This window comes from Spinacia oleracea, chromosome 3 (genome assembly GCF_020520425.1).
Source record: "Spinacia oleracea cultivar Varoflay chromosome 3, BTI_SOV_V1, whole genome shotgun sequence".
NCBI lineage: Eukaryota > Viridiplantae > Streptophyta > Magnoliopsida > Caryophyllales > Amaranthaceae > Spinacia > Spinacia oleracea.
This window is the reverse complement of record NC_079489.1, coordinates 141,847,064-141,919,152: the sequence shown is the minus strand read 5'-3', so window position 1 is coordinate 141,919,152 and position 72,089 is coordinate 141,847,064. Positions and strand designations below refer to the sequence as shown.

The 72,089-nt window shown below is 38.7% G+C and overlaps 1 protein-coding gene and 1 long non-coding RNA gene across 2 annotated transcripts; both read left to right on the top strand.

Moving 5' to 3' along the window:
* The first annotated feature begins 33,313 nt into the window (after positions 1-33,313).
* Positions 33,314-36,565, top strand: LOC110797695 (uncharacterized). Its single transcript, XM_056839733.1, has 2 exons — positions 33,314-35,953; positions 36,005-36,565. Exons 1-2 carry the CDS (start codon positions 33,314-33,316, stop codon positions 36,563-36,565), a joined length of 3,201 nt encoding a protein of 1,066 aa, XP_056695711.1.
* A 4,831-nt stretch (positions 36,566-41,396) lies between these two features.
* On the top strand, positions 41,397-42,799 carry LOC110786658 (uncharacterized). The gene is made up of 3 exons (XR_002532914.2): positions 41,397-41,424; positions 41,504-41,599; positions 42,748-42,799. It is a non-coding gene; the product is annotated as an uncharacterized lncRNA (long non-coding RNA).
* The last annotated feature ends 29,290 nt before the right edge of the window (positions 42,800-72,089 follow it).

Below are 72,089 nucleotides of genomic sequence, written 5' to 3'. Positions count from 1 at the left end.
TAACGAGCCTAAAGTTAGTAACGGGCCCAGACGCATTCCGTCATAAAATTGATACGCGCTAAAAGACTCGGTTAAGTCTCAAACTCTACGGATTTCAGGAATCCGAATCTGACTAAAGAAAACAGCCCAGACCCTATTTTCAACGCCTGGCTCTGGGCGCCGAAATCTTCGGCGCCCAGGCCTGGGCGCTGAAAATACCTGGGTACGTGTTTTTTCCTAATTCTTTGTGGATTAGAACTTTGCAATTCTATCTTTCCACGAACTCTTCCCTATAAATAGACCCATAAATTCGACGTGAAAACAACAACTATGACACAACACACAATTATATTTTGAGTATTGACTCCAACCCTTAGCCTAAGCCTCACGCTGCGAAATTGTTCACGCGTTCTGTCGCAATCGATCCATAAATCGAACAGAACGTATCCTGTCCCATAATTGAGATTCGTTAAATAAAAAGGAGAAATAGCAAACTCAAAGTGGTTAGTTTTCTGAGAACCGTGACGCACCTCTCAAGGGTGCGTCGTAATGTGTCCCTTTTCGATGATTTAACTGCTTTCCTCGCCCTTTTTATGAACTGTTAAACTAACTAAATCTGATTGTTCTATCACGCCTAACAAATATAATATTTTTGGGAAATCGGATTATCATGCTAGGTCCCTTAATGCTACTTAAATCAGATAATCACGATCGAATTAGTATTATATGTTGCATATTGCTAAAATCAACTCAGATTAGTTTAATAGTTAACGCATGTCCCTTCAAATATTTATGCTGAGCTAGTAAGGATATCCTGCCTCTGGAGTTATCGACGAGCGAAGTACTCCTCTCGGTAGTTATAGTCCCCCGAACCCTCAATCTCTACCTTGCGGGTGTATGTTGAGAGATCCCCACACCAGGGATCACAAGGGAACCTACGGCCGTCGTGGTCAAACATAATTGCACCCCTTTATGTCACGATAACCGGGTTTTGTCAGTTTTTCTCATTGTCGTTAAAAACTGAATGGCGACTCCTATATTACTAGTCAATTGGGTGTATACTCACAGGAAATCCAATTACACTTGATTGAATAAAAAGAATCGTCACACCCACGAGGGACGAGGTCACGCATTAGCCTCGCGCTTTTTCGACCCCCTCACAAATCCACAGCTTACTCTTGACTGAACCCGTAGGGTCACACAAATAGTACGTAAACAGATCAAGTATTTAATGGAATTAAATACTCCATCTATGGATATTCGGGATCGACGGATCTTGGTTCCAGTGGGAGCTGAGATCATCAAAAGCAAATTATGAATACTCCGGAAACGATGATATTACCGGAAACAGAAATATGGATCGTATCGGAAATATAAATATTATCCAAGTCGTAGATGTTGCCGGAAACGGAAACATGGTACGTATCGGAAAATATTACCGGGAATGGAAATATTATCGGAATCGGAAAATAATTCCGGAAACGGAAATATTAAATATTTGTTCGAAACAGAAATTTACTCCGGAATCGGAAATATTAAATATTGTTCGTATCGGAAATGAATTCTGGAATCGGAAAATTAATCGGAAGCGCGACGTACGAAATAAACATCGGACGAGCTTGCTAGACGCAAGGCCCAGCACGAAGGTAGGCCCAACGCCTAGCGAAGCCCGCGTGCACAAGCACATAGGCGCAGCCCGCTGCGACCAAGCAAGCAAGCCCTGCCAAGCGAGAAGCAAGGCTAGGCCCGCGAGCAAGGCCAGCGAGCTGGCGCGCCCTTCGTGGGCTGCGAGCAGCTGCTGGGCCAAGCCTCAGCGTGCGCGCACGGCGCCCTTCGTGGGCTGCTGTGCGTGTGTGTTTGTGTTTGTGTACGAAGCCTTGATCGATTAGGATTCGTTTAGATTAATTTCCTAAATCTACTAGAAATTAAGTGATTGAATTTAAGTTAAATTCAAATTGACCAAATTGATTCCTAGTAGGATTCTAATGTCCGATTTCCATACCCTATAAATAGGTGATCATAGTTCACAATTTATAACGAGTAATTAAAGTATTCATACAAGTTTTAGGCTTAAAACTCTGAAACCGAGAAACACCTCTAGACATAATAAGGATGACAACTCTTTCCTTATGTTCAAGAGCAAGCATCGAGCGACAAAGGAATTAGGAAATGCACAATTGTCCCTAAGGACAAGTGGGAGACTGAAGGAAATAATGCCCTTGGTCCAAGTATTCATTCTATGTTAAGTCTAATAAATGCGGTTCGGTATTAATTAACAAGTTAATAATTCAGTGAGATCAAGTGAGCTGAATGCCTAGCTAGAGGCCGCTTCAGTTCAAGTGGAATTAATGATATTAATCCACAGCTTACTCTTGACTGAACCCGTAGGGTCACACAAATAGTACGTAAACGGATCAAGTATTTAATGGCATTAAATACTCCATCTATGGATATTCGGAATCGACGGATCTTGGTTTCAGTGGGAGCTGAGATCATCACAGGCAAGAAATGAATACTCCGGAAACGATGATATTGCCGGAAACGGAAATATGGATCGTATCGGAAATATAAATATTATCCAAGTCGTAGATGTTGCCGGAAACGGTAACATGGTACGTATCGGAAAATATTATCGGAAATGGAAATATTGCCGGAAACGGAAATATTGTCAGAATCGGAAATATTATCGGAATCGGAAAATAATTCCGGAAACGGAAATATTAAATATTTGTTCGAAACGGAAATTGATTCCGGAATCGGAAATATTAAATATTGTTCGTATCGGAAATGAATTCCGGAATCGGGAATTTAATCGGAAGCGTATCGTACGAATTAGCATCGGACGAGGCCCGCTAGACGAAGGCCCAGCACGAAGCCAGGCCGTCGCCCAGCGAGCCAACGCGCACCATCGCACGCCAAGCCTCGACCAGGCCCAGCGCAAGGCCAGGCCCAGCCAAGGCCTTGGGCGCGCGCGCGCAAGAGCACATCAGTGGGCCGAGCGCTGTGCGCCTGGCGTGGGCCGCAAGGCTTGCGCGGGTGTACGGTGCTCGTGCAATGCTTGTGCGGGAATCCTAAAGCAATCAGGATTCGAAGTGTGATTAAATCCTAAAACTATTAGATAATGATTATTTAATTAGAGTCCTAGTAGGATTATAATTAAATAAATTAGTATCCTAATAGGATTCCAAAACCCTTTCCATAACTCTATAAATAGGTGCCTAGGGTCACATATTTTCATAGATTATTCAAGTATTCAAAGTGAGTTTTTGAGAGAAAATCCAGACACATTCCTTGACTAAAAGTGCCGAAAATCTTTAGTACCTTAAGGGCGATTCTAGTTGGTCAATCTTAAGGCGGATCCGGACGTGCTGTGGACTATCTACGGAGGGACGACACTTGGAGTCCTAAAGACTTGTTCTTGTTCGGTTCGGGCGCAGCTAGGGAAGGCACGCAACAAAGAGTATGCATCTAAACTATGCTATATGATTATGTGTAAATAATATGTATTCCTGGCTAAATGGTTTTTCCGCATGATTTATGAATTGTCATATGTATCATAACCTAACAGTGGTATCACGAGCCTCTTATTATTTTCATAATCTAATTTGCATGAACATGGTTAAATATTACAAATTTGCAAGAATTAAAAGGGGTGATTAATTTTCGTAATTGTTAATTAATTGCAAATTGCGTTTATTTAATTATACGTACGCAGTTTTTCGGCAGTTTCTTCGTTACTCATCCAAATCGAATGATTTTTGTGTCAATTCCGCATGTAAAAGGCATTCTAAAATTTTGACAAACCCAGAATTCTCAAATTCGAAGCCTAACTATGACCTTTCGAAGGTTTTAGTTTTTCGAATGCAAAATTTCGTAAATTTAAGATGTTAAATTAAATATTTGCGATTCTTGTTGATAAATCTTGAATTTTTGATTGACCTACTGTATATGTTTAACAAGTTTGAATGCCTAGCCTTGTTAATTATGCAATCTAATTTGTAATTATGATTAATTTGTTGAAAATTAGAATAATTTAGAATTAATTTGATTTTCATAGTTAATTATAATTTAATTAGATACCTATGATTAAAAACCACCATAAAAATTGTAAATTTATGTTAAATTTTAAATTTTTATGACCTAGGCTTGAATCCATGATAATCGGAAATCAATTGAATAATAAATTTTCGATTTTTCGCCCTAAAATTATGAAATTAATATTATTTATTAATTTGTCATTAATTTTAAATATAAATTTTAAATTTTTATGCGATTCGTTCATATAACTTGCACGCACAAAGCAATGGACGCTTCGTGTTACCCTTAAGGGGTGTTGTATAGTGCGGGCATGCGACGACGAGCAAGGGAGCTCGTCGCCCGTGCGGCACGAATGCAATGAGCAGGGGCATGGTGCACGAGCACAAGGCAGCAGCCCTGCCTTGTGTCGTGGGCCACGAGCTATGGATGAATGGGCATGGGCGAAGGCAAGGCATGGCAGTCGCGTGTGGGCAGCAAGCGAGCTGCGCCAAAACGCGCACTGCCTCGCGCAAGCGCGCGCAGCGAGCGCAAGCTCGCGTGCCACGAGCGCTGCGCCCAGCGCTGATCGCGCGCAGCAAGCAATTGCTCGCGCACAGCGAGCGATGGCTCGCGTGCATCGAGCGCTGGAGCGCGCGCAGCGAGCGCTGGCGAGCGCGCACAGCGAGCGATGGCTCGCGTGCATCGAGCGCTGGCGCGCGCGCAGCGAGCACCACTTGTGCGATGGCTTGCGATGGAAGATGCAGCAGCTATGCGACGAGCGCATGGGCTGCGCGCACATGGCCAGCGATGGCTGTGTGCGTGTGGCCCATGGGCGTGCGATGCGTAGGGTGTTTGCGTTACGATTAGATCGTTTTGAATGTTTAATTTGAAATTTTCAGTTTACGTAATTTTAATTAATTTTAAAATTAATAATTTAAATTATTTTCTTGGATTTTAATTTTGAATATTGTAATTATAATAAATTTTATTTATTCTAATTATTTTACTAAAATTAAAATCATGAATTAATTTAAAATTCGACTGAAATCAAATTAAAATTTTTTGGATTCAATTATTAATTTATATGGGCTTTAAATTTTAATTAAATTTGTATGTTTCCGGTTAGACTTGAAATACATTTTTATGTTTAAAATTAGTAAAGCATATGAATTTATTGGTTTAAGTGGGAGCGATTTTAGTCATAAACTCTTGATTAGGTCTACGAATCCTTAAGGTTAAAACAACTTGATTAGAATTAATAAGGACTGAATAATTGGTAGATTATTGGTGCCCTTGATTAATTGCTGCAAATGTTTACGTGATGCATAATGTGTTTTACTAACCAGCTATGTGGGCCATTCATGATAATGAATGGGTGAATGGTATATATTGTATATGTACTGTTTTGCAGGTTATGAAGTGACTAGTATGGCCCAAATAGGATAGAAAATATGGTCTGCGTACCATTAATTTGAATGTAATTGGTCTAAAGTACCAAAATCGTTTTTCAATTCAAATATGGTCTGCGTACCATCAAATAGTTGTAATTAGTTTTAATTATAGCTTATCCTATTTGAAGAAAATGGTGCCTCCCACGGAGATTTTCAAGTGGGACTTTGAAGTTAAAGCTTCAAGATGAAGTCGGGCCATACTAGATCACATTTATCTTATGCATGCTTTAAGTTATTTATTGCTTTAAATATGTCTTAATTATGCATGAGATTGTGGCTTGATTATGTTGCATGATTAAGGATTTTAGTTCACTTAAAATCTAACCAACATAGTAAGAGCCTTAAGTTCCAAACTTAAAAATTGAGTTAAAAGGTGCCATGCCAAAATATACACTTGCTTGGATATCCTTTACATCAATCTAGTAATAGTTTTCGCTCAGCGAGGTGTTACTTATTGGTCCTAAAGGGGCAAGGTACACAAATAATTGTGAGTACATGTTAGTTTTGGTGAAACTCAACGATATAAGTAAGGAGTCCTTTTATGTCGTGGCAAAATCGATAGGTTTACCTAATAAGTTCTTAGACGTACCTATCAATCAAGAATAGTTTCTAGACTATTAGCAAAAGGCTTTTGCTTACCTAAGATGTTTTAGGATTAAGTCGACAAACTGTGCTTAGTTCTTCAATGATTTTAGGATCTTGGAATCATTTTATTCACACCTGCCGGAACACATAACTTGAATAAAATGCTTAATAAACATTGAATTATGCATGTATGCTAGAATTTAAGTTTATTAAGAGAAACTGTGAATGGTTATTTATTTGTTTATTCTTTTCAATTGTAGTTTTTAATATGGCAAACAACAATTCATTCAACATTCGATCAATTCTCGAAAAGGAGAAGTTGAACGGGAAAAACTTCCTTGACTGGCAAAGGAACTTGCAAATAGTTCTTATGCAGGAAGAAAAGGAGTATGTCCTAGATGAGGCGATGCCCGAAGCCGCAGGCAACGGGGTCACTCAAGCAGCCCTCAATCGTTGGATTGATGCCAACAAGGATGTGAAATGTCAAATGCTCGCCACCATGAGTGCGGATCTGCAGAAAACATTCATCAACTCAGATGCTTTCACAATCATCAGTGAGTTGAAGAACATGTTCCAAGATCTGGCTCGAGTCGAAAGATTCGAGACTCATAGGCAAATTCTTGAGACCAAGCTTAAGAAAGGCGAGCCCGTAAGTCCACATGTTCTCAAAATGATTGGACTCATTGAGAATATGAGTCGGCTGGATCAGCAATTTTCTCAGGAAATGGCTATAGACACCATCCTCCATTCTCTTCATAGCGGGTATGATCAGTTCAAACTGAACTAGTATGAATAGTCTGGACAAAACGCTCACTGAGCTTCACGGTATGCTGAAGACCGCTGAAAAGACGCTCAAAAGTGATAAGCAGGATGTGCTTATGGTGCGTGGGGGCAAGTTCAAGAAATCTGGAAAGAAGAGGAATGCTAAGAAAGGTGGCGACAAGGCCAGCCCAACTAAGCAAACTGGCGCCAAATCTGTAAAGAGGAAGGTCAGTCAACCCACTTCTGAATCCGAATGCTTCTACTGCAAGAAGAAGGGGCATTGGAAGAGAGATTGCTTGAAGCTAAAGGAAGATCAGAAGAACGGAACAGTCGTTCCATCTTCAGGTATTTTCGTTATAGACTGTATACTTGCTAATTCAACTTCTTGGGTATTAGATACAGGTTGTGGCTCACACTTATGTTCCAATCCACAGGGACTAAGAAGAAGTAGAAAGTTAAGCAAGGGTGAAGTCGACCTACGAGTGGGAAATGGAGCACGGATTGCTGCATTAGCTGTAGGAACTTACTATTTGTCGTTGCCCTCCGGGCTAGTTTTGGAACTGGAAGAATGTTTCCATGTTCCAAGTCTTACTAAAAACATCATTTCAGTTTCTTGCTTAGATGCTAAGGGATTTTCCTTTTTAATAAAAGACAATAGTTGTTCGTTTTATTTTAAAGAGATGTTTTGTGGATCTGCTAGATTAGTCAATGGAATTTATTTATTAGATCACGACAAACAAGTATATAACATAAATACCAAAAAGGCCAAAAAGGATGATTCAGATCTCACCTATCTGTGGCATTGTCGATTAGGCCATATAAACTTGAAACGCTTAGAAAGACTTCAAAAGGAAGGAATTCTAGAACCATTTGACTTAGAGGATTATGGTAAATGCGAATCATGTTTACTTGGCAAAATGACAAAGCAACCTTTCTCTAAAGTTGGAGAAAGAGCAAATGAACTATTGGGTTTAATCCATACAGATGTATGTGGACCAATGAGTACAAATGCTAGAGGTGGTTTCAGCTACTTTATCACTTTCACTGATGACTTCAGTAGATATGGTTATGTCTACCTAATGAAGCATAAGTCTGAATCCTTTGACAAATTCAAGGAATTTCAGAGTGAAGTAGAGAATCAATTAGGCAAGAAGATTAAGGCACCGCGGTCTGATAGAGGCGGTGAATATGTGAGCTATGAATTTGATGACCATCTGAAAGAATGTGGAATTCTATCAGAATTGACTCCTCCAGGAACACCACAATGGAACGGTGTGTCGGAACGGAGGAACAGAACCTTGCTAGACATGGTCAGGTCAATGATGGGTCAGGCCGAACTTCCATTAGAATTTTGGGGACATGCACTAAATACAGCTGCACTCACTATAAATAGAGCTCCGTCTAAAGCTGTCGAAAAGACTCCATACGAATTATGGTTTGGAAAGCCTCCAAATGTGTCTTTTCTTAAGATTTGGGGATGTGAAGTATACGTCAAACGATTAATTTCAGACAAACTTCATCCAAAATCTGACAAATGTATCCTTGTGGGCTATCCAAAGGAAACAAAGGGGTATTACTTCTACAATACATCTGAGAACAAGGTGTTTGTTGCTCGAGATGGTGTCTTTTTGGAGAAAGATCACATTTCCAAAATGACAAGTGGGAGAAAAGTAGACCTCGAAGAAATTCGAGTCGAACAACAAACTCTAGAGAATGCTCAAGATGACATTCAGGATGAAACTCAGAGATCTTTAGAAGAATCTGGTGAGAATCATGGTCAATCTAGAAATGTTACCCCGCGTAGATCGCAAAGATATAGATCTCAACCGGAAAGGTACTTAGGTATTTTGACGAACGAGAGCTATGACGTTCTATTACTTGAAAGTGATGAACCTGCGACTTACAAACAAGCTATGACGAGCCCTAGCTCCAAGCAATGGCAAGAAGCCATGCAATCTGAATTAGACTCCATGTCTCAAAACCAAGTATGGGATTTGGTCGATTTGCCAGATGGCTACCAAGCCATTGGAAGCAAATGGGTTTTCAAACTGAAAAAGGACAAGGATGGGAAACTTGAAGTTTTCAAAGCTAGATTGGTTGCAAAAGGTTACAGGCAAGTCCACGGTGTGGATTACGATGAAACCTTTTCACCAGTTGCAATGCTAAAGTCTATTCGGATAATGTTAGCAATCGCTGCATATTACGATTACGAAATATGGCAGATGGATGTCAAAACTGCTTTCTTAAACGGCGTTTTAACAGAAACTGTGTTTATGACACAGCCTGAAGGTTTTGAGGATCCAAAGAATGCTAAAAAGGTATGCAAGCTAAAGAAGTCAATCTACGGATTGAAGCAGGCATCCAGGAGCTGGAATATACGTTTTGATGAAGCAGTCAGTGACTTTGGTTTCATCAAGAACGCAGACGAATCTTGTGTATACAAGAAGGTCAGTGGGAGCAAAATTGCTTTCCTAGTATTATATGTCGACGACATATTACTTATCGGAAATGACATTCCTATGTTGAACTCTGTCAAGATTTGGCTTGGGAAATGTTTTTCGATGAAAGATCTAGGAGAAGCATAGTACATATTGGGCATCAAGATTTACAGAGATAGATCTAAAAAGATGATTGGACTTAGTCAAAGCACTTATATCAATAAGGTGCTTGATAGGTTCAAGATGGCGGACTCCAAGCGAGGCTACCTACCCATGTCTCATGGAATGACTCTAAGCAAGACTCAGTGCCCAAAAACACTTGATGAGCGTAGACGAATGAATGGGATTCCATATGCATCATTGATTGGTTCAATAATGTATGCTATGATATGTACACGCCCGGATGTTGCGTACGCACTCAGTGCTACGAGCAGATACCAGTCAGACCCAGGAGAGGCGCATTGGACTGCTGCCAAGAACATTCTGAAGTACCTGAAAAGGCACAAAGATGACTTCCTGGTCTATGGTGGAGATGATGAATTAATTGTTAAAGGCTATACGGACGCAAGTTTCCAAACCGACAAAGATGATTTCAGATCACAGTCTGGGTTTGTCTTCTGCCTCAACGGAGGAGCAGTAAGCTGGAAAAGTGCTAAGCAAAGCACCATTGCGGATTCTACAACTGAAGCGGAGTACATTGCTGCACATGAAGCAGCAAAGGAAGCTATATGGCTAAGGAAGTTCATAGGTGAACTCGGTGTAGTCCCCTCCATTAAAGGACCAATAGCCCTGTATTGTGATAATAACGGAGCTATTGCACAGGCAAAGGAGCCTAGACACCACCAGAGAGTCAAGCATGTACTTCGTAGATTTCACCTTCTACGAGAGTTCGTTGAAAGAAAAGAAGTCGAGATAAGCAAAATTGGAACTGATGACAACATATCAGATTCATTGACTAAACCTCTGCCGCAAGCGAAGCACAACTCGCACACTGCAGCTATGGGAATCAAGCATATTGGAGAATGGCTTTGATGTCTCTGTTTATTGTTTTAAAGTTTTAGAGTTTAAATCTTTGTAAAACATTATTGGTTAATCATTCACAATAAATGAAAAGAATTCATTTTTCCATTTACTTTGTGGTTTGTTAAGTTTGGAACTTAAGGCTCTTACTATGTTGGTTAGATTTTACTAGATTGATGTAAACTATTACTAGATTGATGTAAACTATTACTATGTTGCTTCGAATTTGAGAATCCTGGGTTCGGCCGAAAAATACTAATTTTGTCAAAATTTTAGAATGCCTTTTACATGCGGAATTGACACAAAAATCACTCGATTTGGATGAGTAACGAAGAAACTGCCGAAAAACTGCGTACGTATAATTAAATAAACGCAATTTGCAATTAATTAACAATTACGAAAATTAATCACCCCTTTTAATTCTTGCAAATTTGTAATATTTAACCATGTTTATGCAATTTAGATTATGAAAATAATAAGAGGCTCGTGATACCACTGTTAGGTTATGATACATATGACAATTCATAAATCATGCGGAAAAACCATAAAGCCAGGAAAGCATATTATTTACACATAATCATTTAGCATAGTTTAGATGCATACACTTTGTTGCGTGCCTTCCCTAGCTGCGCCCGAACCGAACAAGAACAAGTCTTTAGGACTCCAAATGTCGTCCCTCCGTAGATAGTCCACAGCACGTCCGGATCCGCCTTAAGCTTGACCAACTAGGATCGCCTTTAAGGTACTTAGAATTTTCGGCTAATGTAGGAAATTATATGACTGAATTTTTGCTCTCAAAAATCACTTTGAATACTTGAAATCGTGTGTACAAATAATGACCCTAGGCCCTTATTTATAGAGGTATGGAAAAGGAATTGTAATCCTACTAGGATGTGGATTTGTTAATTAGAACTCTATTAGGACTCTAAATAACAAAGCAAATCTAATAGGATTAGGATTTTAATCTTCGCACGAATCCTAATAGGATTAGGATTTCCCGCACACGCATCGTACAAGCCGTGCACCCGCGCAGGCCTTGCGGCCCACGACAAGCGCACAGCCTATGTGCGGTGCTGCGCGCGCGCGCGCCCTTGGCTGGGCCTGGCCTTGCGCTGGGCCTGGTCGAGGCGTGCGTTGCTGCGTGCAGCTCGCTGGGCGATGGCCTGGCTTCGTGCTGGGCCTTCGTCTAGCGGGCCTCGTCCGATGCTAATTCGTACGATACGCTTCCGATTAAATTCCCGATTCCGGAATTCATTTCCGATACGAACAACATTTAATATTTTCGATTCCGGAATTAATTTCCGTTTCGAACAAATATTTAATATTTCCGTTTCCGGAATTATTTTCCGATTCCGATAATATTTCCGATTCTGACAATATTTCCGTTTCCGGCAATATTTCCGATTCCGGCAATATTTCCATTTCCGATAATATTTTCCGATACGTACCATGTTTCCGTTTCCGGCAACATCTACGACTTGGATAATATTTATATTTCCGATACGATCCATATTTCCGTTTCCGGCAATATCATCGTTTCCGGAGTATTCATTTCTTGCCTGTGACGATCTCAGCTCCCACTGAAACCGAGATCCGTCGATTCCGAATATCCATAGATGGAGTATTTAATGCCATTAAATACTTGATCCGTTTACGTACTATTTGTGTGACCCTACGGGTTCAGTCAAGAGTAAGCTGTGGATTAATATCATTAATTCCACTTGAACTGAAGCGGCCTCTAGCTAGGCATTCAGCTCACCTGATCTCACTGAATTATTAACTTGTTAATTAATACTGAACCGCATTTATTAGACTTAACATAGAATGCATACTTGGACCAAGGGCATTATTTCCTTCAATAGCAATCTGATTTCAAGGCCAAACAATACCAAACAACATTTATGTCCTTTCTCGATGTGCTATATTTTCAGAACATCTCGAGTCCGACCAATTAGCAACATCATCAAAAACTTACGCAACATTAATTAAATCGTCTTTTAGTTTGTTGCATATCAAAACAATAAAAGAATAATGTTGCTATAAAATGTAGTAAGAATATATACTTATCTGGACGATGTGAATAATCGGATGAACATATAATGAACAATTGTTGTGTCGTGGAATACCACTGTTCTAACAGACGATTCCGCACTACCTCCCGGTGCAGTAGAGTAAAAGCGATCGTCCTCCAGGATTAACACAACTCCGAATTTGTGTGCACTCACAAACCCAAATGGAGTCAGAATATATTCCCATAAACCGGAAGATAGTTTTAGAGAGGAAGCTTCAAAATATTGTGTGTTTTCAAGTTTGTGTATATGTAGTTCTATTCCTCCTAGGAAAATGGAAAGGAGAGAGTAAACCAAAATTAATATGTAACAGTAAAGCCAAAAACTTTTAAGTGGGTGCTCTTCTTTTTTACTCCTACTGGTTTTTCCATTGCTCATTTTATAAAATCTTTCTCTCTCTTTTTAACTCTTTGAACTCCAAAGGTCAAACTATTAAAGAAATTAATTGAGAATAATGCATATTAAGGTATCTATTAAACCAACAGAAAAATGCACATTTAAGGTCTTAAATAATCCAACGGTTACAAAATCAATAGATTCTTGTAACAATGACTTAGCCAAAACGGTTGGGTACTAAAAGGAATAGGTAGGCCCACAAGCCACCCGCGTACACCAAGGCCCGAGCCTAACCCGACCAGCCTACACGCGCGTGTGAGTATTTCCACCAAGAATCCCTACTACTTTCTTAAACAAGAAGTATACTCATAACCCAACATATAAATAAATGAGTTGTTTGATATTCTACCAATGCGGAACATTTCTTACTTAACACTTTTCATTCTTTTCTTTTATTTTCTCAACAAGAATTTCCAACAGGGGGATCAGCAACTAGGGTGGTGGAGGCTGAGGAGAGGATTTGTACGTTTTTATTAATTGTTAAGGATGCTCTAAAGGATTTTGAATTGAGTGATTTATAATGGATAGAATCGAGGAATTAGGACCAGTGGAGGTGGTGGATGCAATTTGGTGGTGGCCATGTGTAACTTGGCGGTGGATGGTGGTTATTTGAATTTATAAAACTTTGTAAAGAGTAGATCTTGATTTTGTTGATTAGTGTTTTTTGGAATCCCGGGTTTTTGCTTTTGATCGAATTCTAAACATGGATACTTGGTGGTGGGTGTTAAACTCGTAGAAAAGATTAAGACGTTGAACCCCGTGCTGTCCACATGTGAGTTGTTGACATTAGAGAAATATGAGAGAAAATACCACCTTATAAGCATGTGGAGTCACTCCCACAATTACTCTAGTGGGCTTATAAGTGGAACGAGCTCTTCTCCTCCTTATTGGGTTCCCTAGACCAATTTCATATTTATCTGAAATTTAACAGCTACATTACCAATTGGTTTTAGTGAGGAACCTCCATTAGGCTTATAAGTGGATCGAAATCTCCTCCACTATTTTGGGTGACCCAAACCTATTTTATATTTATTTGAAATTTAACAATGGGTGCGGTTAATGGTGCTTGTTTTTGTTGGTGAGTGATGGGTGTTGTGGTATGTTGAAGTCTTAAGAGGAGAGAGGAGGGAGGAGGGTGAAGTTAATGCTTTATTTAAAAATAAGAATATTGTACTTTTCAATAGAAGTATAAGAACAATATGTCACAGATGGCCTCCCACAGCGCGCATTGCATGCAACGGCATGCAAGGCATTTTCTCCAAGGGTGGCGACAAGGTTTTTGGGAACCACCGTACAACATAGTGTTCCATCAGAAATCGGGTTGTGTGGGTCGTTGGGGGCAACGGAGTGCATTGGGTGCACGAACGTGGGCGCTGGCACTGGGCACATAAGCAACATCATGGACCATGGTGGGTGTGCATGGGCGCTGGATATCAAGTGGAACACCCACCCTCTTTAGAGATTTATTTTAAATAGGTGGGAAATTCCTAGTGAACACTCACATGGCAGTAACGTAATAATGAGTCGTTCGGGGAACCAAACGATATCGAAATGGGCTGAAACTTGAGGTCCCATGTAATTTTTCCCAATGAAGATGACAGTTGGGCCAAATTTTGGGTTTGAGACCCATAAGGGTCTGTTTTGCAGCAGGCTAGTCCAATTCTTCACCAGAAGGTTCTAGAGTGCTACGGATGAGTCTTCAGCATTCTAGGTTGGTCGTTTCTTGAAGGTTCTAGCTAGGGAGAGTTAGTTTCTTGAGAATTATAGGAGATGTTTCCGTTGGATATAATGCAAAGAGTTAGTTTTTAAACTCCACCATTTTGTGAAAATGGATTTGTCCCACATTGGTTGTAATACCTCGTATTTTTCGGAATTTATAAATATATTTTATTATATATTTATAGGAATTTTTATGAATTTAATTTCATTTAATGAGAATTAAATGTGTTTTTATTTTAATTAATTTAATTATTAATTATTTACGAAAAACCGTATTTTTATTAAATAAATTCAACGAATTTATCTAATCGGAATTTGTTGGGTCGTATTTTGAAAAGGAATTTAATTTAATCAAAGCCCAGTTAAATTCCATGATCAAACCCAACAAGGCTTGCAAGGGATTAATATTAAACGAGCCCGTAAGCAAGCCCAACCTTAAACCCTAAAACCTAGCCATGAAGGGGTGAGAACCTATAAATACCCCTCCCCTTCATGAGATCCCCAACCTAAAATTATGAATTTTCTCTCTCCTCTCTCTCTCCTCTTTTGTCCTCCCTTTCTTCATCACCAAGGCACGAGTGCCTTTGCTCGTGTCCTTGTGCTCGTGTGCCCAGCCCGCGCCTCACGCGCACCATCGCTGCATCTCTCTCTCGCCTCACCTCGCAGCCAGCGCGCAGCACTGGTTGCTTGTTGCTGCTGCTGCTGTGCGCGCACCTCACGTGCCCTCTCCCTCTCGCCCAGTGCACCTCGCGTGCCCTCGCCCAGCGCACAGGCCTCGCTCGCCCACTCGCCCACACAGGCAGCATTGCCGCTGCTGTGTTGCGCGCTGCTCGTGTGCGGGTGCAGTGTTGTTGTTGTTGCCTCTTTCGCTCCCACACACACACAACACATCAATTGTTGTGTGTGTGTGTGTGTTGTTGATTGTTGATAAACAAATTGTATACTTTCAAACATTTCAATTTTCAATTTTAAATTGTTTTAATTATTTAGTTGCGATTATTTATTTATTTTGATTATTTAAATTGATTGGAACGGTTATGAACACCGTGTTTTAATATTTAGTATTCGAGTTGATAAGATTTGTTTTGATTCAAAGGAATTATAATTTTCAGATTTAAAGGTTAATTAAAGTGTCAATTTTTAAGGTCAAAACATGATTTTATTAATAATCTATTAGTAGGATTTTAATTCCGATTGTTCAATCGATTGATTCACATAATTTAATGACGATTTAAATTATAGGAATCAACTTAAATTTTTAGATTTATTATTAAGCTTTAAAGGGTTGATTTTAATGATTTTTAAAGCTAAAAAGTCAATGTTTTATGCTCGGACTTGAGTTGACTATTTGAGACTATTAAATTAATGAATAGCGATTAATTTCTAATTAAACCAAGGGTTTTAGTTTCTTAAATAGTTGCTGGAAATTTAGTAAACATGATTAATAATTAAGTTTCTCCTTTGTGTTTATAGGAGTTGATTTCTAGTGAGTCGTGATTCATGTCACAGTGGCCCTCGTACTTAGGTATTCCAGGTACGTACAAGACTAGGGTGACCACCCATCCCTTGAGTACTTTATAAAAGTGTATTGAATGCAAATCATGTGAACTTATGTGTTGGAAATTCATGTTTGATGTGTATACAAGCATGTGAGAATTATTATTGAATCTATGTGAACGAGCATGTTATGAATTGATTTATGCTTTATAGATTCTGTTGAACTATCATGTTATGGACTTTTATAATCGTTGAATTATGTCAAGCATGCTGTTCAAGTTGGTATGCATGTATGAGTATTGCGCATGCAAGTTATTATGATTATGCTATAGTACGGGATGTCTAGCATAATTTGAGCCTATTGAATATTGCCGGAGTGCATTGTTTATTCTACCACAGGGGTAGAATATGTTTAGAGAGTCTATGTGAATTAAACTAAGGACAATTCGTGCTAAGGGCACACCCCGTTTGTTAATAGGCAATGTCGGGTTATCTCAAACAGTGTTTTTGAGAAGGAACAATGGGAGTAATTTCACTTGAGTCCTATGTTTGATCACAAGTCCTAATGGATTAAAATGAAGCGTCATCGTTGGATTGTTTAATTGTTTAATTGTTGCATGTTATGTCTTGTGTAGAGTCTTGAGTCGCCTTGAACATAACATACTAATTAACGTAAAGTGCAACCCGAATGAACTTCAAAACTCTTGGAACGTATATACCTCGAGTATGAACAATGGGGGGAGTCTTTCCGGAAAACTTGTACTCCTTGAATGATACAAGACGTTGTTTCATTCTTCTTTTTATGTTGTTATGCATTGAAATTCCGTTGGTATGGCCCGAGTGTCGGTAGGAATCCGACTTATTATTATTTGGTGTATGGTTGGCTCCCATCACCCTTTCTTTCCTTTTGAGGCTACTTTATTTTACCCGTTCGAAGGTACTTCTTTATTAAACTGTGAGTCAAGAGTCGTGTCAAGTGTCGAGTCTTGTCTCCATGTTTACTTGTTTATTAATTGGCCTTTGCATGTGGATTATTAATTCGTTGAGTGAAGCATGTTAGGATAGAATGTTATTCTAACTTGTTCGTACTCAGCTTTTGCTGACTTCGTGCTTCATGTCTTTTGGTCATGGCCTTCGCCATAATGACCCTATGATGATCCATCATTGCATTTGCGTTGTTGGGGAGTAGATTTTAATAAAATAGGTTTGTAGAGATAACTTGCGGGAGAAGTTATCATGGGATTCGTGTTTGAGAGTTTAAATTCTATTCCGTATTTTATAAACTCTATTTAATTTCTAGACATGACCACTACTTAATTAATTAGACTATAGTTAATGGATTTTAAATTATTTAATACTTTGGTTTGGGCCTTGATGGGTCCAAGTTGTTTTGATGACCATTAACTATTTAATATGTTTTGAAAGTTAGTTAATTCCGCTGCGTAATTCTGGTAAATAGCCTTAGCCGTTATCACGGTGGCGGTAATATCTTGGTAATTCCTTTATTTTAAGTTGGAAAATCTTTTATAAAAAACAAGGAATTATTAGGGTGTTACATTGGTAGAAATGCAAAAGGATGGCTTTGAAGCCTACTATTTAATGTTAAAGTGGTTATCCCACATTGAGGAAAAAATGATGTTTTCTTTAGTTTAAATAAAGTAGTAAGCTTTATTATGTTTGAAGTGGACTAGAAGGAGGCAATCCCATGCGCGCCGCCGCCGCCGTCCGGCCGTTTGGTTCATGGCACGTGCGCGGTGGGACCACCTTTTTGGGCCAAGTTGTAACTGATAGTCCAGCATTTATGAGACATATCAGTTACAAAGTCCACTTCGTAACTGTCGCTTGATTTACGAAAACGGCTCCTTGATTCTCGTTTCTGTTTTGATTGCAAAATTAAACTTCAGATTTTTAGTTACAAACGTTTTGAATTATGGAATTGATTTCTGATTTCAGTTACAAATGATGCTGCCTTTATGAGCCGGTTTTGGTAGCTCATTTAAACACACCGAAAATATTCTCATTCTCCTTATCCTCTCTGTTTTCCAAACCCGATTATTTTGAGCAAATTATGAGTTCCAAAGTTTGTTTTATTTGAGTGCACATTAAAACGAATTGCTTTGTAAATTCTTAGGGGGGTAACGCCTATTTCGATTGCACCGCTGTCGGGGAGAATTTTGCTCCTAAGATATTGTTCTATAGCACGTCACAACTTTGTATACATCAAATATTCGGCCCACATTTTCTTATCATTTTCGGATTTTACAGTCTTATTTCCTACAATTTAGAAGCAAAAGTTCCTACTGTGAAATCTGATTATGGATTCATCACTCATCAAAACTCTTCCTGATATCTCCAAATTAGAACCTCTCGATGGTACCAATTACAAACGATGGGCTCAAAAATTACTGATTTTTTTTTTAGCATTTGGAGGTTGACTACGTCCTTGTTCAAGACTGTCCTCAACGTCCTCTCACCGAGACATCTGATGTTGCCACTGCCACACCAAATGTCGATGAACAGATCACCAAGTATGAGAAGCACAACAAGTTCGTTAGAGGTCACCTTCTCAGTCATGTGGGTAACTCTCTTTTCGATCTTTTCATCAAAAACAAATCTCCTAAATATGTCCGGGAGACCTTGAAAAAGAAATATGGTACAGACGATGCTGGCAAGAAGAAGTATGCTACAGGAAAGTGGATATAGTTCAAGATCCTTGATGACAAGCCAATCATGGATCAAGTCCATGAGTACGAAAATCTGGTTGTTGATATTCTAGCAGAAGGTATGAAGATGTGTGAGGTGCTGCAAGCCAATGTTCTGATCGAGAATCTTCCTGATTGATGGTCCAATTATCGCAATCATCTCAAGCACAAGAAGAAAGATATGTCACTTGAAGAACTGGTCAGCCACATGAAGATCGAAGAAGCCAACCGATTGAAGGATAAGGATTCTTCTCCTCATGAGCTTTCTGTTAAAGCTAACATGTGGAATCTTCTTTCCCAAAATCTGATAGGTTTAATAAACAAAACAAGAATTCTGGGAATTTCAAGAAGAAGAATCAGAATATCAAACAACTTGGTGTTCAAGGCAAGAAAGGTGGAGACTTCAAGAAAATGGGAAGTCAGAGAAAGGATATGGTGGCTGTTCTGTTTGTGGTAAGTCAGGCCATAAGGCTTGGCAATGCTACAACCACAAGTATGTTCCAAGCAATGGCCAGAAACCGGATCAAACCAAGAATCAAGTTCATATTGCTGAATATACTAATGAAATTATTGCTACTGTAGTTTCTGAAATTAATTTAGTTGATAATAAAACTGAATGGATTGTTGATACAGGTGCAACTAAGCACTTCTGTTCAGATAATGAACTGTTTGCAGAATTCAAAGAAGCTACGGGAGGTGAACAAGTCTTTATGGGAAATTCAAGCAGTTCTAAGGTGCTTGGCAAAGGAAAAATTCTCCTAAAGCTGAATTCTGGAAAATCTTTATCTTTGCAAAATGTATTGTATGTCCCTTCTCTTCGCAGGAGCTTAATTTCTGGTGCTCTCCTTAACAAAGCTGGTGTGGAACTTGTTTTTGAGGGTGATAAACTTGTTTTATCTCGTAATGGGGAATTTGTGGGGAAGGGATATTTGTCTGGTGGTTTATTTATTTTAGAGACTGTATCTGTTGTTGATTTTATGAATAAGACTTCTTCTTCTGCTTACTTCCTTGAGTCTGTTGATCTTTGGCATGGTAGATTAGGACATGTCAATTATGGCTCTTTAAAACGTTTGGAAACACTGTCTCTAATTCCTAATCTGAATAGTAATGGTCATAGTAAGTGTGAAATTTGTGTTGAAGCTAAGCATTCTAGAACTCACTTTAGACCAGCCACTTCTAGACAAACTGAATTGCTTGAATTAATTCACACAGACTTAGCTGACTTTAAGAATACCGAAAGCATAGGCGGTTAATGGTATTATATCACTTTTGTAGATTACCATTCTAGATATACCAAAGTGTATCTTTTAAGAACCAAAGATGAGGCAGAACAAAAGTTCTTAATTTATAAGGCAGAAGTTGAAAATCAATTAAACCGTAACATTAAAAGGTTTAGGTCTGATAGAGGTGGTGAGTATGGTACAACCTTTTTAAAGGAAATTTGTGAGCAAAATAAAATTATTCATGAACTTAGTGCTCCCTATACTCCCCAACAAAACGACATTGCTGAAAGGAAAAATAGAACCTGTATGGAAATGATGAATGCAATGTTGATTAGTTTTGGCTTACCTGATAACATGTGGGGGGAGGCTGTACTTTCTGCTAATTATGTCTTGAACAAAGTACCCCCATAAGAAGTTAGACAAAACCCCTTATGAATTGTGGAAAGGTCATGGACCCAACCTAAAATACTTGAAAGTGTGGGGGTGTTTAGCTAAGGTTGGTTTACCCTCCTTTAAACGGGAAAATATTGGTCCAAAGACCTTTGATGCTGAGTTTGTTGGTTATGCTGAAAATAGTGTAGCTTATAGGTTCTTGTGCTTGAGTGATAGGTCAATGTGTGAATTTAGAGATGCTGAATTTATTGAGCATATTTTCCTTTTAAAGAATAATGTAGTTTCACGTGATAATTTCCATGATGACTCTACTTCTTTTCCCTCTTCATCTTCTATGCCTTTTTCTTCTCTTGTTATTCAGCCTGATGTTGTAGAACCTAGGAAAAGTAAGAGGCGCAGAACTGAAACTAGTTATGGTCCTGATTTTTTGACTGTGTTTTTGTCTGAACTCAATAATGTGGATGAAACAGATGAATTAGTTGCATGTATTTCTTCACTTGTTTGATGATGAGCCTAAAACTTTTGATGAGGCCATGAGTTCAATTGATGCTACTTTTTGGAAATGGTTAACAGTGAAATAGAGTCCATTATGTCTAATCATACATGGGAACTAGTTGAATTACCTAAAGGTAGCAAAGCCATTGGTTGCAAATGAATCTTTAAAAGGAAAAGGAAAAGGAAAACTGATGGTGCAGTTGACAGGTACAAAACAAGACTTGTAATTAAAGGTTTCACACAAAAGTTTGGTGTTGATTTCTTTTATACTTACTCACCTGTAACTAAGATCGCTACTATTCGTGCTTTAATTTCCTTAGCTTCAAGTTATAGGTTAATTGTGCATCAAATGGATGTAAAAACTGCTTTCTTGAATGGCGACTTAGAAGAAGAAATTTATATGGTTCAACCACCTGGGTTTGTAGTTCTAGGACGGGAACATAAAGTGTGTAAGTTAAAGAAATCTTTTTATGGTTTGAAACAAGCTCCAAAACAATGGTACGAAAAGTTTCATAAAACTATTTTGAGTTTTGAATTTATTGTGAACCGTGCTGATGCTTGTGTGTACTCAAAAACGTTTGGTTCTGATTGTGTTATTGTCTGCTTATATGTAGATGATATGTTGATTTTTGGTACACATATTGATGCTATTAATGAAACTAAAATGTTTCTATCCTCTCAATTTGAAATGAAAGACATGGGTGAAATTGATGTGATTTTGGGTGTTAAAGTCATCAAAACTAGTAATGGTTTCTCATTGTCTCAATCTCACTATGGGGAAAAAGTGTTAAAGAAATTTAACAGTTTTGATGTTGTGCCAGTTAAAACTCCTTATGATGCTAGCATACACTTGAAAAAGAACAAAGGAAATAGTGTGTCTCAATCTAAATATGCTAAAATAATTGGGAGTTTAATGTTTCTTATGAATTACACTCGACCTGACATAGCCTATGCAGTGAGTAGGCTTAGCCGGTATACCCATAACCCTAGTAGAGATCATTGGAATGCTCTTATGCGTTTGTTAAGGTACCTTAGGGGTACTATGGATTGGGGTTTGCATTATGTTGGATTTCCTGATGTTATAGAAGGTTATTGTGATGCAAACTGGGTATCTGGTAATGATGAGGTGAGTTCCACTAGTGGATATGTATTTAATTTATGTGGAGCAGCCGTCTCTTGGAAGTCTTTTAAATAGACTTTTATTGCCTAGTCAACTATGAAGTCCGAATTTATTACATCGGACTTGGCCGGCCAAGACGCGGAGTGGTTAAGAAACTTATTGGCTGATATTCCATTGTGGGGGCGTCTTGCTCCACCTGTATCTTTACATTGTGATTCTCAAGCTGCTATTTGTGTTGTGAAAAATAGTGCTTATAACGGCAAAAAGAGACATATTCATATGAGACATGAATCTGTGAGAACACTTATAGAGAGTGGTGTAATTACTATGGAGTTGGTGAGATCTGAGAGGAATATAGCAGATCCCCTAACTAAAGGACTAAATAGAAGATTAGTCCTTGATACGTCGAGGGGAATGGGGCTTAAGCCCGTTAGTTAAGAAATTCATGGTGGACACCCGACCTTGTTCACACAAGGTTTCTTGTGGCCTAACAAAGCTATGGAAATACTCATTCTTGTACACTTCCCATTCCTATGACTTGTACATTTTTTTTATAAGGTTAAGCCTTGTAGCTTTTAATGAATCTCATATCCCGGAATTTGGGTGGTCCTAATGAGAAGGACCTGATGAGTTCACCGCATGTGTAATGAGAGGTTGAGCAATAGCTCTTAATGATTTCATATCCTAGGATATGGGTGGTCTATATGATAGACTTGATGAAATCATCTACTTGAGTGTGAAGGTTTGGCCACCTTCTATGAAAAACTTGGACAAGTTTTTCTAGAGCACTCATGAGCATCCTGTGAGGGGGTCGAAAAAGCACGAGGCTAATGCGTGACCTCGTCCCTCGTGGGCGTGACGTTGTCAGATCAAGTGTAATTGGATTTCTTGTGAGTTTACACCCAATCGACTAGTAATATTGGAGTCGCCATTCAGTTTTTAACGACAATGAGAAAAACTGACAAAACCCGATTATCGTGACATAAAGGGAGTGCCATTATGTTCGACCACGACGGCCATAGGTTCCCTTGTGATCCCTGGTGTGTGGATCGCTCAACGTACACCCGCAGGGCAGAGATTGAGACTTCGGGGGACTGTAACTACCGAGAGGAGTGCTCATCGATAATACTCTAGAGGCAGGTTATCCTTACTAGCTCAGCATAAATAATTGAAGGGACATGCGTTAAACTATTAAACTATTCTGAATTGATTTTAGCAATATGCAACACATAATACTAAATCGATCGTGATTATCTTATTTAGATTGATTTAAGGTACCTAGCATGATAATTCAATTGTCCAGGGTATTATCTTATTAGGCGTGATAGATCAATCAAATTAATAGTTTGACAATTTTATAAAAGGGTGATGAAAGCGATTAAATCATATGAGGGACACATTACAACGCACCCTTGAGAGGTGCGTTGTGGTTCTCAGAAAACTAACCACTTGGCTTTGCTATTTCTCCTTTTATTTAGCGAATCTCGGGTTTCCAAGCAATGTTCCAGTATTTAGGCTTAATTCATCAAGCTACAAGGGGCAGGATGCGTTCTGTTCGACTTTTGGGTCGATTGCGACAGAACGCCGGATCAATTTCGCAGCATGAGGCTTAGGCTTAAGGCTAGAGTCAATACTCAGATTATGGAATTGTGTGTTATTTACACGTCGATTTTAGGCTGTATTTATAGGAAAAGAGTGTGTGGAAAGCTATATTTTAAGATACGAATCCAAAAAGAATCCGGAGATAAAACGGCCCCAGGAACTTTCAGCGCCCAGGGCTGGGCGCCGAAGATTTCGGCGCCCAGATACAGGCGTTGAAAATGGGATCTGGGCCGATTTTTTGTCAGATTTGGACTCTTAGAACACGGAGCTTTTTGGGAGATTTATCCGAGTCTTTTAGTGCGTATTAACTTATGACGGAATGCGTCTGGGCCCGTTACGAACTCTAGGTTCGTTAGGAATTTAATTAATACGTAACTCTTATTTTCGAATTATACTAGGAATAAAATTCCTTTGTAAATTCTATCTCTTTTAGGATTTATGTTGGAGTGCAATACCTAATTCTGGCAGGTTTCTATCTTTTATGATTTTGCCACTTTTAACAACTACCTTTTACGGCAGTTATTATTCTTAGCAGGTTTCTATAAATAGCAGCTTTTGCTGAAATGAAAGGGTGATTGAGATTCGTTATTTTATAGGAGATGCGTTGCCAAGTGGAGATTTATGTTCTCATCATCGAACCTTCCCTTTCGGGAATGGGGACAAAAGTAGGCGTCTACAGTTAGCCCCCACTTTGAGTGAGTCTCGAGATGATACGATGGTCAAAGTACTAGACGGAGTGCGTCATACAAGCCATGGTGTATGTGACCTGTTTTGCGAGGGTCTCACGAGCCCCCGAGTGATAACATTTGACTTAAGGGTCATCACTTGAAGTGTTAACACATTCCTCACGCGTCATTGGAATTTGTTAACTGATAGTATAGAAACTCCATCACTTTGTCATTGGAAGTATCTAAAGATGTTTTCGAAATCAAAGCTATAAAGTGTAACTAGGCCTGGCCAAGCCCAATCACGAGGTAAAATGTTTTAAAGATTCTCATTTTCAGGGTTAGCTAAACGAGAAAACCCCCTTGTTTTTATAGGACGTTAAACGAAGGAAAATCCAGCACATCGCTCTTTTTTTGGAAAAGCGGAAAACCAATCCTTTGATTTTTCGAAAAGGGAAACCATCCTTTGATTTTTGGAAAAGGGAAACCATCCTTTGATTTTGGGAAAAGGGAAACCATCCTTTGATTTTTGGAAAAGGGAAACCATCCTTTGATTTTTGGAAAAGGGAAACCAGGAAAAGTTATCGCTGCAGCGACTAAGGACCTGCGCGGTTAGTGACGCAGACCCCGCCCGCTGAAGGTAGGCGAGCCTGTCCGCTGAGGGTGGACACCCCGTCCGATAGAAGTGGACCAATCTATTTTGATGTTTTGAAAATAAGGACCTACGTGGTTTGTGACGTAGACCCCGCCGGCTGAAGATGGCGAGCCTGTTTTTGTTTTGAAGATTTTATTTTCTTTTCATTTTCGAAACTGAGGACCTGCGCGGTTAGTGACGCAGACCCTGCCCGCTGAAGGTGGGCGAGCCCTGTCCGCTAAGGGTGGACGCTCCGCCCGCTGGAGGTGAGCGAACCTGAATTCATCTTTTCGATTTGGGACTCGCGTGGTTCGTGGCGCGATCTTGCCCGGTCGAGGTGGGCCAGTCCCTATTTCATTTGTTCTTGGGATTTCTTTTGAGAATTTCTTTTTATTCATTCCTGTAAGAGCGAATTCTTTCAAGGGATGCTCGGATTTAGCTGCAACCTGAATGTGGGTTGGCAATGTGTCTAAACGGACCATCATTTCGTGGTTGTCTGCCTTTCGTGGTTTTGAACAAGTCTTTACGGCTCATAGGATGTATGTCAACGTTTAGAACTGGCCTAGTTATGCCATTACTTGGGTCCTTGTGAAATGACCGGTGGGACCACATGTGAATGTTAATGGAGACCTTTTGCTTTGAGGTCGAGTTCATTTTTGAATTTTTCCAAGCACGGGACGTAGCTTGGAAACGTTGTTTCAACTTTCATCCCTTTTTTGAAACGCATATTTTCTTTCTTTCGAGCCCCCAAGCATTTGTACTTGTTGGTCGTTCTTTGCCAAGAGAAGTACGTATTTTATAACGTCCTTAATCGTGTTTGGGATCGTGCTCGTAAGTGCGAGAGATCTTTGTAGTGGTATGCTACTTTGATAAAGTCGTGGAGTGCGACTTCATTTTCCGGGCGACAAAGTTTGCTTCATTTTTCAATAATTAATACATCGAGCTTACTTTGGCCCGGATCTTTTTGACAAATAAACGCTTTTTAATTTGAGAAACCAACGACTTGATTTTTTTTTTTTTTTTGTGTTCCGAAGACTGACCTTGATTATTATTTTTTCTATATTGCCTTGAAAAATGTGAAGGAAATAATGCCCTTGGTCCAAGTATGCATTCAATGATAAGTCTAATAAATGCGGTTCAGTATTAATTAACAAGTTAATAATTCAGTGAGATCAAGTGAGCTGAATGCCTAGCTAGAGGCCGCTTCAGTTCAAGTGGAATTAATGCTATTAATCCACAGCTTACTCTTGACTGAACCCGTAGGGTCACACAAATAGTACATAAACGGATCAAGTATTTAATGGCATTAAATACTCTATCTATGGATATTCGGAATCGACGGATCTTGGTTTCAGTGGGAGCTGAGATCGTCACAAGCAAGTGAATACTCGGGAAACGATGATATTGCCGGAAACGGAAATATGGATCGCATCGGAAATATAAATATTATCCAAGTCGTAGATGTTGCCGGAAACGAAAACATGGTACGTATCGGAAAATATTATCGGAAATGGAAATATTGCCGGAATCGGAAATATTGCCGGAAACGGAAATATTGTCAGAATCGGAAATATTATCGGAATCAGAAAATAATTCCGGAAACGGAAATATTAAATATTTGTTCGAAACGGAAATTAATTCCGGAATCGGAAATATTAAATATTGTTCGTATCGGAAATGAATTCCGGAACAGGAAATTTAATCGGAAGCGTATCGTACGAATTAGCATCGGACGAGGCCTGCCGGACGAAGGCCCAGCACGAAGTCGGGCCATCGCCCAGCAAGCAAGACACACGCCAACACGCACAGCCCATGGCAGCGCCAGGCCCACTGCAAGGCAGGCCCAGCGCGCCAAGGCGTGGCTGCGTAGCGTGGGCTGCGTAGCGTGGGCCAAGCGCGCGCACGCGTGGGCGCCCTCGTGGCTCCGTGCGTGTGTGTGTTTGTGTCCATGCACAATTCCTAAATCTATTAGGATTTGGTGTATGATTAAATTCCTATTCCTAAAAGGATTATTCAATTAATTAGAGTCCTTGTAGGATTCTAAGTTTAATTAAATCGTATCCTACTAGGATTCCAATTCCCTTTCCAAACCTCTATAAATAAGGGCCTAGGGTCATAATTTATGCACATGGGATTGAAGTATTCTAAGGGTAAGTTTTGAAAGAAAAATAAGCCAAACACTTGCAAACACTTAACCGAATTTCCTAGTAACCTTAAGGGCGATTCTAGTTGGTCTAACTTGAGGCGGATCCGGACGTACTGTGGACTATCTACGGAGGGACGACATTTGGAGTCCTAAAGGCTTGTTCTTGTTCGGTTCGGGCGCAGCTAGGGAGGGCACGCTACAAAGTGTATGCTCCTAAATTATGCTAAATGATTATGTGTAAATAATATGTTTCCTGGCATTAAGGTTTTTCCGCATGATTTATGTTGTTATATGTATCATAAACTAACAGTGGTATCACGAGCCTCTTATTATTTTCATAATCTAATTGCATGAACATGGTTAAATTATACAAATTTGCAAGAAATTAAAAGGGGTGATTAATTTCCGTAATTGTTAATTAATTGCAAATTGCGTTTATTTAATTATATGTACGCGGTTTTTCGGCAGAATATTCGTTACTCAACCAAATTGAGTGAGAGTCAATTCCGCATGTAAAAGGCATTCTAAAATTTTGACAAAAACAATATTTTTCGCCAAAACCCAGAATTTCCAAATTCGAAGCCTAACTATGACTTTTCGGAGGTTTTAGTTTTTCGAACGCAAAAGTTTGTAAATTTAAGATGTTAAATTAAATATTTGCGATTCTTGTTGATAAATCTTGAATTTTTGATTGACCTATTGTATATGTTTAACAAGTTTGAATGCCTAGCCTTGTTAATTATGCAATCTAATTTGTAATTATGATTAATTTGTTGAAAATTGGAATAATTTAGAATTAATTTGATTTTCATAATTAATTAATAATTTAATTAGATACCTATGATTAAAAACCACCATAAAAATTGTAAATTTGTGTTAAATTTTAAATTTTTATGACCTAGACTTGAATCCATGTTAATCGAAAATCAATGAATTAATAAATTTTCGATTTTTCGCCCTAAAATTATGAAATTAATATGATTTATTAATTTGTCATTAATTTTGAAAATAAAATTTTAATTTTTATGCGATTCGCTCATATAACTTGCACGCACAAAGCAATGGACGCTACGTGTTACCCTTAAGGGGTGTTGTATAGTGTGGGCATGCGACGATGAGCAAGGGAGCTCGTCGCCCATGCGGTACGAATGCAACGAGCAAGGCTATGGTGCACGAGCACAAGGCAGCAGCCCTGCCTTGTGTCGTGTGCTATGTGCGATGGGCGAGTGGGCAAGGGCGAGAGCAAGGCAGCGACAGTCGCGTGGGGCAGCAGGCGAGCTGCGCCACGACGCAACTGCCTCGCGCAACGTGCGAAGTCTCGCGCGCAGCGAGCGCAAGCTCGCGTGCGACGAGCGCTACGCCCAGCGTCGAACGCTCGCGCGCAGCGAGCGCTTGCTCGCAAGCTACGAGCACTGCCTCGAGCAGCGAGCGCAAGCTCGCGTGCGTCGAGGGCAGGCGCGCAGTGAGCCAGAGGCCAAGCGTGCCTCAAGGCGCCTTGCGATGGTGTTCAGCGATGGATGCGACGCAGCACATAGGCTGCGCGCACATGGCCAGCGATGGCTGCGTGCGTGTGGCCTATGGCTGTGCGTTGCGTGGTGATGTTGCGTACCTTGTGTTACGATTAGATCGTTTTAAAATTTTAATTTGAAATTTTAAGTTTATGTAATTTTAATTAATTTTAAAATTAATAATTTAAATTGTTTTCTTGGATTTTAATTTTGAATATTATAATTATAATAAATTTCATTTATTCTAATTATTTTACTAAAATTAAAATCATGAATTAATTTAAATACGACTGAAAATAAATTAAATATGTGGATTCAATTATAAATTTATATGAGCTTTAAATTTTAATTAAATTTGTATGTTTCTGGTTAGACTAGAAATACATTTTTATGTTTAAAATTAGTAAAGCATATGAATTTATTGGTTTAAGTGGGAGCCCTTTTAGTCATAAACTCTTGATTAGGTCTACAAATCCTTAAGGTTAAAACAACTTGATTAGAATTAATAAGGACTGAATAATTTGTAGATTATTGGTGCCCTTGATTAATTGCTGCAAATGTTTATGTGATGCATACAATGTGTTCTAACTAACCAATTATGTGGGCCATTCATGATAATGAATGGATGAATGGTATATATTGTATATGTACTGTTTTGCAGGTTATGAAGTGACTAGTATGGCCCAAATAGGATAGAAAATATGTTCTGCGTACCATTAATTTGAATGTAATTGGTCTAAAGCACCAAATTTGTTTTTTAATTCAAATATGGTCTGCGTACCATCAAATAGTTGTAATTAGTTTTAATTATAGCTTATCCTATTTGAAGAAAATGGCGCCTCCCACGGTGAATTTCAAGACGAAGTTCCCATTTCGAGACGGACTTTGAAGTTGACGCTTCAAGATGAAGTCGGGCCATACTAGATCACATTTATCTTATGCATGTTTTAAGTTATTTATTGCTTTAAATATGTCTTAATTATGCATGAGATTGTGGCTTGATTATGTTGCATGATTAAGGATTTTAGTTCACTTAAAATCTAACCAACATAGTAAGAGCCTTAAGTTCCAAACTTAAAAATTGAGTTAAAAGGTGCCATACCAAAATATACACTTGCTTGGATATCCTTTACATCAATCTAGTAATAGTTTTCGCTCAGCGAGGTGTTACTTATTGGTCCTAAAGGGGCAAGGTAGACAAATAATTGTGAGTACACGTTAGTTTTGGTGAAACTCAACGATATAAGTAAGGAGTCCTTTTATGTCGTTGCAAAATCGATAGGTTTACCTAATAAGTTCTTAGACGTACCTATCAACCAAGAGTAGTTTCTAGACTATTAGCAAAAGGCGTTTGCTTACCTAAAAGATTTTAGAATTGAGTCTAAATACATAATGTGCTTAGTTCTTCAATGGTTTTAGGATCTTGGAATCATTTTATTCACACCTGCCGGAACACATAACTTGAATAAAATGCTGAATGAACATTGAATTATGCATGTATGCTAGAATTTAAGTTTATTAAGAGAAACTGTGAATGGTTATTTATTTGTTTATTCTTTTCAATTGTAGTTTTAATTATGGCAAACAACAATTCATTCAACATTCGGTCAATTCTCGAAAAGGAGAAGTTGAACGGGAAAAACTTCCTTGACTTGCAAAGGAACTTGCAAATAGTTCTTATGCAGGAAGAAAGGGAGTATGTCCTAGAAGAGGCGATGCCCGAAGCCGCAGGTGACGGGGTCACTCAGGCAGCCCTCAATCGGTAGATTGATTCCAACAAGGATGTGAAATGTCTAATGCTCGCCACAATGAGTGCAGATCTGCAGAAAACGTTCATCAACTCAGATGCTTTCACGATCATCATTTAGTTAAAGAACATGTTCCAAGATCTGGCTCGAGTCGAAATATTCGAGACTCATAGGCAAATTCTTGAGACCAAGCTTAAGAAAGGCGAGCCCGTAAGTCCACATGTTCTCAAAATGATTGGACTCATTGAGAATATGAGTCGGCTGGATCAGCAATTTTCTCAGGAAATGGCTATAGACACCATCCTCCATTCTCTTCATAGCGGGTATGATCAGTTCAAACTGAACTACAGTATGAATAGTCTGGACAAAACGCTCATTGAGCTTCACGGTATGCTGAAAACCGCTGAAAAGACGCTCAAAAGTGATAAGCAAGATGTGCTTATGGTGCGTGGGGGCAAGTTCAAGAAATCTGGAAAGAAGAGGAATGCTAAGAAAGGTGGCAACAAGGCCAGCCAGACTAAGCAACCAATTGGCGCCAAATCTGAAAAGAGGAAGGTCAGTCAACCCACTTCTGAATCTGAATGCTTCTACTGCAAGAAGAAGGGGCATTGGAAGAGAGATTGCTTGAAGCTAAAGGAAGATCAGAAGAACGGAACAGTCGTTCCATCTTCAGGTATTTTCGTTATAGACTGTATACTCACTACTACAGAAATAGCCTTTAATAGCGTTTATTTAATAGCGCTTTTATCTCTTTCGCTATCAAAAGATTAAAAAATATCATATGATAGCGCTTATTAGATAAGCGCTATTATATTTCAATTCTTTCACAAGGCTTCTAAACAAAACGCTGTAAAAGATACTTTTTAAAAAAAAAAAAAAAGCCAAAACAAAAACTAGAAAAAAGAACCGCCTAAAACAAAATCTTTCCCACGTTTCTTTCTTTTACTCTGCAAAAACCAAAAACCTCAAACCTAAGACTCCACAGACGGAGAAATCTACCACAATCCTCTACGCGGCAGCTATTCACGGTGGTGGAGATTTAGGTGGCGACGTTATCTTTTCCCGGTGGCGCTTCTTCCGTCGGAGTTTGAATTTCAAGGTAATCTCCCTTTTTTTTTGCGAGATTCTATTAATATATGTTGTGTTGTTCTTATTTTGCGTTTTTATTGTCAATTATTTGTATTGAATTGGGTTTTTGGGGGAGAGGTTTGAATTCAGTTAGAATTGGTTTGATTATGGGTTTTGTGTTTTGTTCCTCTGAATTGGTAGACTAGCGCATATTTAGTTTGGATTTGGGTTCTGATTCTTTCTTTTGATAATGATTCTTTCATTATTTGATTTCATGATTATTGTCAATTATTTGTATTGAATTGGTTTTTTGGGGGAGAGGTTTGAATTCAGTTAGAATTGGGTTGATTATGGGTTTTGTGTTTTGTTCCTCTGAATTGGTAGACTAGCGCATATTTATTTTGGATTTGGGTTCTGATTCTCTGTTTGATAATGGTTTCATTCATTATTTGATTTCATGATTGCGCTGGAATTGCATTTCTGCTAAATTTTCTTTTCATGAAACTAGCGCAGAAAAATTCATGTATTTTCTTTTGTTCCTCTGAATTTTCTTTTGTTCGTCTGAATTACTATAAAAATTCATGTTTAGTTAGGTTTAAGAAAATGTCATGTTGATGCTTTATCACGTTAGTGGTTAGTTCAACCAGTAGAGTTTTATTAGAATTATAGTTGATCATATGTTACCTATCAAATCAGTGAAGCTGAAAAAATACATACGAACCAACAGATTCCCGAGTGACATAGTCAGTAGGATCAAATGTCTGATAATCACCTAGTCTGTTCCGAACTTGGATATCTTCACCTATTGTTCTTTCTTCTAATTTTGGTTCATGTAGCTTCTTCTTTACAACTCCCTCTGCTTGCCCTGGTGTGTTGGTGAGCTGCTGTAAATTATGCATTAGAGAAATTATATTATTCAAATTTGAACTTACAAAGTTAGAATTTTCCATACTACATTATTCTGCACACACTCACAATTATTAGCTAATTCACTTGGTAGAGTTTCTGGAATGTTTTAAGTGACAGAGTGAACAAATCCATACAAAGGATATGAATATTAGGCTATTAGCTAACTCACTTGGTAGAGTTTCTGGAATGTTTTACCTAAGATGATGTGGGATTTGAAAGCGGACTATCTCAGTAACCTTATATGCTGCACCCCCCCCCCCCCCCCCCCCCCCCTTTCACTCAAATTCTGTTTGGATAGGAGTAAAACATTTTGAACTGAGTTTTTATTTTCTAAAGAATGTACATGATGAAAATCAGTTTTTATTCCCCATCTTCTTATGTATGTGTTCCTTGCTAGCAAAATCAGAAATAATTGAGAGGATGAGGAAAGTAAGTTAGGGACGGGGATGAAAATGTGGAAAACTATTTTGAATACAAAACAAATTCGTTTCACCTTGACATATAATACAGGGGAAAATGGGAAATCTAGTCTTGGCTTGCTCTTTTTCCTTAAGCTTCTGTATGATCTTACTTACGAGGATTTTCATTAGTCACATACTCACAGTTAACATCATATGGTATTACTATTCTTTCATATTCAGACATATCATCATCTTAATCTCATATTTTATTTCTGTTGCTGAGACTAGAATTTCAACCTGTTGTTATGCATTAGCCGTTTTATGTCTAAGTCATCGATCCCAAGGATAACATCAGCATTCTCGTGTGTAAATAACACCTGCAGTTATTCAGATATTCCCAATTCAAAACATAACAACATTTTAGGAAGTGGCTAAAATGGAATCTTACGATTTACAGAAATATTCAAAGTGAGTTAAAGAAATATATTTCTGCATTCGGCAACAAAGACCTGGTAGCTGATTCTGGAGTAGATCAACTACAAATTATTACATGTAGTGTGCATTTGATTGTTTTGTTAGTTAATGCTAATCTGTTATGCTATGATTGTGTTGTTCTACTTGTTATGGTAATCTGTTAGCTTGTTTATCCTAATATGTCACCTTGTTTATGCCAATGTATTCTGCTGTGATTGTGGTGTTATACTTTTTTATGCTAATATGTTCTTCTGCTATCATTACACTTTTTTTTAAAAATATCATAACAGTTATGGATCGAAAATGGATGCATGCTAAGCGATGTAGTGATGATTATGAGCTAGGAGTAGAGGATTTTATTTCATTTGCAGTTGAACATTCGGAGGATGAGAATAATATTTTGTGTCCATGTGTTGAATGCAATAACATGGTTCGACTTGGTGTTGAAGTTATAAGAGATCATCTTATTACTAAGGGTATTAATCAACTGTATAAGTGTTGGTTAAGCCACGGTGAAGTTTTAGGGGATGCTTCTTCTAACGTAGATACTGGTATGGGATTTGATACTTGGATGGAAGACGAGACACACGAAGAACTTACGTATGATGATGACGGGGTAGAAGAAATGATTAATGCCTTACAAGAAAGCATTCAAGATTGTCCAGAGATGTTGGGTAACTTGTCTAGTGATGCAAAGAAACCATTGTATTCTGGATGTTCTAAATTTAGTAGATTATCTGGTGTGCTAAAACTGCTTAGCATTAAGGCGAGTAATGGCGTGACCGATAAATGCTTTACTGAGTTCATGGAAGCATTCCATGAGATTCTTCCCGAGGGAAACTTGCTTCCTTCTCGCACTTATGATGCTAAAAAGATGCTAACCTCAATTGGCTTGAGTTACGAGAGAATTCACGCTTGTCCAAATGATTGCATCTTGTATCGAAAAGAATATGCCTCATTAGAGAGTTGCCCCGAGTGTAGTGTTTCTAGATATAAGATAAATAAGGTGCCTGCCAAAGTCATGTGGTACTTTCCAATAATACCAAGATTCAGACGTCTTTTCAGTGTTCCAGTAGAGGCAAAGAATTTGACATGGCATGCGGATTCAGATGGAAGGGAGAAAGATGGTATGTTGAGACACCCTGCCGATTCTCCACAATGGGTCAAGATTGACAAAGACTTCCCTGATTTCGGAGCTGAACCTAGAAATTTGCGACTTGCCCTTGCAACTGATGGCATGAACCCTCATGATAATCAACGTAGCACTCATAGCACATGGCCGGTAATTTTAATGATATATAATCTTCCTCCGGCTTTGTGTATGAAGCGGAAGTATATGATGTTATCTACATTGATTTCGGGCCCAAAGCAACCAGGCCATGATATTGATGTTTATTTAGCACCATTAGTTGAAGATTTAAAGTTGTTGTGGGAGTCAGGTGTAGAGGTGTTTGATGCTCACCGTAAAGAAAATTTCAATTTAAAAGCCATGCTATTTGGCACTATTAATGACTTTCCGGCATATGGTAATCTCTCAGGATATAGTGTCAAAGGTTATAACGCTTGCCCTATATGTGATGAGAACACATCCTCGATTAGAATACCTAACTCTAACAAGATTGTGTACATGGCAAATCGAAAGGGGCTTCCTGTGAAGCATCGTTACCGAAAGTGGAAAAAGGTTTTTAATGGTAAGTGCGAAGAAGGTAAATTTCCTATTCCTTTGTCTGGGGATCAGATATTTAAGAAAGTGCAAGGGTTGAATGTGAAACATGGAAAACTAAATGCCAACCAACTCCCTAGTAAGGGCTATAAGAAAGAGTCAGTTTTTTTTGGTCTTCCATACTGGAAGAACTTGTATGTTAGGCACTTTCTTGATGTGATGCATATTGAGAAGAATATTTGTGAAAGTTTGGTTGGTACACTCCTTAATATGCCCGGCAAGAGTAAAGACGGGGAAAATGCGAGAAATGATTTAGCGCACTTGAAAATTAGAAAAGAATTGCATCCTGTAAAGAAGAAAGGAAGTCGTACCTATCTCCCTCCGGCATGCTACACTCTTAGTAGGAAAGAAAAAAAGGTGCTTTGTGAGTCTTTACATGGAATTAAGGTTCCAGAGGGATATTCTTCTAACATTAAAAATCTTGTCTCAATGAAAGACCTAAAGTTGATAGGTATGAAATCTCATGACTATCACATTCTCATGGAGCATCTATTACCAGTGGCTATTCGCTCCATTTTACCAGATCATGTTCGAGATGCAATCACCAAACTTTGTATTTTCTTCAGTGAGATATGTAGCAAGGAGATTGACCCGTCGAAGTTGACTAGCTTGCAAAGTGGCATTATTATTACTTTATGCCAATTGGAGATGTATTTTCCGCCTTCCTTTTTCGACATAATGGTCCATTTAACTGTCCACTTGGTTAGAGAAATCCAACTGTGTGGGCCTGCTTATTTAAGATACATGTACCCTGTCGAGAGATACATGAAGATTTTGAAGGATTATGTTATGAATGGAAGTCGACCAGAAGGTTGCATTGCTGAGCGCTACGTGCTAGAAGAAGCCATTGAACATTGTAGTCAATTTCTTTCTTCGCTTGAAGCTGTAGGGATTCCAAAGCCTAGATATTCGGGAGGGATAGAAGGGAAGGGGATTATGGGATGCAAAGTGTTAACTATATCCCATGACATGTTGAACCAGGCACACTTGTATGTTTTACACAATAGTACCGAGGTTGATTCGTATGTGGAGAGACACATGGATATTTTGAGGGCCCAGTATCGAGGTAAGAATGAGAAATGGATCACCGATAAGCATAATTCCACCTTCATTGAATGGTTACAAGTTCAAGTTGTAAAGGAACTAGATAAGTCACCATCTAGCATTTCTGATAGATTGAAGTGGTTGTCTCGAGGTCCTCGTAGGGATGTATTATCATAATCTGGCTATCAAATTAATGGTTATACATTTTGCACAAAGGATAGAGACAAAGAGATAACAAATCAAAATAGTGGTGTGACTATTGTGGCAGAAGCTATGCATATCTCCAGTACAAAAGACAAAAATCCAATATATGCAAAAATGTCTTATTATGGGGTAATTGATCATATATGGGAATTGGATTACAGTGCTTTTAGACTTCCTATATTCTGTTGTAGATGGGTTGATAACAATAGTGGTGTTAGACTTGAGAAAAGACATGGGTTCACACTTATTGACCTTAACAGAACGGGTAGTAAAGATGATATGTTCATATTGGCAAGTCAAGCAAAACAAGTCTTTTATGCAACTGATCCAGCTAACAATAGATGGTCTTTTGTTTTATCAACAAATAAACGCCATCCCTTTCAGATTCATGAAATAGATGATATGGAGGATGCTTCTTTCATGTGTCCATCAGGCCCTCCCAACGATCTAGCCGATGATCAAGCCCCCGAAGATGAGTTCTATGTGCGCAATGATCACACAGAGGGGATGTGGATAGATGATGATGATTCTGAACCTTCTAATACAAGTAAACAGAAGAAAAGAAAACATTGAGATGGTTTCTTATGTTAGAAATGAAAACTCAAACTACTTTACTGGTCTGCTGATCTTGCTACTGATCCTGCACATTCTGACTACTAATTAAATATTGATCTACTGATCTTGCTACTTATCAATAGTATTTTGATGCTCTAAATATGTATCTACTGATTTGGTTCTAATCTGTTGCTTTTCCCATCTTTTTCATACTGATCAACTGATCTGCTCTAAATGCTGATTAAATACTGATCTACTGATCTTGCTACTAATCAATACTGATGTACTGATTTTTCACCGGTATTTGTTTCTTAAGTGAACTACTGCCAGATTCTATCAAAATATTGCCTGCGTTACTCTAATACGGGTGCTTGCATACTTAAAAACCTACATAAGTTCTTAATTGTACACATTCGTGCACTTGTTGATGCTAGTCAGTTGAGTCCTTGTTCTGAATTGAGATTATTGTTCTTCATTCGCTAGCAGTGGTATACTGAAACTTGAAACAGATTGATGTTTCTGATGAGTCGATACCTTTTATCGTGACTCTATGAGGAATTAGGGTTAAGGGATCAATTATTCTTGTTGTTATCCTCTTGTTTAAAAAATCAGAACAGTGGGAAACAACACAAACTTCAAAACCTATGGACTCCGGCACGCTGCAACACTTTTATTTATTTTGATAACCTGACCTTTTTGTACTTACATTAAGTGTCACTTGTTTTCTCAGATCAATGGCTTCTTCACAGCAGCATACCACTGAATTTGTTCCCCTCCCAAAGAAAGGAAAAGAAGAAAAAGGTCGTGGAGCCACTAGAATGAGTAAAGTTGTTCGAGCAAGGAATAAGGGGCTCAAATTTCAGATTAATTGGAACATCAATGATTTACCAATTGGTAAACATAGTGTACCTATGATGAGTTATTGGGGAACTAGCATCCGCACTAATGTCCCAATTACTCTTAAGACATGGAAAAGTGTTCCTCAACGTTTGCTAGATTCTCTGTTTGAAGATGTTGCGGTAATAATATCATTAGTACATTTTGTTAAATAACTATTCTTTATATGATGGTGAACATCGACATTGATTAATTTTATTCTTTACTTCTTAGATAACATATAACATTGACCCCAAGAAGAAAAAATGGATGTTGAAAAAAGCTAATGCTGCTTGGACGAACTTCAAATCCGATCTCACAAGAAATTGGATTTGGACACCGCAAATGGAAATACGTACAGCTCCACCAAAGCAATACAATTTTATCAAGCCAAATGATTGGAAAGAGTTTGTTCAAAGTCGACTTACAAAAGAATGGGCGGTATGTTCTTTCTATACTCGTTAAAAGATTTACAGAAGAATGAGTGTTTCATTACTACTAGGTTAATAAACCAAATGCATAATCATTAAGCATGTTGTTCGATAGAAAATGGAAAAGCTGCTGCAGATTGTGATAGTTGTAGTGTAGGATTGCACAGAGAGTCACAGGAACACCTAAAGCACAGCAAACAAAAAGCAAATGGAACCAATTCAGTATCAATTCAGAACTCCCTGATGTGGCTTTTCTTCTACATCTTGTTTTGTGTATTCCTTATAATTAAGTAATGTACATTTTACAAGAGAATAATGAATTAAAATTAATTAATCAAGAGAACTGTACAGGCAGAAAGTTAGATTAAAAGTCTGGAAATAAAAACGGTGTAGGCTAATGTCAAGTTGAAGAAAAACACCAAAAGTAATGAGCTAAATCTGGAAAAAATTAACCTAGAAAATACCTTACAATCAGTGCCACATTGTTTGGTTGTCAATTCTCTTCTCGTTGTACTTTGTGCATCTGACAATGCCAAAAATGCAACTGAATTATTCAGTCTCTCGCAAAGAACTTTGCACTGCTCTTGCAGTAAAGAGGTATCCGTGTTGAATGTTCGATGACCATCTACAGCCATTCTTCTCCCGAACATATCATTTATTACTTGATCTGTAGCATTATTTGATAATAATAAGTACCTGATCTTTAGCCTTATTTCAGCACTGCTAAACAGATCTTGACCTATTTTTGTTTATCAGGAGAAGAGTGCAGCCGCAAAGAAGTCTGCAGGGGGACATTTATATCATCAAAAGCGTGCTCGTAGAGGATATGCTCGATTTGAGCAAGATGTGGTAAATGAATTTTGAGTATTTCTATGTTTAAATTGATATAAAATGTATCCTAGAAAGGTCACAATTTTAATTTCTTGTAGATCGAAGAGATGGCTAAGAAACGCATTTATGTATCATCGGTTAGTCGAGCTCAACTGTGGAAATTAATGAGGACCGACAACAAAGGGAATATTCAGGAAGGGGCTAAAGAAGTTGCTAAGCGCATAGTATGAGTTTGATATGGAGTGATATCTGATTTGTTATATAATAATATGTTTATCAATGTAATAAATTTCTTTGTAACTTTGTTTCTTATGAATGCTGTAGGATTATTTTATGCATCAAGCTGAAAAAGGAGAGATTGAAGACACGGGTAGGCTAGATGTATTGTCTAAGGCCTTGGAGGAGAAACGATATGGTGGTCGTGTGAGAGGGGTTGGAGTTGGAGTGACAAATACAGATTATTTTGGAGCGATAACAACTAGAAAAGAGTATATGGATCAAGTGACAAAATTGTGCTCACGGGTTAAAATCTTGGAGCGGGAAATAAAGGATATGAAGAGCAGAAAGCCTAAGGGAAGAAAGAATCATTCGGTGGAGGAGGAGGAAGACGAGGAGGAGGAGGAGAAAGACGAGGAGGAGGAGGAGGAGGAGGAGGAGAAAGACGAGGAGGAGGAGGACGATGAAATGGACGTCGAGGAGGAGAATCTTGATGGCTTAATGTTCGATCACATTCGGGACACGCCTAAGGCTAGTTCTCCTGAGGTAAATAGATTAAATATTTTCATTGAACCATGTGCCTATGTCAATTCCGTTTCTTTGACTGATTTAGTTGGCTTCCTAATAAGACTTTGGTTCCATTTCTTTGACTGACGCATACCTTAAAAATCTGATTGGACAAGGAAACTCCATTATGATCAGGACACACAACAATATAGATTAAAAGTTTCTCATATATAAGTTCTCATATACTTCTGGTATTAGATTAAAAGTTTCTCAACAGATGAGAAGCAACATACTGCAGTCAGCAGCAGCGTACTGCAGTCAGCAATATCAGCTGACTCGTTCTATTTTTGCTGGTTCTTATGCTCTCTAATTCAGTTTAAGTGCTTTCCTTTGAACAACTAACATGACAAAGTTTCATTTATAGGAGAATGTCGAAGTTTTGAAGCTAGATCACATTGGGGACGCAACTACAAAACAAGATATTTGTATTATTCCCGAGGTAAATAGATTGAACCAAATAATTCTGATTTGAAAAAACAATCTGCCACATTCTCGTGATTTCTGAATTAATTTAGATAAAGAAACATGACTAATGCGATTTCCATTGACGTTGATGTTGTGAATTTGTAACTCATTTGTTGACTCTTGTAGGGTTTAACTCCTTGCAAATTAGCATTGTCCAATCCTCGGTATCGAGTGGTTGCTACGGGGAATGTTCACAACTTCAAAACTGGCACAGTGATGCATCTACTACCAATACCATCAGGATATGCACGAGTTTGTATCAGCTATTCTACGGAGATGGACACTCCTTTGCCCGTGCCGCTTGAAGGAGAAGCTGTAACCATCGGAGAAGCTATAGGGACCCTTGTTTTCTGGCCTATAGAACTTATTGTTCTAGATACGGCGGTAAAAATTATTTCTACATGTGTATTATTTATGGTTTTTAACATTGTTTATGAACGACGATTGTGTTACTTATAGGCGGAAATTTCTTCAAAAGATAATGACAAACAAGTAGAATCCATCAAAACTCCAACATCGTCAACAGGAGAATCTCACAAGGTAGACGACGGTTGTGAGGAAACTGTAGATGTGGCTACCCTTCCAGAATGCCTTTTTATGTTCCATATCTGTGTTTCGAAGATGGAACGTAACGAACAAATTAAAATGCCAATTCACATTGGAGTAACAACACAAAGCAAGAACATCTTTCTTGGTAGGAAAGAAATCTTCCGTCTCCTTGCACAGAAAGAACTTGAACTGCCCCATATATTGACATATATGTCGTAAGTATATATTCCTTTTTGTTTCATTTCCTTGAAATTAACTTATCCGTTTGAATTTTGAAATCTAGAGAATTGTTACATCTTCTTTCTAATAGTCCTTAATATACATATTTTTCCTTGAAAATTTATAGGAAGTTATATGATCGATGTTGTTTGACTGGATGCTCTGCTTTGTTTGGGTTTTTATGCCCATCGGGGATATCCCTCTTTACCGAATTTAAAAAAGGGGAGTCGAAGAAGGTAAAAGAGTGCAAAAGAAGTCGGACGCAATATATTGTAGACACACTAAAAGAAATGGCGGCTAAAGGAAAAATCTTCATTGCTCCATATAATGCTCAGTATAATATCTTTCACTCACTTATATTTAAATGTTTGCGTATTGAGAATCTTTCTCCTATGACTTAAAATTTGATATCTTGGTTCGTAGGTTTCATTGGGTTTTGTGCGTTATTGATCCTTACAATAACACAGTATATTACTTGGATTCTTTACGTACTCTTGAATTCATAGGAAACGAAAACGGCATCATTGGGGATTTACTTGAAATCGTTAACACGTAAGTGAGTTTATTAACAACCATTGCTTGTCTTTAATTAAATTTTTATATGATAATTAACTAATGGTCTTGTCTTAATTTTTGTTTCCCTTTAGAGCACTTCTCCAATTTCGAAGTGGCAGGGAGCTTGCCACAAAGTTAAAGATGAACACAAAATGGATAAAAATACAAGTAAGCATTTTATATATTATTTTATTAGCTCGAGCTGAAAATGTATGGAATATTTACAGACCTGTGGTTTATTTTGTAGTGTCCTTGCCAAGAAGATTACATAGATTGTGGATATTATGTGATGAGATTCATGAAGGAGATAATCTCACACAAGCGACTTCAAATTCCTGAAGAAGTAAGTCTTATTTCTGCTGAACCTTTTTGTTTTGCAAATCTGAACTTAGTGTTGCTGTGTATTTTCCGGACACTGCAAAGATTAGCTGAACTTAATATGTTGGAGTGTATGGGTGCGTTATATTTTGAAACAGGGGAAGGAAAGTCTAGTTGCTGTGGGGGACTAATTTGTTGGAGTGTATGGGTGCGTTATACTAAAGGTCATATACATAATTGTCCATGCTTTTAGTAGAAGCAGTCTTTAATTGCATCGTTTTCTGACAAATCTCATCCTTTAACTAGATCATTTAAGTATAGAAGTAGTTTAGTGGTCTGAAATTTTTGGAGTCTGGTGTTGAAAGTCCTGCTTATACTTCTACTGCTGTTGACTGTCCTGCTTCTTGTCCTGCTGCTGTGTTTGTTGATCAGCAACTGTCTAGCCATTGAATCAGCAACTCTGTTTGTTGATCGAGCTTCATAAATCAGACTAGTTCCTGTAAGTTATTTATAGGAATGCATAAGATATGAGAGAGTAGCATAGGCAGACTGTGACTGAGTACTCAAGATAGTAATCTGATTTAGTAATCTGGCCATACTAAATCTGATTTCTCATATAATCTGACCATATATTCCCTTTGCTAGCTGCTTCATAAATCCTCCTAAATCCCCAAAATGTACAGCAGAATCGTACAATAATAGCCAAGACAACCTGAGACTTGCTGCTGACCATATATTCCCTTTGCTAGCTGCTAGTTGTTAATGATTTCAGACTGGCTGCTAGAAATGCCATAGAAGCTGGTAGTTGTTAATGATTTCAGACTGGCTGCTAGAAATGCCAAGGAAGAAACATTGCAGAGTGAAATGGTTATGGAATTTTTCAATCCCATATTTAGTATGCAAGTGTTTGTAACTGGAAAATCAATATCTTGGATGAGCATTGGGTGTAACATTTTAAACAATTGTGTGGCTTGTATAGGTCACTTTGAGATAGGTTTGATACAAATTCACCTAATACAACCAACCTATGTTAAGTGATAATCTATTCCTATAATGTGAAGTTTAGATTTTTTTTTCCATATATGGCACTTATTGTTTATTGTAATACTAATTCTTACGGGTTTTTTCCCATCTATATATGTATGAATATCTTATACCCCTATTGTTTCGCAGTACTTTTCAGATTGTCAGTTTCCAAGTTATGACACGGAGCAGATTGACGAAGTAATAGTTGAGTGGGTGCGCCATGTTGTTCAACAAATGTATAATGGCTAGGTTACGTTGAATGAACCAACAAACATACAACTTTATTAATTAATGTATTTTGCGTAGTTTAATGTTTAGAATTTTATTTGTGACCTATGTAATCTGATTTATTAGGATGACTTGTAAAAATTCTTTCCATTGAGGTTTGGGAATTAATATTCAACTATTCACTACTCTTCAATATATGGTTTTATTTTGCGGAAAAAAATGAAATGCTTTTCAGGTAGGCAGCGATATTATAAATAATTAAAAAAAAAAATTAAACAAAACTTTAACAGCGCTTCTTAACATCCGCTATTAGAAAATAATTTGAAAGATGGCGCCAAATCTTCAACAGCGTTTCTTTAATAGCGTTTATAATGTGCTATGAAAGAAACATTTGAATTATCCTAGATGTTACATATGACAGCGCTTTTGAAAAGCGCTATTAAAGGTACCTTTTACTTTTAATAGCGAAGCCATCATCAGCGCTTCAAGAAGCGCTGTTAAATGCATTATTAAGCGCTGTTAAATGCAATTTCTGTCGTAGTGACTTGCTAATTCAACTTCTTGGGTATTAGATACAGGTTGTGGCTCACGCTTATGTTCCAATCCACAAGGACTAAGAAGAAGTAGAAAGTTAAGCAAAGGAGAAGTCGACCTACGAGTGGGAAATGGAGCACGGATTGCTGCATTAGCTGTAGGAACTTTTTATTTTTCGTTACCCTCTGGGCTAGTTTTGGAACTGGAAGAGTGTTTCCATGTTCCAAGTCTTACTAAAAACATCATTTCAGTTTCTTGCTTGGATGCTAAGGGATTTTCCTTTTTAATAAAAGACAATAGTTGTTCGTTTTATTTTAAAGAGATGTTTTATGGATCTGCTAGATTAGTCAATGGACTTTATTTATTAGATCACGACAAACAATTTTATAACATAAATACCAAAAAGGCCAAAAAGGATGATTCAGATCTCACCTATCTGTGGCATTGTCGATTAGGCCATATTAACTTGAAACGCTTAGAAAGACTTCAAAAGGAAGGAATTCTAGAACCATTTGACTTAGAGGATTATGGTAAATGCGAATCATGTTTACTTGGCAAAATGACAAAGTAACCTTTCTCTAAAGTTGGAGAAAGAGCAAATGAACTATTGGGTTTAATCCATACAGATGTATGTGGACCAATGAGTACAAATGCTAGAGGTGGTTTCAGCTACATTATCACTTTCACTGATGACTTCAGTAGATATGGTTATTGAAGGAAATAATGCCCTTGGTCCAAGTATGCATTCAATGTTAAGTCTAATAAATGCGGTTCAGTATTAATTAACAAGTTAATAATTCAGTGAGATCAAGTGAGCTGAATGCCTAGCTAGATGCCGCTTCAGTTCAAGTGGAATTAATGATATTAATCCATAGCTTACTCTTGACTGAACCCGTAGGGTCACACAAATAGTACGTAAACGGATCAAGTATTTAATGGAATTAAATACTCTATCTATGGATATTCGGAATCGACGGATCTTGGTTTCAGTGGGAGCTGAGATCGTCACAAGCAAGAAATGAATACTCCGCAAACGATGATATTGCCGGAAACGGAAATATGGATCGTATCGGAAATATAAATATTATCCAAGTCGTAGATGTTGCCGGAAACGAAAACATGGTACGTATCGGAAAATATTATCGGAAATGGAAATATTGCCGGAATCGGAAATATTGCCGGAAACGGAAATATTGTCAGAATCGGAAATATTATCGGAATCAGAAAATAATTCCGGAAACGGAAATATTAAATATTTGTTCGAAACGGAAATTAATTCCGGAATCGGAAATATTAAATATTGTTCGTATCGGAAATGAATTCCGGAACCGGGAATTTAATCAGAAGCGTATCGTACGAATAAGCATCGGACGAGGCCTGCCGGACGAAGGCCCATCACGAAGCCAGGCCATCGCCCAGCAAGCAAGGACGCGCGCACGCCCAGCCAAAAGCAGCGCCAGGCCCACCGCAAGGCATGCCTAGCGCGCCAAGGCAAGGCTGCCCAGAGTGGGCTGCGTGGGCCGAGCGCACGCGTGCGGGCGCCCTCGTGGCTCCGTGCGTGTGTGTTTGCGTCCATGAACAATTCCTAAATCTATTAGGTTTTTGGTCTGTGATTAAATTCCTATTCCTATTAGGATTATTTAATTAAATAGAGTCCTTGTAGGATTCTAAGTTTAATTAAATCGTATCCTACTAGGATTCCAATTCCCTTTCCAAACCTCTATAAATAAGGGCCTAGGGTCATAATTTATACGCACGATTGAAGTATTCAAAGGGTAAGTTTTTGAAAGAAAATTCAGCCACACTCTTGCACTAATAGCCGAAAATTCCTAAGCACCTTAAGGGCGATTCTAGTTGGTCAATCTTGAGGCGGATTCGGACGTACTGTGGACTATCTACGGAGGGACGACATTTGGAGTTCTAAAGACTTGTTCTTGTTCGGTTCGGGCGCAGCTAGGGAAGGCACGCTACAAAGTGTATGCATCTATACTATGCTAAATGATTATGTGTAAATAATATGCTTTCCTGGCTTTATGGTTTTTCCGCATGATTTATGTATTGTCAAATGTATCATAACCTAACAGTGGTATCAGAGCCTCTTATTATTTTCATAATCTAAATTGCATAAACATGGTTAAATATTACAAATTTGCAAGAATTAAAAGGGGTGATTAATTTTCGTAATTGTTAATTAATTGCAAATTGCGTTTATTTAATTATATGTACGCAGTTTTTCGGCAGTTTCTTCTTTAGTCATCCAAATCGAGGGATTTTTGTGTCAATTCCGCATGTAAAAGGCATTCTAAATTTTTTTAGATTATTGGTGCCCTTGATTAATTGCTGCAAATATTTATGTGATGCATAACGTGTTTTACTAACCAGCTATGTGGGCCATTCATGATAATGAATGGGTGAATGGTATATATTGTATATGTACTGTTTTGCAGGTTATGAAGTGACTAGTATGGCCCAAATAGGATAGAAAATATGGTCTGCGTACCATTAATTTGAATGTAATTGGTCTAAAGTACCAAAATTCTTTTTCAATTCAAATATGGTCTGCGTACCATCAAATAGTTGTAATTAGTTTAATTATAGCTTATCCTATTTGAAGAAAATGGTGCCTCCCACGGAGATTTTCGAGACGGACTTTGAAGTTGAAGCTTCAAGATGAAGTCGGGCCATACTAGATCACATTTATCTTATGCATGCTTTAAGTTATTTATTGCTTTAAATATGTCTTAATTATGCATGAGATTGTGGCTTGATTATGTTGCATGATTAAGGATTTTAGTTCACTTAAAATCTAACCAACATAGTAAGAGCCTTAAGTTCCAAACTTAAAAATTGAGTTAAAAGGTGCCATGCCAAAATATACACTTGCTTGGATATCCTTTACATCAATCTAGTAATAGTTTTCGCTCAGCGAGGTGTTACTTATTGGTCCTAAAGGGGCAAGGTACACAAATAATTGTGAGTACATGTTATTTTTGGTGAAACTCAACGATATAAGTAAGGAGTCCTTTTATGTCGTGGCAAAATCGATAGGTTTACCTAATAAGTTTTTAGACGTACCTATCAACCAAGAATAGTTTCTAGACTATTAGCAAAAGGTTTTTGCTTACCTAAAATGTTTTAGGATTGAGTCGACAAACTGTGCTTAATTCTTCAATGATTTTAGGGTCTTGGAATCATTTTATTCACACCTGCCGGAACAATAAATTCGAATAAAATGCTAATAACTTGTTTAAATTGCATGATTGCTTTTCAAGTTATTACTCATGATAAATTTTTAGACTTTGCATGCTTCAATGTATGTTTTAATTATTGTTTATAATTAAATATCTTGCACTGCAATAAATCCTTTTAGAAAGGTAACAGTAAATTTCCTTGATTGGTAGTGAATCCAAGAACGATTCACGGAAATGAGAGAAAATGAGCAATTTAAAATGTACGTTTTCTATATCGACTTTTATGGTTGTTTTCGAATATCAAAATCGAATGGCAAACCAATTGGTGCTTGTGAATTCAAAATATAATGTAGTTTTGAGATCATAAAGAATTGAGTTTAAACGCTCAGCCTTACCAATGGTTAACAACCTAATATCTTTGTCCATTTAATTCTCGAATGAGTCTAGTCCCTAGACATTCGAATAGATCGATGCTTAGAGAACTTTAGAAGCTTCTGGTAAGATCATCTAGTTGAAAAAAAATATTCAACATAAATTAAAATGGTAAAGAACCTTGTTGGTGACATTGGACATGTCTAAACAATGTATAAAAGTCAAATCTAGAGAAATCAATTCTTAAGACTATAAGAAAGGGTACAAGAAATAGGAAAACAAGGAACAAATGAAAGAAATTTTACGATTTCGTTTCTACCTATAAGTTAATGTTTAAAGAAAAGTGACCTAGCAATCAAACTTCCTTGGTATCATATACCGCTTGAGGTTTTTACTTCGGTAATAACTCAAACAATGGAAGCTAGGCTACACTAATGGCCTACAAGTGAGAAATGAAGCATGGAAATGCTACATTAGTTGTAGGGTCATCTAGTTTGTTTTAAGACCTTTCAAAGGCTGGAACTTAATGGCTATTTTGTTCCATAATCAGCATACCTAAATTTCTGTTTTCAAACACAGAAAGACTCACATTCAAGAAAAACAAAAACAATGTTTGTTTGTTTATTTGAATGAAATGGTCATTTACGGGTTGAGTTAATATGCTTGATTAAAACAAACAACTCTTTAACAATAAAACTTTACTAGGTTCAAATCAATCTCTTGATTTGAGTTCCACTAACCTTTAGCATTGTTGCTTAGACCATATCAACAAGTTAACATTCAAAAGCTCTATTTTGATGGACTTTTGAAAGTTGATTAATTTCTAGATCAATTTAAGACAACTATTCTTACTTGTTGAAAGTAACAAAAGATATGAACTATTGTTAGAATGCCTAGACAATAAAGTTCAAAGCTAAAAAAAAAAATTATGACTTTATTATTTCACATGGATTTGAGTGAATATAGGTTTATTTACTCAAATGTGATATAAGTTGAATCTGTTTGGCTAGTTCAAAGATTCAGAAGTATAAAATCCACTTGGCAAGAAATCATAAAGATCTAGGTTAGATCATGTTGTTGATTACTTTGCCAAGAATGATCATCAATGATTGTGTGTTGTAATTTCACAATCTAGGTCCATAAGATATGGCATATCTTAGTTGGAATAATCGAAGTCAATTAGTACTTGATTCGATTAATGATGAATCATAAAGACTTTTCCTATAATTTCTAAACAAAATGCTCAACTACCACCAAACTAAACCAAATTCGTCAAAGCTATTGAAAAGTAATTTCAAAATATCTTTTCATAATATATCTAAAGAGTTCCTAAACTCAGTGGGAGCTTAGTGTTTGTTATTCAACAAACTAAGGCCCAAGTATAGATATATGTTTCATTGTGATTTATTCAAATGAGACACAAGGGTATTGTTTCTACCACGAATTTTTGAGAACATAATGTTTGTTTGCTCGAAATGATGTCCTTTGGGAGATTCGTTTCCAAAATGACAAGTGGGAGAAAATAGACCTCAAAAATAATCGAGGCGAACAACAAACATAAACGGACAATCTTGAGGCTTTTCGAAGTTCTTTAGAAAATCCAAACACGTATTCTTTAAGGACTTTAGAAGTGGCTTTTAAAGAATAGACATCTCTTAGAAGACTTTACAAGTGCTTCAAGGAAGAACAGAATATTCAAAGGACTTTCAAGTGGCTATTGATATTCTATTGTTTAATGTTCTATACCCAAGTAAGCATAGAGTTCAAGTCACTGAAACTATGAGATTCTTCTATTAGATAGTGAAGAATCATGGAGTCCAAGTCACTGAAGCTATGCGATTCTTCTATTAGATAGTGAAGAAACCTACAACTTGCAGTCAAACTATTATCATGTAGATTAATAAGTTTGTGACTTGTAAGAAAGCTATGACGAAACCCAGATTCCCTAAAATGGTTAGAGGCCATATATAGACTCAAATGTTTTAAATGGTTAGAGGCCATAAAACATACTCAATGTTTTGATGACAAAATTGAAATTTTGTTGATTTGCAAGAATAGTTTCACACCTATTGGTTGCAAGTTTATTTTAAGGATAAAAACCATCAAACATGAAATTGTGTTAACACACAAAGCTAGATTAGTTGCTAAAGGTCACAAGCAAATTCATGGCATGGATCATGTTGAAACCTCATGCATAATCGTAATGCTCAAGTCTATAATTCAAGCAATGATTGCATATTGGTACATATGGCAATTGGGTGATAAAACGTATTCCTCAATCAAATGTTGGAAGAAAACTATGTACATGGCATGTCATAGGATTTGTGGATCCAAATAATGCTTGAAATGAATGCTAGCTTATGAAATCTAAGTATGGATTTAAGCAAGCATCTGGGAAATTGAAAATGTATTTTAGTGAAGCTAATAAGTATTTTAGTTTCATAAAATGTACATGATTCTTATAGATATATAAGAAGTTTAGTGGGAGTACGTAAAACTTAATTGGTCCTATGTGTATCACACATATCTCTCTATTGTGAAATAACATTCAAATGCTAATGACTTAGATTTGAAATTATTCATCAATGATGGACCATGGCGAAACTTAGTACATACTGGGTATTAAGATCTATTTACAAAGATCTTATGATATTGTTTTGGATTAAGTAATGGCATTTACTAAATCAAACACGAAAGACTCCATTGGAGATATTCGACCCATATGAATAAATCTAAGTAAAGGATGTTTGAACTATGTATAAGCATTTACTAAGTTAAACATCAAAGAATCTAACTAAGATTCTTAACCTATATAATATGTCAAAGAATTTAGCTGGATTTAGTATCTACTGAAACTAGATGAGCTAAAGTTACATGAATAGAATTTAATTGGGAATTATTCTACAAAAGAATTTATCATGTATGATATAATATGAGGATCGCCAAAACGTATCGTATGGCTTTAGGCATGACGAACATATACCAATCTCTATTGATCTAAGTGAAGATCAACTAGATTGAGATCAAGAATACTTATGGTACTTGAAAAGGTACATAGGAATAGTTCTTGATTCAAGGAAATATAGATATGCTAAATATTGATGCTACACGCATAAACACTGGCAAAGGATCAAGCATGACCCTTTGGAGTTAACCATTGATAAGGACGAGCTATAGAGCATCGTGCTTTGAAATGGCAACATGGATTGGAGACCATGAGTTGTTCCGTGGGATATTAAAATATTAATTTCTATGTTCTAAGATACAGTTGGAAAGTATTCCACATATCTGTGAACTGCTTGGATAAGTAATTCCAAACAAAGCATCACTAGCAACCTATTAAGTTGAAGTAAAAGTACTTATTGCCTAAGAAGCAATAAAATAGGGTTGTTTATGTTAAAGAGTTCTTCACTGAACTTGGGTAGATCACATGTTTGCTGGCTTGATGGTTCTTCATTGAAAAATGCGTAGAACCACTCTTGAAGCAAGAAAAGACTAGATCACAAAGTAAACATACTCAAAAGATCTTATCATCTATCTCGAAGAACATTCGATGAAAAGGATATTAAGATTGGCAAAGCATGATAACTAAACCTATGCAACAAGTGAGGAGCAACAATCACGTTGTAGCACTGGAAATCAAGCATAGCTTTGAATTCCATGAACTGTTTTAAAGATGGGTTTGAGGCCCATGGTTGTAAAACAATGGGGTTGAACATTTATCATATATGAAATGTATTTTCATATTCCATTTAATCTTGGTTTAGTATTAAATGATGAGTCCCTTCAATTTGACGATATATTCAAGATAGACTGTCAGGACCAGTCCTGTGACTAAGAAATGTCTATCAAGTGAACTTGAATGTCAAAGGTTGAGAATGGTCCCTGGTCGGAGTTTTCTATAAAATTGGACGCATAGAAAATGTTAGACGACTAGAATGCAAGATGACTAGTAGTTCTGTTTCTTGAACTATGTGGACATGGCAATGTCATAATCATTTGCATAGATACTTACTTTGAGAAGACTAGTATCGGACAGACCTATGAAACTTTACTATAAGAGATGAAAATCTGTCATAAGTAAATTTCATTAAAATTATTAGACACTAAATCCTCAATACCTGAGTGATTTGAGATTACTTGTTTGAGAACTGGTTGCTTTGACGTTGACCAACCATCGCACCGTAAAAGGAGGCTATAAAGGCAACGCTCAGGTAATCACCTATCAAACGAAGTCTAATCTCAAGATCGCAAGATTGGGATTGTCCTCCCATAAATCGGGATGAGATGCTTAAAAGTTGTACAAGGCCACTCGGAGAGCTAGAAACTGTGAAATGCATGGCCGTGCTCAGATGAATCATAGGCTATGATTATCTGCTTATTTGATCAGTTGAACTCTGAAACCGAGAAACACCTCTGGACATAATAAGGATGACAACTCTTACCTTATGTTCAAGAGCAAGCATCGAGCGACAAAGGAATTAGGAAATGCACACTTGTCCCTAAGGACAAGTGGGAGACTGGAGGAAATAATGCCCTTGGTCCAAGTATGCATTCAATGTTAAGTCTAATAAATGCGGTTCAGTATTAATTAACAAGTTAATAATTCAGTGAGATCAAGTGAGCTGAATGCCTAGCTAGAGGCCGCTTCAGTTCAAGTGGAATTAATGATATTAATCCACAGCTTACTCTTGACTGAACCCGTAGGGTCACACAAATAGTACGTAAACGGATCAAGTATTTAATGGCATTAAATACTCTATCTATGGATATTCGAAATCGACGGATCTTGGTTTCAATGGGAGCTGAGATCGTCACAAGCAAGAAATGAATACTCCAGAAACGATGATATTGCCGGAAACGGAAATATGGATCGTATCGGAAATATAAATATTATCCAAGTCGTAGATGTTGCCGGAAACGGACACATGGTACGTATCGGAAAATATTATCGGAAATGGAAATATTGCCGGAAACAGAAATATTGTCAGAATCGGAAATATTATCGGAATCGGAAAATATTACCGGAAACAGAAATATTAAATATTTTTTCGAAACGGAAATTAATTCCGGAATCGGAAATATTAAATATTGTTCGTATCGGAAATGAATTCCGGAACCGGGAATTTAATCGGAAGCGTATCGTACGAATAAGCATCGGACGAGGCCTGTCGGACGAAGGCCCAACACGAAGCCAGGCCATTGCCCAGCAAGCAAGGACGCGCGCACGCCCAGCCCAAGGCAGCGCCAGGCCCACTGCAAGGCAGGCCCAGCGCGCCAAGGCAAGGCTGCCCAGCGTGGGCTGCGTGGGCCGAGCGCACGCGTGCGGGCGCCCTCGTGGCTTCGTGCGTGTGTGTTTGCATCCATGCACAATTCCTAAATCTATTAGGTTTTTGGTGTGTGATTAAATTCCTATTCCTATTAGGATTATTTAATTAAATAGAGTCCTTGTAGGATTCTAAGTTTAATTAAATCGTATCCTACTAGGATTCCAATTCCCTTTCCAAACCTCTATAAATAAGGGCCTAGGGTCATAATTTATACGCACGATTGAAGTATTCAAAGGGTAAGTTTTTGAAAGAAAATTCAGCTACACTCTTGCACTAATAGCCGAAAATTCCTAAGCACCTTAAGGGAGATTCTAGTTGGTCAATCTTGAGGCGGATTCGGGCGTACTGTGGACTATCTACGGAGGGACGACATTTGGAGTCCTAAAGACTTGTTCTTGTTCGGTTCGGGCGCAGCTAGGGAAGGCACGCTACAAAGTGTATGCATCTATACTATGCTAAATGATTATGTGTAAATAATATGCTTTCCTGGCTTTATGGTTTTTCCGCATGATTTATGTATTGTCATATGTATCATAACCTAACAGTTATGTCTACCTAATGAAGCATAAGTCTGAATCCTTTGACAAATTCAAGGAATTTCAGAGTGAAGTAGAGAATCAATTAGGCAAGAAGATTAAGGCACTGTGGTCTGATAGAGGCGGTGAATATCTGAGCTATGAATTTGATGACCATCTGAAAGAATGTGGAATTCTATCAGAATTGACTCCTCCTGGAACACCACAATGGAACGGTGTGTCGGAACGTAGGAACAGAACCTTGCTAGACATGGTTAGGTCAATGATGGGTCAGGCCGAACTTCCATTAGAATTTTGGGGACATGCACTAAATACAGCTGCACTCACTATAAATAGAGCTCCGTCTAAAGCTGTCGAAAAGACTCCATATGAGTTATGGTTTGGAAAGCCTCCAAATGTGTCTTTTCTTAAGATTTGGGGATGTGAAGTATACGTCAAACGATTAATTTCAGACAAACTTCATCCGAAATCTGACAAATGTATCCTTGTGGGCTATCCAAAGGAAACAAAGGGGTATTACTTCTACAATACATTTGAGAACAAGGTGTTTGTTGCTCGAGATGGTATCTTTTTGGAAAAGGATCACATTTCCAAAATGACAAGTGGGAGAAAAGTAGACCTCGAAGAAATTCGAGTCAAACAACAAACTCTAGAGAATGCTCAAGATGACATTCAGGATGAAAGTCAGAGATCTTTAGAAGAATCTGGTGAGAATCATGGTCAATCTAGAAATGTTACCCCGCGTAGATCGCAAAGATATAGATCTCAACCGGAAAGGTACTTAGGTATTTTGACGAACGAGAGCTATGACGTTCTATTACTTGAAAGTGATGAACCTGCGACTTACAAACAAGCTATGACGAGCCCTAGCTCCAAGCAATGCCAAGAAGCCATGCAATCTGAATTAGACTCCATGTCAGAAAACCAAGTATGGGATTTGGTCGATTTGCCAGATGGCTACCAAGCCATTGGAAGCAAATGGGTTTTCAAACTGAAAAAGGACAAGGATGGGAAACTTGATGTTTTCAAATCTAGATTGGTTGCAAAAGGTTACAGGCAAGTCCACGGTGTGGATTACGATGAAACCTTTTCACCAGTTGCAATGCTAAAGTCTATTCGGATAATGTTAGCAATCGCTGCATATTACGATTACGAAATATGGCAGATGGATGTCAAAACCGCTTTCTTAAACGACATTTTAACAGAAACAGTGTTCATGACACAGCCTGAAGGTTTTGAGGATCCAAAGAATGCTAAAAAGGTATGCAAGCTAAAGAAATCAATCTACGGATTGAAGCAGGCATCAAGGAGCTGGAATATACGTTTTGATGAAGCAGTCAAGGACTTTGGTTTCATCAAGAACGCAGACGAATCTTGTGTATACAAGAAGGTCAGTGGGAGCAAAATTGCTTTCCTAGTGTTATATGTCGAGGACATATTACTTATCGGAAATGACATTCCTATATTGAACTCTATCAAGATTTGGCTCGGGAAATGTTTTTCGATGAAGGATCTAGGAGAAGCACAGTACATATTGGGCATCAAGATTTACAGAGATAGATCTAAAAAGATGATTGGACTTAGTCAAAGGACTTATATCAATAAGGTGCTTGAAAGGTTCAAGATGGCAGACTCCAAGCGAGGCTACCTACCCATGTCTCATTGAATGACTCTAAGCAAGACTCAGTGCCCAAAAACACTTGATGAGCGTAGACGAATGAATGGGATTCCATATGCATCATTGATTGGTTCAATAATGTATGCTATGATATGTACACGGCCTGATATTGCGTACGCACTCAGTGCTACGAGCAGGTACCAGTCAGACCCAGGAGAGGCACATTGGACTGCTGCCAAGAATATTCTGAAGTACCTGAAAAGGCACAAAGATGACTTCCTGGTCTATGGTGGAGATGATGAATTAATTGTTAAAGGCTATACGGACGCAAGTTTCCAAACCGACAAAGATGATTTCAGATCACAGTCTGGGTTTGTCTTCTGCCTCAACGGAGGTGCAGTAAGCTGGAAAAGTGCTAAGCAAAGCACCATTGCGGATTCTACAACTGAAGCAGAGTACATTGCTGCACATGAAGCAGCAAAGGAAGCTATATGGCTAAGGAAGTTCATAGGCGAACTTGGTGTAGTCCCCTCCATTAAAGGACCAATAACCCTGTATTGTGATAATAACGGAGCTATTGCACAGGCAAAGGAGCCTAGACACCACCAAAGAGTCAAGCATGTACTTCGTAGATTTCACCTTCTACGAGAGTTCGTTGAAAGAAAAGAAGTCGAGATAAGCAAGATTGAAACTGATGATAACATATCAGATCCATTGACTAAACCTCTGCCCAGGCGAAGCACAACTCGCACACTGCAGCTATGGGAATCAAGCATATTGGAGAATGGCTTTGATGTCCTTATTTAATATTTTAAAAGTTTTAGAGTTTAATTCTTTGTAAAACATTATTGGTTAACTTTCACAATAAATGAATAGAATTCATTTTTCCATTTAATTTGTGGTTTATTAAATGATGAGTCCCTTCAATTTGACGATATATTCAAGATAGACTGTCAGGACCAGTCCTGTGACTAAGAAATGTCTATCAAGTGAACTTGAATGTCAAAGGTTGAAAATGGTCCCTGGTCGGAGTTTTCTATAAAATTGGACGCATAGAAAACGTTAGACGACTAGAATGCAAGATGACTAGTAGTTCTGTTTCTTGAACTATGTGGACATGGCAATGTCATAATCATTTGCATAGATACTTACTTTGGGAAGACTAGTATCGGACAGACCTATGAAACTTTACTGTAAGAGATGAAAATCCGTCATAAGTAAATTTCATTAAAATTATTAGACATTAAATCCTCAATACCTGAGTGATTTGAGATTACTTGTTTGAGAACTGGTTGCTTTGACGTTGACCAACCGTCGCACCGTAAAAGGAGACTATAAAGGCAACGCTCAGGTAATCACCTATCAAACGAAGTCTAATCTCAAGATCGCAAGATTGGGATTGTCCTCCCATAAATCGGGATGAGATGCTAAAAGTTGTACAAGGCCACTCGGAGAGCTAGAAACTGTGCTGATGCTTGTGTGTACTAAAAATGTTTGGTTCTGATTGTGTTATTGTCTGCTTATATGTAGATGATATGTTGATTTTTGGTACACATATTAATGCTATTAATGGAACTAAAATGTTTCTATCCTCTCAATTTGAAATGAAAGACATGGGTGAAATTGATGTGATTTTGGGTGTTAAAGTCACCAAAACTAGTAATGGTTTCTCATTGTCTCAATCTCACTATGGGGAAAAAGTGTTAAAGAAATTTAACAGTTTTGATGTTGTGCCAGTTAAAACTCCTTATGATGCTAGCATACACTTGAAAAAGAACAAAGGAAATAGTGTGTCTCGATCTAAATATGCTAAAATAATTGGGAGTTTAATGTTTCTTATGAATTACACTCGACCTGACATAGCCTATGCAGTGAGTAGGCTTAGCCGGTATACCCATAACCCTAGTAGAGATCATTGGAATGCTCTTATGCGTTTGTTAAGGTACCTTAGGGGTACTATGGATTGGGGTTTGCATTATGTTGGATTTCCTGATGTTTTAGAAGGTTATTGTGATGCAAACTGGGTATCTGGTAATGATGAGGTGAGTTCCACTAGTGGATATGTATTTAATTTATGTGGAGCAGCCGTCTCTTGGAAGTCTTTTAAATAGACTTGTATTGCCTGGTCAACTATGAAGTCCGAATTTATTACATTGGACTTGGCCGGCCAAGACGCGGAGTGGTTAAGAAACTTATTGGCTGATATTCCATTGTGGGGGCGTCTTGCTCCACCTGTATCTCTACATTGTGATTCTCAAGCTGCTATTTGTGTTGTTAAAAATAGTGCTTATAACGGCAAAAAGAGACATATTCATATGAGACATGAATCTGTGAGAACACTTATAGAGAGTGGTGTAATTACTATGGAGTTTGTGAGATCTGAGAGGAATATAGCAGATCCCCTAACTAAGGGACTAAATAGAAGATTAGTCCTTGATACGTCGAGGGGAATGGGGCTTAAGCCCGTTAGTTGAGAAATTCATGGTGGACACCCGACCTTGTTCACACATGGTTTGTTGTGGCCTAACAAAGCTATGGAAATACTCATTCTTGTACACTTCCCATTCCAATGACTTGTACATTTTTTTATAAGGTTAAGCCTTGTAGCTTTTAATGAAACTCATATCCCGGAATTTGGGTGGTCCTAATGAGAAGGACCTGATGAGTTCACCGCATGTGTAATGAGAGGTTGAGCAATAGCTCTTAATGATTTCATATCCTAGGATATGGGTGATCTATATGATAGACTTGATGAAATCATCTACTTGAGTGTGAAGGTTTGGCCACCTTCTATGAAAAACTTGGGCAAGTTTTTCTAGAACACTCATGAGCATCCTGAGAGGGGGTCGAAAAAGCACGAGGCTAATGCGTGACCTCGTCCCTCGTGGGCGTGACGTTGTCAGATCAAGTGTAATTGGATTTCTTGTGAGTTTAAACCCAATCGACTATTAATATTGGAGTCGCCATTCAGTTTTTAACGACAATGAGAAAAACTGACAAAACCCGATTATCGTGACATAAAGGGAGTGCCATTATGTTCGACCACGACGGCCATAGGTTCCCTTGTGATCCCTGGTGTGGGGATCGCTCAACGTACACCCGCAAGGCAGAGATTGTGACTTCGGGGGACTGTAACTACCGAGAGGAGTGCTCATCGATAATACTCTAGAGGCAGGTTATCCGTACTAGCTCAGCATAAATAGTTGAAGGGACATGCGTTAAACTATGAAACTATTCTGAATTGATTTTAGCAATATGCAACACATAATACTAAATCGATCGTGATTATCTTATTTAGATTGATTTAAGGTACCTAGCATGATAATTCAATTGTCCAGGGTATTATCTTATTAGGCGTGATAGATCAATCAAATTAATAGTTTGACAATTTTATAAAAGGGTGATGAAAGAGATTAAATCATATGAGGGACACATTACAACGCACCCTTGAGAGGTGCGTTGTGGTTCTCAGAAAACTAACCACTTGGCTTTGCGATTTCTCCTTTTATTTAGCGAATCTCGGGTTTCCAAGCAATGTTCCAGTATTTAGGCTTAATTCATCAAGCTACAAGGGGCAGGATACGTTCTGTTCGACTTTTGGGTCGATTGCGACAGAACGCCGGATCAATTTCGCAGCGTGAGGCTTAGTCTTAAGGCTAGAGTCAATACTCAGATTATGGAATTGTGTGTTATTTTCAACTTTATTTTAGGCTGTATTTATAGGAAAAGAGTGTGTGAAAAAAAGATTTTAAGATACGAATCCAAAAAGAATCCGGAGATAAAACGGCCCCAGGCACTTTCAGCGCCCAGGGCTGGGCGCCGAAGATTTCGGCGCCCAGATACAGGCGTTGAAAATGGGATCTGGGCCGATTTTTTGTCAGATTTGGACTCTTAGAACACGGAGCTTTTTGGGAGATTTATCCGAGTCTTTTAATGCGTATTAACTTATGACGGAATGCGTCTGGGCCCGTTACGAACTCTAGGTTCGTTAGGAATTTAATTAATACGTAACTCTTATTTTCGAATTATACCAGGAATAGAATTCCTTTGTAAATTCTATCTCTTTTAGGATTTATGTTGGAGTGCAACACCTAATTCTGGCGGGTTTCTATCTTTTATGATTTTGCCACTTTTAACAACTAGCTTTTACGGAAGTTACTATTCTTAGCAGGTTTCTATAAATAGCAGCTTTTGCTGAAATGAAAGGGTGATTGAGATTCGTTATTTTATAGGAGATGCGTTGCCAAGTGGAGATTTATGTTCTCATCATCGAACCTTCCCTTTCGGGAATGGGGACAAAAGTAGGCGTCTACAGTTAGCCCCCACTTTGAGTGAGTCTCGAGATGAGACGATGGTCAAAGTACTAGACGGAGTGCGTCATACAAGCCATGGTGTATGTGACCTGTTTTGCGAGGGTCTCACGAGCCCCCGAGTGATAACATTTGACTTAAGGGTCATCACTTGAAGTGTTAACACATTCCTCACACGTCATTGGAATTTGTTAACTGATAGTATAGAAACTCCCTCACTTTGTCATTGGAAGTATCTAAAGATGTTTTAGAAATCAAAGCTATAAAGTGTAACTAGGCCTGGCCAAGCCCAATCACGAGGTAAAATGTTTTAAAGATTCTCATTTTCAGGGTTAGCTAAACGAGAAAACCCCCTTGTTTTTATAGGACGTTAAACGAAGGAAAATCCAGCACATCGCTCTTTTTTTGGAAAAGCGGAAAACCAATCCTTTGATTTTTGGAAAAGGGAAACCATCCTTTGATTTTTGGAAAAGGGAAACCATCCTTTGATTTTTGGAAAAGGGAAACCATCCTTTGATTTTTGGAAAAGGGAAACCATCCTTTGATATTTGGAAAAGGGAAACCATCCTTTGATTTTTGGAAAAGGGAAACCATCCTTTGATTTTTGGAAAAGGGAAACCAGGAAAAGTTATCGCTGCAGCGACTAAGGACTTGCGCGGTTAGTGACGCAGACCCCGCCCGCTGAAGGTGGGCGAGCCTGTCCGCTGAGGGTGGACACCCCGTCCGATAGAAGTGGACGAATTTGTTTTGATGTTTTGAAAATAAGGACCTACGCGGTTTGTGACGTAGACCCCGCCGGCTGAAGATGGCGAGCCTGTTTTTTTTTTGAAGATTTTATTTTCTTTTCATTTTCGAAAACTGAGGACCTGCGCGGTTAGTGACGCAGACCCCGCCCGCTGAAGGTGGGCGAGCCCTGTCCGCTAAGGGTGGACGCCCCGCCCGCTGGAGGTGAGCGAACCTGAATTCGTCTTTTCGATTTGGGACTCGCGTGGTTCGTGGCGCGATCTTGCCCGATCGAGGTGGGCCAGTCCCTATTTCATTTGTTCTTGGGATTTCTTTTGAGAATTTCTTTTTATTCATTCCCGTAAGAGCGAATTCTTTCGAGGGATGCTCGGATTTAGCTGCAACCTGAATGTAGGTTGGCAACGTGTCTAAACGGACCATCATTTCGTGGTCGTCTGCCTTTCATGGTTTTAAACAAGTCTTTACGGCTCATAGGATGTATGTCAACGTTTAGAACTGGCCTAGTTATGCCATTACTTGGGTCCTTGTGAAATGACCGGTGGGACCACATGTGAATGTTAATGGAGACCTTTTGCTTTGAGGTCGAGTTCATTTTTGAATTTGTCCAAGCACGGGACGTAACTTGGAAACGTTGTTTCAACTTGCATCCCTTTTTTGAAACGCATATTTTCTTTCTTTCGAGCCCCCAAGCATTTGTACTTGTTGGTCGTTCTTTGCCAAAAGAAGTACGTATTTTATAACGTCCTTAATCGTGTTTGGGATCGTGCTCGTAAGTGCGAGCGTTCTTTGTAGTGGTATGCTACTTTGATGAAGTCGTGGAGTGCGACTTCATTTTCCGAGCGACAAATTTTGCTTCATTTTTCAATAATTAATACATCGAGCTTACTTTGGCCCGGATTGATCTTTTTGACAAATAAACGCTTTTTAATTTGAGAAACCAACGACTTGAATTTTTTTTTGTGTGTTCCGAAGACTGACCTTGATTATTATTTTTTCTATATTGCCTTGAAAAATGTGAAGGAAATAATGCCCTTGGTCCAAGTATGCATTCAATGATAAGTCTAATAAATGCGGTTCAGTATTAATTAACAAGTTAATAATTCAGTGAGATCAAGTGAGCTGAATGCCTAGCTAGAGGCCGCTTCAGTTCAAGTGGAATTAATGATATTAATCCACAGCTTACTCTTGACTGAACCCGTAGGGTCACACAAATAGTACGTGAACGGATCAAGTATTTAATGGCATTAAATACTCTATCTATGGATATTCGGAATCGACGGATCCTGGTTTCAGTGGGAGCTGAGATCGTCACAAGCAAGTGAATACTCCGGAAACGATGATATTGCCAGAAATGGAAATATGGATCGTATCGGAAATATAAATATTATCCAAGTCGTAGATGTTGCCGGAAACGGAAACATGGTACGTATCAGAAAATATTATCGGAAATGGAAATATTGCCGGAATCGGAAATATTGCCGGAAACAGAAATATTGTTAGAATCGGAAATATTATCGGAATCGGAAAATAATTCCGGAAACGGAAATATTAAATATTTGTTCGAAACGGAAATTTATTCTGGAATCGGAAATATTAAATATTGTTCGTATCGGAAATGAATTCCGGAACCGGGAATTTAATCGGAAGCGTATCGTACGAATTAGCATCGGACGAGGCCTGCCGGACGAAGGCTCAGCACGAAGCCGGGCCATCGCCCAGCAAGCAAGACGCACGCCAACACGCACAGCCCATGGCAGCGCCAGGCCCACCGCAAGGCAGGCCCAGCGCGCCAAGGCGTGGCTGCGTAGCGTGGGCTGCGTAGTGTGGGCCAAGCGCACGCACGCGTGGGCGCCCTCGTGGCTCCGTGCGTGTGTGTGTTTGTGTCCATGCACAATTCCTAAATCTATTAGGATTTGGTGTATGATTAAATTCCTATTCCTAAAAGGATTATTTAATTAATTAGAGTCCTTGTAGGATTCTAAGTTTAATTAAATCGTATCCTACTAGGATTCCAATTCCCTTTCCAAACCTCTATAAATAAGGGCCTAGGGTCATAATTTATGCACATGGGATTGAAGTATTCTAAGGGTAAGTTTTGAAAGAAAAATAAGCCAAACACTTGCAAACACTTAACCGAATTTCCTAGTAACCTTAAGGGCGATTCTAGTTGGTCTAACTTGAGGCGGATCCGGACGTACTGTGGACTATCTACGGAGGGACGACATTTGGAGTCCTAAAGGCTTGTTCTTGTTCGGTTTGGGCGCAGCTAGGGAGGGCACGCTACAAAGTGTATGCTCCTAAATTATGCTAAATGATTATGTGTAAATAATATGTTTCCTGGCATTAAGGTTTTTCCGCATGATTTATGTTGTCATATGTATCATAAACTAACAGTGGTATCACGAGCCTCTTATTATTTTCATAATCTAATTGCATGAACATGGTTAAATTATACAAATTTGCAAGAAATTAAAAGGGGTTTTAGAAGCTCATGGAATGATAAAAGGGCTATCATAAAGATGTTTCCTGGCTCATGGAATGACTTAGGCTTTTAGAAGCTCCTGCCGATCCTAAACATTATCGCCCTATAGCCCTGGGTAACCGAAAGTATTTGCACCAAGGTCAGGACGAGGCCGAGTGGGCCTCCTATTTCACTCATGGCATATGCTCTATTAAGTGGGTGGTACCGTGGTGGGGTTTGACTAATATGACGGGGGGTTCCGGGGTGTTAGTTTATGTTTCTTTGTTGGGGCTATCTCGACCCGTTTACATCTTTCCTTACCGAGTCATGCGACAATACGGCTTAAGGCAGACTATCCCGTTTTCCGATACGGTACCACCTAAAGTACCTAAAGTAGCGGTCTTTTCACAAGCACGGGTTCAAGCGTGGGCTAAGTATTATGGTGGCCTCCCGCGTTGGACCGTGGCTACAGATGGCTTTGTGGGTCTTTCCGAAAACTACAAGTTGTGGATGAGTTCCGATGATAAGGCTGTGAGAACTAAGGCTCGAAATGAAGAGCCGGCTGAGCTTTTGATGCCTCGAGGTAGGGCTAAGTATGAGAGCCATGATCCTGCTAATCCTCGCGACCATGGTATTAAGACTGTAAAAGCTCGTCCTGATCGAAAGCAAAAGGAAGTTCCTCCCCGTTCCAGTTCTAGGCCTAAAAAAGTGCCTAACATGAAGGGGCCTTCCATTCACAAAAGAAATGCAAGCTCTCGCGGAGATCATCGTCGGAATAATGTATGGGTTAGAAAAGTTCAGCCCCTAGTAGAACCAGTGGCTAATCCAATTGATGTTGATAATCCCTCCCCTACCATTGTTTGTGCCCTTGAGGCTGAGCGGGCTATAGCTGTTCAAACTGAAAATGTTTCTGAGGCCTTGGCATCCTTGGAAGTTAGTTTCAAGGCGCCTGTTCTTATGGAGATTGATATAGGGGCAGCGCAGAAGCCTGTGGGGGTGGACCCTGCGAACATTGCCCTCTACAAAACTTTATTTTATGATCCGGAAGAACTCAAGTAGTGTAGTTCTTGTTAGGGTGTAGGTGCCCTTTATTTATTTCAGTTGTGTTGTTTTTCATTCCTTAGCACTTTTTGTTTTCCTTCTTATTATTTTTAAATATTAATAGAGGCGTAATTTTATTTTTCTTGTTTTCGTTTTGCTTCTATTTTTTTTATTTGCTCATTTCCAACACTTATGCACGTTATATTTTTTATTTGATTGGACCGAATCCATAAATAGGATTGCCTACGTATCCTTGTTAAATAACTTTAACTTAGAATCAGGTCGCGCGTAATTCTAGCTAGAATAAATTCTAGGATGCCGAATTCGATAAGTATGTTCTGAGATGGAAACATATTATTTGAAACGGTAGAATAAGTGAAGTTTATTATTATTTTAATCTGCTGCTTTGCCGTAAGCCATGTATTTTGCACAAAATCTTTTCATGTGTTTTTTTTGGTACGTATATCTGAATTTTTGGTACGTATATCTGAATACGTGCTATACCCCCCCCAAGTGTTCGTTATTTTTCCGTGTATGTGCGGATAAAATGACGAGCACTTCTGGGCAAAATTTGGCAAGCATAGAGAGATTCAGCGCCCAGGCTGGGGCGTTAAAGATTTCGGCGCCCAGCGCTGGGCGCTGAAAATGATTTCTGGGCAGATTTCTTGGCGCGTAGCTTCTTTTCCTTCACATGTTCTTGCGTTTATTTCTTTTTTTTGTTTCATTTTACTTTTTATTCGTCAGAAATCAATTTTGACGCTATTTCGGAAGCTTTTTGGACTGTTAGTGTTTAGACGCATTTTCGTCCGGATTAATTTTTTTCTATTCGTGACTCTAAACGGTTTTGAAAATGGAGTTAGGGTGCGGAAGATATGAAGATCATTGCGTAGGCTTTTTGGGTGGGTTGAGGTGCGTTGTTGTTAATGATGAGAATGATAGGATTATATTTTATGAATTTTTTTTTGAGCAACATTTGCATTGTTTGGATTTGATTTCTTTGGTTTCTTTGGGTTGCACGGGTTTGACCCTTATGTCTTGGAAATATGAAGGGGATGGTATGGTTTATTTTGTGGATTTTCGGGAATTGGTTTTGATGTCACGATTCAAGACCGAGTGGGCCTTGCTATTGGGCCTAAAGTGGGCCGCTTCCTTACATTTTTTGATTTTTTATATTTGCAAGTATGATTAGTGCTTATTTAGTGTTAGAATAATATTTTAGGAGAAATTTTACGCCTTTATTAATTTGGAAAGTAAGGAAAACACACTGAAATAAATTAATCAATATTCTAAGGGTTCTTAGGACCATATCTAGAGCTTTATTCTTTCTATCATCTAAAGAACTACTAGGCGTTTTGCTAAAGTTCTCTCTACGGCTCAAGCCTTGGGTTTAGTCTCGTAGAACCTTGGTCCTTCGCCTGTACTCATCTTGAACTCTATTCCCTTTGCGTTGACCCACTGACATGTCTTCACCCATCCGTTCTCGGCCTCTTCTAGTGTTGGTGTAGGAGCGATTAACCGAGTTGGATTGAAACCTTCATCTTGTAGAGCTAGGGTAGTCATCACAGTCTCGTCCTCCATAGGCCTCGATTCGTTAAACAATGTCCATAGAGCTTGGTTGTCCACTATTTAAGCTGTTTCAGTCTTGGTGAGGTGGGGTGCCTCATCCAAAGTATGACAGTCATGGAAAATTTCAAATCCGGGCTTTAGCAGGCCATCCTGAACGAAGGGTTCAGGGAAGTCACAGCATGGGTGTTCTTCTCCTTCCCGGACAAACATACCGTTAAGGGTTCTTTGATATGGGGGAAGACTTGTACCAAAGTCTTTGGAAGGCTTGTACCAAAGTCGACCCGAGTGGGGCAAACTTTCGATCTCGGATCCACCTTCCAGGGCTCCTTCGGGTTGGGGTTTCTTCTACGGCGTGGACCTCTTGGGCTTGAGGCGTGTGGCCCCTGTTGTAGGTGTTACTTTTGTACGCAGGCTTGCTTTGTACTGTTTTTGCGAGGTCATCCTCGATATTTATTCCTACATCATAAACCCTTTTGAAGGTATCAAGGCCCAAGTACCTAAGGTGTTGTTTATAAGCTGGGTCTAGGTTGTCAATGAATTTTTGGACCAATTCAGTTTCAGGAGGCCTATTGATTAGTTGGGCCGCTTGGTCTCTCCATCTAGCAAAATAGGTCGTGAAACCTTCATTTTTCTTTTGGAAGAGGACTTCCAACTCGCGTATGGAGACTTGAAAATCCATGTTTGACGAGTATTGCTTGATGAAGACATTGACAAAGTCCTCCCAAGTGGGGAAGAGCTTAGGGTCCTGGTGGTAGTACCATTTGAGTGGCACAGGTTCCAAGGACAAAGGAAAGGCAGGAAAATACATGGACTTGTCCACACCTTTCAAGTTCATGGCATTCACAAAGCTCAAGAGATGATCACGGGGATTGTCCGTGGCTTTGAACTTTGGTAAGTCGGATGAACTAAACTTTTCCGATAGTTTGCCAGGAAAAGGTTTAGGACCGAGAGAGAAATACTTGCTCCCCATGGTTTGCTGCAGAACCATTTTTTCGATCTTCTTCTCGTTATCGAGGTCATTTTTGGCTTGCGCAGCCGCTAAGGATCCGTTTTCCATTTTCAATTGACTCATAAGTTGGGTCATTTGGACCATTTGATCTCGTAATTCTTCCATGGACATGTTTGAGGGTGCGAATTGAGGTTGGGGAAGCGGAGATCCTTGAAAGGGGGAATGACGGATGGAGCTTGGAGTTACTAGACCTTGTGTTGATGATGTAGCTTCGAGACGCACTAACCTTTGGTTTTCTGATCGACACCAAGTGGCAGAACCAGCCCTATGCATAAGACAAGCTAAAGTTTAGGCCCAAAGTTAAGCATTACTTAGTCTAGACTTTTGAATCTTTCTATTGGTTTTCTATTCTCACTCTTGTTGGTACACTTTCGGCTCTTCTTTTGGTCATTCTTTGGATTTTCGAAACATTTGCCCGTGTGACATTCAAGGTTATTTTAATTAGCACGCTCGGTTTTGGTGTCGAACATTGTCGTCATAGGAGGCCTAATGACGACACAAGGAGTTGTTTAGTTTGTAAGTCGTTTTTAAAATCGAGTGCCTTTTCCATACGTCCTTGTAGCAAATCCGTTACGAATTTTTTATTGCTATGTATACTTTGTGCGCGGGCACCGAGGCTGCCGTGCCCGACCAAAAGGCCAGGCAGCAACTTCAGCGCCCAGCAGGGGCATTGAAAATGATTGGCGCCCAGCCAGGGGCGCTGAAAATGCGTCCCTGACTGGTACTCGTATTCTGTTCGCGTATCATTTTTTCGTATATACGACTTGATTTTGCGTGCTTGCCTAATAACGTCCTTTACGCGTTGTGCGGCGTTGTGGGATCCGTTACAGGCTGTCCTGGGCGTCGCTTATTTTTGTGGCGATCGCCCGGGGCTGCGGAACACGTATTTTGGTATAACTCTTTAGCCAATTGGTGTTTATGAATGTTTGGGCAATTTTTAGGGTCGTTGGTTTTCTGGTGTTATTTGTCACACACAACCACATAATTCGCTACACATAACTAACATTACAACATGAAGCAAAATAATATGTCACGTAGTTTATGATAGGCTTCTATGGGTAACATTTGTGCCGGCTTGGTACCTCCTCTATCGTCGATCCAACACATGCCCCGGTCGAGGAAGTGCATTCACGAGCGAATTTCGTCCCAAGAGGCCAATCACGATGTAAGCCAAGGGGGCATGCACCAATGAGAGGGACCTAGTGGGCGAGCGATTCGGTTTGGGATAGGTGTACTACTAGCGAAAGTGCCGAGTGGACAACATTCGAAGCGTATGCACCCCCCGGGTGGCGATGGGTATCCTTATTCCCAACTCCCGAGATGAAACATGCCAAGGGAGCCAAGATTCGTTATGCGGTTCTGTCCGTTCACATTAATATGCTGATTTTCAGGTCGTCCCAACTTGATAGGGAAATAAACGCGGGGTAGGATCGTTTCACCCTTCGGCTATTTTGATTACCTACGAGCACGAGTATTTCATTAACGTCCCCAGCGGAGTCGCCACTGTGAGGGGGTCGAAAAAGCACGAGGCTAATGCGTGACCTCGTCCCTCGTGGGCGTGACGTTGTCAGATCAAGTGTAATTGGATTTCCTGTGAGTTTACACCCAATCGACTAGTAATATAGAAGTCGCCATTCAGTTTTTAACGACAATGAGAAAAATTGACAAAACCCGATTATCGTGACATAAAGGGAGTGCCATTATGTTCGACCATGACGGCCATAGGTTCCCTTGTGATCCCTGGTGTGGGGATCGCTCAACGTACACCCGCAGGGCAGAGATTGAGACTTCGGGGGACTGTAACTACCGAGAGGAGTGCTCATCGATAATACTCCAGAGACAGGTTATCCTTACTAGCTCAGCATAAATAATTGAAGGGACATGCGTTAAAATATTAAACTATTCTGAATTGATTTTAGCAATATGCAACACATAATATTAAATCGATCGTGATTATCTTATTTAGATTGATTTAAGGTACCTAGCATGATAATTCAATTGTCCAGGGTATTATCTTATTAGGCGTGATAGATCAATCAAATTAATAGTTTGACAATTTTATAAAAGGGTGATGAAAGCGATTAAATCATATGAGGAACACATTACAACGCACCCTTGAGAGGTGCGTTGTGGTTCTCAGAAAACTAACCACTTGGCTTTGCTATTTCTCCTTTTATTTAGCGAATCTCGGGTTTCCAAGGAATGTTCCAGTATTTAGGCTTAATTCATCAAGCTACAAGGGGCAGGATGCGTTCTGTTCGACTTTTGGGTCGATTGCGACAGAACGCCGGATCAATTTCGCAGCGTGAGGCTTAGGCTTAAGGCTAGAGTCAATACTCAGATTATGGAATTGTGTGTTATTTTCACGTCGGTTTTAGGCTATATTTATAGGAAAAGAGTGTGTGGAAAGATAGATTTTAAGATACGAATCCAAATAGAATCTGGAGATAAAACGGCCCCAGGCACTTTCAGCGCCCAGATACAGGCGTTGAAAATGGGATCTGGGCCGAGTTTTTGTCAGATTTGGACTCTTAGAACACGGAGCTTTTTGGGAGATTTATCCGAGTCTTTTAGTGCGTATTAACTTATGACGGAATGCGTCTGGGCCCGTTACGAACTCTAGGTTCGTTAGGAATTTAATTAATACGTAACTCTTATTTTCGAATTATACCACGAATAGAATTCCTTTGTAAATTCTATCTCTTTTAGGATTTATGTTGGAGTGCAACATCTAATTCTGACAGGTTTCTATCTTTTATGATTTTGCCACTTTTAACAACTACCTTTTACTGTAGTTACTATTCTTAGCAGGTTTCTATAAATAGCATCTTTGGCTGAAATGAAAGGGTGATTGAGATTCGTTATTTTCTAGGAGATGCGTTGCCAAGTGGAGATTTATGTTCTCATCATCGAACCTTCCCTTTCGGGAATGGGGACAAAAGTAGGCGTCTAAACATCCCAAGTATAATGCCCGTTGTTGATTGGCTATCGCGGAACTCATAATGATCTTAGGTATGGTATGTGTTATTGGGTTTTATTTCTTGGTTGGGATAGTTCCAGATTTGTTCACTCTCTCAAATAAAGAAATTTCTAAATCTTCACTATGTTTTGGTTCAATCGAAAGACACCAACATTTAAGTATCAAACCTTCTATAAAAAATGCTCAGAATTATTTTCTTATTTTCAAATGGGTCTTTGCATTTGTGGGGGAATTGTTGGATATAATGCAAAGAGTTAGTTTTTAAACTCCACCATTTTGTGAAAATGGGTTTGTCCCACATTGGTAGAAATGCAAAAGGATAGCTTTGAAGCCTACTATTTAATGTTAAAGTGGTTGTCCCAATTTGAGGAAAAAAAGATGTTTTCTTTAGTTTAAATTAAGTAGTGAGCTTTATTATGTTTGAAGTGGACCAGAAGGAGGCATTCCCACGCGCGCCGCCGCCGCCGTCCAGCTGGTTCGTGGCGCGTGCGCGGTGGGGCCACCTTTTTGGGCCAAGTTGTAACTGTAGTCCGACATTTATGAGACATATCAGTTACAAATTCCACTTCGTAACTGTCGCTTGATTTACAAAAACGGCTCCTTGATTCTCGTTTCCGTTTTGATTGCAAAATTAAACTTCAGATTTTCAGTTACAAATGTTTTGAATTATGGAATTGATTTCTGATTTCGGTTACAAATGATGCTGCCCTTATGTTAGAGATTGCACTTCCTTGCTATAAGGAAAGTCTGTTATATTTGTTAGTACTCCGTAGCTTGTATATATACATATAGCGCACTCTCCTTGCAAAAACACATTTTATTTAGTTCTCTCTTCTTCTCCTGACACTGCTTGAAGCTTCCATCAATGGCTTCCTTACCCTTTCTTCATGATTTTCTTCCACCTTAGATCACGAATTCTAACATGGTATCAGAGCGGGAACGATCGCTCTTCAATTCCACATGAAATTTTGTTCAAATCAACTCATCAAAATTTTCCCCAATTTTTCTACTTCAAATTTTTCCTCGAATTGGGTCAAATTCGATGAATTAGGGTTTTAGTTCACCCTAATATCTCTTAATTTCGCTCACAAATCTTCTTTAAAACCTTGAATCAAATTCTTTTGTTGATTCTTGAGTTTCCCCCAAATTCTATGGTTCTTGAAGATTTTCGTATATTTGCAATATCTGGGTATTGGTGATAGATTCGATGTGTGGGTTATTGATTCAAGTAATTCCGCATTCGGCAATCTGTTTTGATCGAAGGATTTACCATTTTTGGTCGGTTTTCTCGGTGGCTTGGATGCGATTCTTTAGAACAGCAGCTCCCAATACATCAATCTCGACCGATGGATTGTTCTTACCTTGTCAATTCTCACCAAGCATATTTTATATCGCGCTTCTTCCGCTATGGATGTATAAGTCAACCAAGAAATTGACGAGACGGTCCCGTGAATGAAAGACATGGCCTCCAATGCTACTCCGCGGTCACTAGCTGATGTGATTGCTCTCAGCGATGATGTTGACGACAACGATGGTGGTAAGAGAGCTACAAGTTCGTCTAATGGTATAAACTCGATCCCATTTTTTGAATGTATATTTTTCGGATTTCTAGTGGTTCTGAATTTTCTGTCAGAACCCCTGCATTACTTTCTTCAGTAAGGTGCTCCTTGTTCTAGTTGATTGGGTTTCTACTTCAATATGTTCTGCAATTTTTCTGGTTCTTTGGTTCCTCTTCCCTGGATTGTTGGAGAAATGATTGAGTTCTTTAAATTATTTTAAACTAAAATCTAGTATAACTCTCATACTTTGAACCTTTGTTTTGGTGAGGGTAATTCTTGACTGGACATTGAATTGTAGTGTGAGTGTATTGTTGGATGTTTTATGGAGATTGGATAATGGGGTGTTGTTTTGTTGGATGATGATGAAGGTTGGTTGTCGGTATGTTGATGTTACTGACCTGGTTGGTAGTCAGTTTGATGTTAATGGATGATGACTTGTTGAATTGGTGATTGAGGTCAAGATTTGTCCCTAAAATTGATATGGAGATTGGGTATAAAACCTGTGAAATCATGTCTGTTTTGTTTTGTGACCCAACAGAGGTTGAGGTCTGTTTTGTGACCCATAGAGGTCTGTTATGTGGCCCAACAGAGGTTGTGGTCCTTTTTGTTCTGAATTGTTTCTCTGAACCCCTTTTTGTTCTGGACCTAGATCAGTTAGATTGATTCTCTTTCTAATCGTTTCTATGAACCTATTTTCTCTGAATTTTTTCTTTGAAGTTGATTTGACTGTTTCTCAATTCAACTATATTTTTCTGAACCATTAATCTGAACCTTTTTTTTTTCTCTGAACCTTTACTAATATTCTCTCAAAAACTTGATCACCAATTCTATGGTCCTTTATGTGATCATATCTTTTTCTACGCCATTCTAAACACAAATGCATAATACACATAATTTCCAAAATCCTTTCCATCTCAATTTTTTTTGCTTATTTCATTAGAGTAGTTGGTTCCATATTCTGGCAGTCTTGATGGGGCATTTCTGCAAGTTATTGTTGGTTGACCTGGTGAATATTTTTTTTGGCGCTTGGGGAGGTGTTAATTTGCTACATTGGTTTTTTTGGCTTATGTGGTAACTCCGTACAAGATAAAATGCATACAGTGGAGACTGGGTACATGGCAGTGATGTATATGCGGTTGTTATGAGCATGTAGGCTGGAATTATGTTAGCTAGTAGGTTGCCATCTACAAGGCATACAATACATGTAGTGTGTTGTTGGAGATGGCTGGACATTAAATATGGACTGCTTCAAGACTGACTGTAAAAGTTGTTCAAACTTGGAACTGCTCTTGGAATTGTTGGAAATGTTACTTCCGTTTGCCTGTTTCTCTCCCCTTCGATTATGATCTGGAGGATTTTCAACAACAAATATGTGGAAGAATCCAAGTTTCACCCCATTGTTGCATGTATAATGCACTGCATTATGTGGGTGTTCTACTCGATGTTATTCGTGCATCTCACAACATTCTCGTTACGACAATCAACAATGTTGGTCTCGTGATGTTACGTTGACAGCAAGACAAGGAAATCAATGGTGCTATACCATCTCGCGGAATTGGTGTTTCTGGCTGCCTTAGGCTGTGTCACACTCCTAGTGTTCCTCAAAGTTACTGCGAAGTCTAACTTTATTGGTTTTGTTTTTTGTGTGACATATTTAGCATCATACTATGTGCTTCACCTCTCACTGTTATGGGGAAGGTCATCAAAGAGAAGAGTGTATAGTACATGCCACTACCTCTTTCCCTGACTGGTTTAGCTAATGGAGTCGTATGGAGTGCATATGCTTTGATCAGATTTGATATCTACATTCTGCTTGGCAATGGCATTGGAGCCTTACTCCTTGTATGCTAACTTGTATGCTTACTACTATAGCTCAGCTCTCTGGTCACTACGATCTGTTCTGGTTAGGTAGCTTGTTATCTTTTTCAGCTTGCAATGGTTCCAGATCACTACTTCAGTTCAACACTTTAGTTCAAACTGGAAATTTTTTTCAACCATTTCCAGTTTGAG

Excerpts from the sequence above, each read along its gene's own strand:
- LOC110797695 (XM_056839733.1), top strand. The coding sequence starts at position 33,314 with ATGGATCGAAAATGGATGCATGCTAAGCGATGTAGTGATGATTATGAG. Across the intron at positions 35,954-36,004 it reads CTCGAGGTCCTCGTAGGGAT|GATAGAGACAAAGAGATAAC; the intron begins GTATTATCATAA and ends TTTTGCACAAAG.